Genomic DNA, 72089 nt, shown 5'->3' with positions numbered 1-72089 from the left:
AATGGAAGGAGTATGGTACAACTGCATTACAATAAAATACATTTAAGTTTGTGGGTGTAATGTGAAAAAATATGGAAAAGTTCAAGAGGTACGAATACTTTTTCAAGGCACTGTATATGTGTACATGTTTCTTTTTTTAAAATGGGTCCGTTCCAAAACCCGCTTGAAAAGGCAGTGACTAAACACTCATAAGAATGAACATACAATATGCACTGCAATATAAAACAATCTACTGTTAAAGGGAATCTGTCAGCAGGTTTTTGCTATGTAATCTGAAGACAGCAAGAGATGAGGGCTGAGACAAATTTTAGCGATGTGTCACTTATTAGACTCTGTGCTGAGGTTTACTTATAATGAAGATTTAATCACTGCTGGATTAGGTCTCAGGTGCCAGCTTGACTGACTCCGCCTCCCTCCTGTGATAAGCAGCTCACTGTAATAGACTATGTACACAGAGAGCCTGGTGTGGGCGGGGTTAGCTTTCTGAGCTCTGCTGCAGTCTACATCTAAGAACTCTGATTGTGTCACAACTGCTGCACCCAGTAAACTAAGTGATACATTGCTGGAATCAGAGACTCTTTCCCTACATTATGCTGCTCTCAGATGAGGTAGCAGAAACCTGCTGACAGATTCCCTTTAATTTGTTCAGTCTTTGAGTGTATTTTATTCAGTTTTCAAAGATGTCAAACGGTCAAAAGAAGTGGGATGAACATTATTCTAGCGTTTTACACTCTGGAGAGATTATGTGAAGAGGACCACTGTGGGGGGCAAGAATGGGGGACATTGCAATTGTTTAGGGGCCACAATTTCGACAATATTAGTGTATGGAGCCAGAATGGGAGATATTATTAATGGATGAGGCTACAATGGAAGACATTATTAATGTTCCCCATTGTGGACCCCATAAGGTCACCTCTGTAGCTCCATCCACTATTTATTAATTTATGGGGCCACAATGGAGAATTTTACAACTATATTTAGGCATACAAAGTGGATGCTATTACTATATGGGGACAGAAAAGGTCTATGTTACTACAGTATGGGTCCCACTAGGGAAGGGGGCAATAGTCCTGTATTTGAGCACACAGGCAGACATTACTACTGTATTGGGGAAAAAGGGGGAATTCTAGTATTGAACAAAGGCCACAAAAGGGGGCATAAACATTAGTACTGTTTGAGGGCAACAGACGGAAACACTTCTCTTGTGACGACGTCCAGTGGCGTAACTAGAGTCCAATGGGCCCCGATGCAAAATTTGGACCTTGCCCCCCCACGTTAGTTAGATATATGGGCCTTTGTAGCTTTTTAAATCCTATAAGGAAATGCGTGTTGCCCCGCAACCAAATTATGTAGTAACATCTTGGGCCTCTTCCTGGTATATACTGTATGTCTCCCATGCTGGTGTATATATACGGTGGTATGAAATAGTGTTTGCCCCCTTCCTGATTTCTTATTCTTTTGCACGTTTGTCACACTTAAATGTTTCAGATCACAAAACAAATTTAAATATTAGACAAAGATAAAACAAGTAAACACAAAATTCAGTTTTTATATGAAGGTCTTATTATTAAGGGAAAAAGAAATCCAAACCTACAGGGCCCTGTGTGAAAAAGTGATTGCACCCTAAACCTAATAACTGGTTGGGCCACCCTTAGCAGCAACAATTGCAATCAATCGCTTGCGATAACTGATAATGAGTCTTTTACAATGCTATGGAAGAATTTTGGCCCACTCATCTTAGCAAAATTGTTATAATTCAGCCACATTGGAGGGTTTTAGAGCATGAACTGCCTTTTTAAGGTAATGCCACAGCATCTCAATCGGATTAAGGTCAGGACTTTGACTAGGCCACTCCAAAGTCTTAATCTTATTTTTCTTAAGCCATTCAGAGGTGGACTTCTGGTGTGTTTTGGATCACTTTCCCACTGCATATCCCAAGTGCGCTTCAGCTTAAGGTCACGAACAGATGGCAGGACATTCTCCTTCAGGTTTTTTTGGTAGACAGCCAAATTCATAGTTCCATTTACCACAGCAAATCTTCCAGCAGCAAAACAACCCCAGAACATCACACTACCACCACCATATTTTACTGTTGGTATGATGTTCCTTTTCTGAAATGCTATGTTACTTCTACTTCCAAAAAGTTAATCTTTTGTTTCGTCAGTCCACAGAGTATTCTCCCCAAAGTCTTGGCCATCATCAAAATGTTTTCTAGCAAAACTGATACAAGCCTTTATGTTCTTTTTGCTCAGCAGTAGTTTTCGTCTTGGAACTCTGCCATGCATGCCATTTTTGTCCAGTCTCTTTCTTAAGGTGGAGTCATGAACACTGACCTAAACTGAGGCAAGTGAGGCGTGTAGTTCTTTTGGATGTTGTTGTGGGGCCTTTTGTGTCCTCTTGCATGAGTTGTCACTGTTGAGGTTCTTTTGGTCTACTTCACTTTGTCAGGCAGGTCTTATTTAAGTGATTTCTTGATTGAGAACAGGTGTGGCAATATTCAGGCCTGTGTGTGGCTAGGGAAATTAAACTCAGCTTCCCAAGGATGTGATAAACCAGTTAATTTATGTTTTAAGGTGGGGAAGCAATCATCTTTTCACACAAGGCCCTGTAGGTTTGGATTTCTTTTTGCCTTAAGGCTGCGTACACACGATGCGTTTTCATGAGTTTCCGCTGCGGAATTTCTGCAGCGGAAATGCATGGTAATCCGCACCCCATGGTCCCCAATGGCATTCCGCAATGTCAATGCACATGCTGCGGATTTTTCCGCAGCGTTTCTGCAGCGCTCATAAATCCGCAGCATGTTCATTAATTTTGCGGAAGTGCAGCGGAAGCGCCGCCATTGACTTGCATTGAGAAGCATAGAATCCGTGTCTGTACATTTGTACAAGCGGATAATATGCGTTTCAATGTGCGTATGGTACCCAGTTCTGGAGGAGAGAAGACTCTCATCCAGACCTGGGTACCACTGTACCTGTAAAAAAAAGAATAAAATAATAAAGTTTATATTCACCTGTCCGGCGGCCCCTGCAGCGCTTCTCCTTCCAGGACCTGAGATGACCGCAGGCTGTCTCGCGAGATGCCGGCAAGCCAGGAAGGAACCAGGAAGGAGCGCGACAGCACACGCGGCGGCATCGGAGGTAAGTATAGCTTTTATTTTTTTATTTTTACGGTCACACTGTATAAATCCATGCCATTTGCATGGATTTATATAGTGTGACCTAGTTGTCAAGCACTTTCCAAGTGATGCTATCGCCTGGAAAGTGCTTGTCAGTCCGCATGCGGAAACACATGCGTTAACGCATGTGGATACGCATGTAAATCTGCATGTATTCCGCATGTATTCTGCAGGAAAAACGCATGCACAATCTGCATGCGTTTTTTCTGCCAGGGAGATGCAGAAATGCTGCAGAAATTTTCTGCTTCATTTCTGCATCGTGGGCACATAGCCTAATAATAAAGATCTTCTTTTAAAAACTGTATTTTGTGTTTACTTGTGTTATCTTTGTCTAATATTTAAATTTGTTTGGGATCTGAAACATTTAAGTGTGACAAACATGCAAAAGAATAAGAAATCAGGAAGGGGGCAAGCACTTTTCCACACCACTGTATCCCTAATCCTGGTATATATGTCCCCCTTCCTGGGCTCATCCTGGTATTTATGTTCCCATCCTGGTATATACAGGTGCTTCTCACAAAATTAGAATATCATCAAAAAGTTAATTTATTTCAGTTCTTCAATGCAAAAATGTATCTTCGCAAGTGATAAATGCTACTGCGCATGCGGGGGCGCCATTTTGCTACAGGAAAAAGAAACTTGCCTGCAGCAATATGACCCCCACCGCCCGTGCTTGCGCAGTAGCATTTCTCGATTACTGAGAGATGCTACTGAGCATGCGCGGCACCATATTGCTGCACCCAAAGTCTTTTTCCAAAAGCAAAGTGGCACCCACGCATATGCGCAGTAGTATCTCTTGGCAACCGAAAGATGCTACTGCGCATGCGCAGGAGTCAGCAGCCATTTGGGGATGTAAATTTCAAATTGGCATAGAAATTACAAAGGCAATATTTAAAATAGTAGGCAGGTCACCGAAAGCACAGTGACCTATCAGAGGCCATAGATAGAAATACATAAGCAGAGCACAAGTTACAGCCCCTCCCCAAAGGCCAACCCCGAAGCACGAGCATCTCATTATGGCAGAACTGAAAATAAAGATTATAAAAGAACCACAAGACGGATTTCATCAACAAAGGTATCCTATAAATCAGAGTAATGCCGCCCACCTGACAGTGTATGTGGTTTACTGAGCCCAATCCAGCTGACAGGTGCACTTTAAGATCTCTCCACAGGTGTTCAATGGAAATAGATCCGAACTCATTCCTGGACACTTCAGAATTCTCCAGTGCTTTGTTACCATCCATTTCACGTTGCCATTATTGAAGTATGTTTGAGGTCATTGTCCTACTGGACATTGACCTAGGACGCAGTCCCAGCTTTGACACTGGTCACTATTTTGCGACCTAAAATCCTTTGGTAATCTTCAGATTTCATGATGCCTTGCACACAGTCAAGACACCTAGTGCCAGAGGCAGCAAAACAGCTCCAAAATATCTTTGAACCTCCACCATATTTGACTGTAGGTACTGTGTTCTTTTCTTTGTAGGCCTCATTCTGTTTTCAGTAAACAGTAGAATGATGTGCTTTACCAAAAAAAAATCTCTATCTTGGTCTCATCTGTCCACAAGACACTTTCCAAGAAGGATTTTGGCTTACTCACATACATTTTGGCAAACTGCAGTCTAGCTTTTTTTATGTCTATGTGTCATCAGTGAGGTCCTCTTGGGTCTCCTGCCATAGTGTTTCAGTCAAATGTCAATGGATAGTTCATGCTGACACTGATGCACCCTGAGCCTGCAGGACAGCTTGAACTTCTTTAAAACTTGATTGGAGCTGCTTATCCACCATCTGGACTATCCTGTGTTGCAACCTTTAATCAATTTTTCTCTGCCATTCACATCCAGGGAGATTAGCTACAGTGCCATGAGTTGTAAACTTCTTGATTATGTTACGCACCGTGGACAAAGGAACATCAAGAACTCTGGAGATGGACTTGTAACCTTGATATTGTTAACATTTTTCAACAATCATGGTTCTCAAGTCCTCAGACAGTTTTCTTCTCCTTTCTGTTCTCCATGCTTAGTGTGGCACACACAGACACACAATGCAAACATTGAATCAACTTTTCCCCTTTTTATCTGGTTTCAGGTATGATGTTCATATTGCCCACACCTGTTACTTGCCATAGGTGAGCTTGATTGAGCATCACATGCTTGAAACAAAGCTGTTTACCCACAATTATGGAAAGGTGGCAACAATTTTGTCCAGCCCATTTTTGCGATTTTGTATGAAATTATGTCCAATTTGTCATTTTTTTCTGTTGCTCCAATACACACAAAGGAAATCAACGTGTATAAAAAAACGTTGCTCCAATACACACAAAGAAAATAAACGTGTATAAAAAAAACATGTGTAATTTAAATAATTTTCTCGGAGTAATACTTCATATTCTGGAAAAATTTCAAGGGTGCCAACATTTTTGGCCATGACTGTATGTCACTTATCCTGGGTCCCATACTGGTATATATGTGCCCCATCCTAGTATATATATGTCCCCCATCCTGGGCTTATCCTGGTATAAATGCCCCCTGTTCTGCCACTGATCTTTAACGCATAAAACTTTTTAAATGACTCTACTCAACCTCCTCAGGTCCCACGAGGTGAGACGTCCTCTTCTGTAGCCAGCGCTGAAGCTGGCAGCTGACAGCCGCGTGCAAGCGTTGGGCAACGCATGATGTCACTGCCATGCGCAGCCAGTGACTTGCACATCGACGTCCGCCTCTGATTAGACAGCAGCGTGTATTGCAGTGCAGGGACCTATTTGTTTCACCAGTTCTATGCATATACACTGTATACTATCTATAGAGCTCCTGGGTATAATGTCACTGGTGATCACTGTATTACCTGTAGACTTACATTATATACTACCTATAGATCTCCTGTGTACGTCAATGGTGATCCCTGTACTACTCGTACATTTACATTATATACTATCTACAGAGCACCTTAGTATAATGTCAATGGTGATCACTGTATTACCTGTACACTATACACAGAACTCCTGTGTATAATGTCACTGGTGATCCCTGTATTACCTGTACACTTACACTATAGTGCTCCTGTGCATAATGTCACTAGTGATTGCTGTATTACATTTATACTATATATAGAGCTCGAGTATAATGTCACTCGTGATCACTATATTACCCATATATTTACACTATCTATTTCACGCTATTAGCCTTTCCCCTGATGACGTTGCATATGCGGTGAAACATGGTGGGGGTATTTGTTGTTTAAACACATATGTTCTATCATGACAAATAGTGTTGGCACTCCGGGGTGCTATCGTATGATAGTTAGAATCAGCAGCTTATTTAATTTATGCAGCATTGGCAAACCAGGGCCAGATCTTTTTAAATTCCCTATCGTTGATACCCTGGTTCATTTTATTGATCATTAATAAAAGCTAAGTTTTATGGTCTGTTAGTGAGGGTTTACACAATGGTGTTCTCCCTTTTGCTTTTCTATGTTAATATATCCCTCCCAGGTCATTTGATCCCGTTATTTCTAGCTGTACACTTACACTATATTATAAGTGTATAGAAGCTCTATATACTCTATAGAGCTCCTGTGTATAATGTCAGTGGTGATCCCTGTATTATCTGTACATTATATACTATTTACAGAGCTATGTATAATGTCACTGGTGGTAATATTAGTATTGTTTTTTTTCTTAATGATCAGTATGGTGGTATCATTCAGTCACCGCTGTATATGCTGTTAATATGTGGTCATGGTGCTATGTGGTGATATTTGTCTCTTGTATGTGGTGTTATTGGTATACTGAGTTTTGTTTAGTCTGGTGATTATATTCAGGCGTTATATAGTAATATATGGTCATGGCAAAAAACAGAAGTCTGAGTTGAGTGTGATGTACTGTGGGGTTCTGAATTACTCACTTTTAGTTCAGGAGTCCTTGTTACCTCCCCGTCCATGGGGCAGGTTCCAGCTATAGACAAGACAGGAGATCTTGGGTCTAATTTAACAGGTTCAGCTTTACTATGCCATTCGGTTACACATGGCTGCAGCAAACAGATAAGACAGTCTTTTTTGGTGACGTCCCCTTAGTACACAGGACAATCAGTCTTTGCCTCCGTTCTGCCAGACCTGTTGCTAGCCCAACTTCTTCTGCTGACCCTAAGGACTTCCTATCGAACATAACAGCTTCTCTGAGGCTCCCCATCCTTCCCTTCCGCTGAGACACGGCCGACATCTTCCTCACAGGGGAGACAGAGACATGACACTCAATACCTTCTCTGGGCCTTAGGCCCAAGACTTTCCCTAGGCCAGAGACTTTCTGTACTGACAGAACACTTCCAGCTATGCTGCATCCACTTCCTTAGTACCTGTTAACACTGTAGTGTCTAGCCTTCCTCTGAACTCCACTCTCCTTCACTGACTAGACTCCACTCTTTTACTGCTCACTCCTTGACTGCTAAAACTAGGAAGTGCTTTCCTATTAACTGCTCTACCCCTCCCAACCGCTGGGCTAATCCCAAACTATAAACTATATACTAACCTGTGTAGTGCAAACTATATCCCTATGCTTTGTATGGTTCCCCTAGTGGACAGACCTCCCGCATTCCCAGGGACGGGCTTGAGGCAGAGGCTAGAGGAGAACTGAAACACAAAACCGGCCATAGGGATAAAATATAACATTCTTTATCACACATAGAAATAAACAGCACACGGTATCAAATAACTCCCCTGTTGCCATGACGTCTTCTTCACCCCTTACAATGGTGTGGCAGCATTATTTTGCCCTTGTACAGTGACCTCTACACAGTAGCAGTGCAGTGAGAATTATATCTGTTATTTGGTAACTATTTAGAATATTACTGATAAAATTATCTTATTGCTATTTTTCTATGAAATGTATATATTTTATGTTTCTGTTATTTTCTTATTGGAGTGAACACATACGTCTTTATAGGCTGTAGAAACACTACGGGGGCTCATATGCACGAGATACAAGCAGAGGCTGGGGGGGCCTTGGGAGTACACTTACCGAGTACCCAGTAGTCTGACCTCCAGAGCTGTAATCACACATGTACCGATGACACAATACTGCACATTTATTGTCATGTAAGCAGGCCCGGCGTCCGCATCTGGCACACACGGGAAAGTGCCGGGGCCCTAAGCAGGCGGGGGGGCCCCACTTGCTGTCAGGCACCCAGGAGTGCTATGGGACCCGTGGGCGGAGAGCGGTGCCAGCGCTCCCCCCCTGCTTGCTCAGGGCCCCGGCACAATACTTACCTCTCCCCGTGCCTCAGCAGTAGCTCCGGTCTCTTCCGCGGCTGCTGCACTGCGACGTCCCAGGTCAGAGGGCGCGGTGACGTCTTTCCACTGCGCCCTCTCCTAAGCAGTCACAGCGCACAGCGGGAAGACTGTGACGCAGGTGAGGAGTCCGGAGCAGCGGCAGCAGGTGAGGTATTTGATTTTTTTAATGTATGAAGGCATGGGGCATTATATGGGGGGCGGTGACATCCTGTATGAGGCATTATATGGGGGCACCTGCATGAGGAATTATATGGGGGCACAGCAGTAGGCATTATATGGGGGCACTTGCATGAGGCATTATATGGGGGCACCTGCATGAGGCATTATTTGGGGGCATCTGCATGAGGCATTATTGGGGGCACAGCCTGCATGGGGCATTATATGGGGGCCAGTATCCTGAATGGAGCATTATATTGGGACCATTATTCAGTATGGAGCATTATATTGGTGCCCATTATACTGTATGGAGGACTACGTAGTGCCCCATTATATTGTATGGAGGACTGCGTGGTGCCCATTATACTGTATGGAGGACTGCGTGGTGCCCATTATACTGTATGGAGGACTGCGTGGTGCCAATTATACTGTATGGAGGACTACATGGTGCCCATTATACTGTATGGAGGACTAGGTGGAGCCCATAATACTGTATGGAGGACTACGTGGGGCCCATTATACTGTATGGAGGACTACGTGGGGCCCATTATACTGTATGGAGGACTACGTGGTGCCCATTATTCTGTATGGAGGACTACGTGGCAGGGCCGGCTCCAGGTTTTTCTGGGCCCCGGGCGAAAGAGTCTCAGTGGGCCCCTTTAATACATACCACGATTCATGATGCACAGATACCGCAGAGAAATATATATATATATATAATACAATGCAAAAATTTCACTTCTTACATTACATGAGCGATATCTATTGTAAATTCCACAATAGCTCAGAAACCAGCGAATCGCTCCACACAGAATACTGGCCCCCATACGGAATACTGGCCCCCATATAAGGCCCCATACGGAATACTAGCCCCCATATAAGGCCCCATACGGAATACTGGCCCCCATATAAGGCCTCATTCGGAATACTGGCCCCCATATAAGGCTCCATACGGAATACTTGGCCCCCCATATAAGGCTCCATGCAGAATACTGGCCTCCATCCTCCATATAAGGCTCCATACGGAATACTGGCCCCATATAAGGCTCCATACAGAATACTGGCCCCCATATAACGCTCCATACAGGATACTGGTCCCCTTATAAAGCTCCATAAAGGATACTGGCCCCCATATAAGGCTCCATACAGGATACTGGTCCCCTTACAAAGCTCCATACAGGATACTGGCCCCCATATAACGCTCCATACAGGATACTGATCCCCTTATAACGCTCCATACAGGATACTGGCCCCCATATAATGCTGCATGCAGGCTGTTAACCCCCACATAATGCCCCATACAGGCTGCCCCCCCTTATAATGCTCCATGCAGGCTGTTACCCCCCACATAATGCCACATACAGGCTGTCCCCCCCTTATAATGCTCCATGTAGGCTGTTCCCCCCACATAATGCACTATGCAGGCTGTTCCCCACCTTATAATGCCCCATGCAGGCTGTCACGCCTCCTCTTTATAATGCCCCATGCAGGATGTACCCCCCCTCTTTATAAGGCCCCATGCAAGATGTCACCCCCCTCTTTATAATGCCCCATGCAGGATGTCACCCCCCTCTCTTTATAATGCCCCATGCAGGATGTCACCCCCCTCTCTTTATAATGCCCCATGCAGGATGTCACCCCCTCAATTTATAATGCCCCATGCAGGCTGTCACACCCTCTCTCTATAATGCCCCATGCAGAATGTCACCCCCTCTCTCTATAATGCCCCATGCAGGATGTCACCCCCCCTCTCTTTATAATGCCCCATGCAAGATGTCACCCCCCCCTCTCTTTATAATGCCCCATGCAGGATGTCACCCCCACTCTCTATATAATGCCCCATGGAAGATGTCACCCCCCCCATAGTATGCCCCATGCCTCCATACATTAAAAAAAAAAAAATCAAATACTCACCTCCCTCCTCCTCACCTGCTGCCCGCTGCTCGGGTCCGGGACTCCAGCGTTGCTGGCGTCGTCCCGCTCTGCGCTCTATGTGACGGCTCAGGGGAGCGAAAGATGTCACCGGGCCCTCTGACCTGAGACATCACAGGGAGCGCAGAGCAGGAAGACAGCGGATCTGCGGAGGCACGGGGAGAGGTAAGTATCCGGCTGCCGGGGCCCTGAGCAAGCGGCGGAGAAGGGCGGGCGCTGACACCGCTCTCCTCCGCCCATAGCCCAGCGGGGTGCGCGACCGCCAGTGGGCCCCCCTGCCTGCTCAGGGCCCCCGGCACTTGCCCGGGTGCTGGCGCCGACCCTGCTACGTGGTGCCCATTATTCTGTATGGAGGACTATGTGGTGCCCATTATTCTGTATGGAAGACTACGTGGTGCCCATAATACTGTATGGAGGACTATGTGGTGCCCATAATACTGTATGGAGGACTATACTGTCCGGTCTGCATTGTGCGCTGTGAAGATTCTCCGGGTTCTGAGCTATTGTAGAATTTACAATAGATATCGCTCATGTAATGTAAGAAGTGAAATCTTTGGCATTGCACTATATCCGCCATATCTCTGCATCATGAATCGTGTATGTGTTAAAGGGGCCCACGAAATCCCAGAGCCGGCCCTGCATGTAAGGCTAAACCTAATAAACTTATGGGAAATCACACCTGACTATAGACTTGTTATAGCTGTGGGGGTAAATGGCCTGGAAGCAAAGACACCCAGCTATGGCGCCGAAGAGCATGTTTTCCCACAGAGAATTGCTCATAAGGTTACATACTCGGTAGCTTAAAAAGGTTGTCCAAGCGATGCCAGGCGCTCTTCAATCAGCTGACCATTTTCGCCTGTGATTGTCTGCAGCAGTCATAATAGGGAAGTCATCAGGGTAGGCGGGAAGTTAGAACAATCCCTACTTTCCCATTCAAAGAAAAGTTGGGCAGTTTACCAACCCCTTTAAGGGGCACTCCCACCCCCCCAAAAAAAAAACAAAAAACCCACAATGTGAAAGACAAGCAGCAATACAGACCCTCTATTGTGCAAGACAGAAGAGAAGCCCCCAACAAATGTTATCTGCAGCACGAGTCTAATGGTGCAATGTGCTGGCTCACACCACAAGTACCAGCAAGCTGCCTGAGAAGTAGGGACACCCGCGCTGCAACTTGATTGGCTGCACGAGCAAGCCCCACGCTGTCCCCGCCTCCTGTACACCACTGTCCCCGCCTCCTGTACACCACTATCCCCGCCTCCTGTACACCACTGTCCCCGCCTCCTGTACACCACTGTCCCCGCCTCCTGCCCCACGCCGTCCCCGCCTCCTGTACACCACTGTCCCCGCCTCCTGCCCCACGCTGTCCCCGCCTCCCTTCCCCGCGCACGCCCCCCCGTCCCGCGCACGCCTCTTCTTATTTACTATTCCAACAGGAGGAAGTTACGCTCAGATTGTAAACTTTGCCCATCCCAAGATGGCGGCGGAGAGCGCTCACGTCACGTCGTTCCACACACTCACCGTCCCCCATGTCACATGATCAAACAAAAAAGTCTCCCCCTCCCTAAGTTACGAGGCTAGGCCACTCCCCCCGCTCGCGTCTGTTGGCTCCGGGTCTCCCGGGCCGCCTCTGTCAGTAAGTTGAGAGCTGCCTGTTCGCGGGGACCGAGGCTTCAGGGGGGACTCCACCGACCCGAGCATCCACGCTAGCGGCCTCGGCTACGAGCTGGCCCCACCGGTGCTCATTCAGCGGCCGCGGGAGGGCGAAGCCGCCGCTCCCCTCCTTCCCCGGGAGGGAGGCTGAAGTGCGCGCGGGACCATGTTGCGCCTTGTTTCGCTGAAGTTCGGCCGCCTGTACCGCTACGTGAAGCTGCTGTTCGCGGCCAGCCTGCTGGTGGTCATGCTGCTCAACACGCACTCGCTGCTCGCCTCCTTCCAGCGCAACGAGCTGACCGAGCGCCGCTTCCTGAGCCTGAACAAGTGCCCGGCGTGCTTCGGGACCAGCTGGTGCCGCAAGTTCATGAACGGGCAGCTGAGCTTCGAGGGCTGGGGCAGGGTGCGCCTGCTCGACTTCTTCAACGTCAAGAACGTGCACTTCGCGCAGTACGGGGAGCCCCGGGAGGGCAGCCGCCGCGTCGTGCTCAAGCGCCTGGGCTCCAACCAAGAGCTGGCCGAGCTCGACCAGAAGGTCTGCAAGCGGGCGACCGGGCGGCCCCGCTGCGACCTCATCCAGGCCATGTACAAGACCGACTTCGCCCGGCTCAACGGGGACGTGCGGCTGCTCACCCCGGACGTAGTGGAGGGCTGGTCGGACCTGGTGCACTGCCCCTCGCAGCGGCTGCTGGACAGGCTGGTCCGCCGCTACGCCGAGACCAAGGACTCCGGCAGCTTCCTGCTCAAGAACCTCAAGGACACCGAGCGCATGCAGCTGCTGCTCACCCTGGCCTTCAACCCCGAGCCGCTGGTGCTGCAGGTAAGAGCCGCCGGGTCCTGCCCCATCATCGCCCCAGCCTGCAGGGCAAAACTTCAGTCCCGGCGAGGTACTGCAAGCCTCAGCATGTGCACCATGGCTAGGTGCACTACAAGCCTCAGCATGTGCACCATGGCTAGGTGCACTGCAAGCCTCAGCATGTGCACCATGGCTAGGTGCACTGCAAGCCTCAGCATGTGCACCATGGCTAGGTGCACTGCAAGCCTCAGCATGTGCACCATGGCTAGGTGCACTACAAGCCTCAGCATGTGCACCATGGCTAGGTGCACTACAAGCCTCAGCATGTGCACCATGGCTAGGTGCACTGCAAGCCTCAGCATGTGCACCATGGCTAGGTGCACTGCAAGCCTCAGCATGTGCACCATGGCTAGGTGCACTGCAAGCCTCAGCATGTGCACCATGGCTAGGTGTACTGCAAGCCTCAGCATGTGCACCATGGCTAGGTGTACTGCAAGCCTCAGCATGTGCACCATGGCTAGGTGTACTGCAAGCCTCAGCATGTGCACCATGGCTAGGTGTACTGCAAGCCTCAGCATGTGCACCATGGCTAGGTGTACTGCAAGCCTCAGCATGTGCACCATGGCTAGGTGTACTGCAAGCCTCAGCATGTGCACCATGGCTAGGTGTACTGCAAGCCTCAGCATGTGCACCATGGCTAGGTGTACTGCAAGCCTCAGCATGTGCACCATGGCTAGGTGTACTGCAAGCCTCAGCATGTGCACCATGGCTAGGTGTACTGCAAGCCTCAGCATGTGCACCATGGCTAGGTGCACTACAAGCCCCAGAGTGCTTTATTTATGGGTGCACCACAAGCCCTAGCGTGCACTGTCTCTTACTATAAACCCCAGCGTGCATTATTTGAGTGTACTATAAGCCCCCAGCATGTTATTTCTGTGTACCACAAGCCCCCAGTATATGTTGTCTCTGGGTGCACCAAAAGCCCCAGCGTGCTCATCATGGCTGCTTACGGTATAACTTTTACCTCCAGTATATGCTTCAGTGGCAGAACTACAGGTCCCAACATGTGACCTGTCAACTTGGCTATATAAAAAAAAACAAACAAACAAAAAAAAACTTCTAGCATCATTCTATGCCCAAATGAATGAACTGCAAGGCTCCGCATGTAACCCGAACATATGACTACAAGCCCCAGCATATGTGCCCCTTAATGGGCTTAATCTCCTGGCCCTAGTGTGTGCCCACGGGTCCTTGCTTGCACCCCTGTCACACCGTATTCTGCTTACTGTTTTAGTAAAACTCCCAGCTGGTCTCAGAACTACAAGTTCCAGCATGTGCAGGTCCCAGCATGCCTCCAATCCATACGACTACATTCCATAGTATTCTGTCTGCTAGTGAAACGTGCAGCCCCAGTATATGCGTTTATCATAGAACGAATAGTCCAGCCGGTGCAGAGGAACTACACGTCCCGACACTGCATCCAATCTACTCAGATACTGTAGGACTACAAGTCTCAGTATTGATGTGTCAGATACTTTAAATCTGACAGCCCCAATACGTTTTATCTTTTGAAAAATTACATGACCAGCGTGCTTATTGTGTAGTCAGCTGTGGGGTACTACATGTCCCAGCATGTAATATAAGGTGCTGTCAGGCTGCTCACAATGTGGCTTCCTGGTGTTGATATGCCATTTGGTTTCCCAGCACATGACCTGTAGCATTCTGGCTGTGGAACCAGAAGTCCCAGCACGGAGTCCTGTATAACGGTTGTATTATTCATGCTGGCCGGCCCCAGCTATGGTGATGATCTTGGGTGACTAGAGAGGTATCAGCCGTGAATGTCGCTGGCAGAGGGTACTGGATGCATTATACATGGGTAGTGCGGCATTAGGTCTGTGGGCAGTGTGAAGCCAGCCGGTTAATGTCAGCGGGTCCTGCCACTAACTGATCATCTGTGTATGGAGCTGTCAATCAGTGGCTGATTCACATGACAGCTGCTGGTGTCTGCGGGCAGCCTCACTATGTGGATTAGTTCCTGGCACTGAACTATTGTTGGCATCTAGCGGCCTCGTGAGCACCGATCACACTAGCGTTCTCTTCCATCAGGTTTCTATGTGACAGCCAGAATAATATATCCTATTGCACTATTCTGTCCTGTAAGAAAAAGAAACTGACAACCCATTGTACTGAATAAACCAGATGATAGCGGATTGGTCCTATCTGCCATGATACCAGTGTGAACAGAAGCTTGTGTGTCTAGTCTGACAAGAACTGTACTTCATGTTATGGCCAGAAATGAATGCGGGGGGGGGGGGATTGCTTCCTCCTCAGTATAAAGCTCTAGTGTTTCTGTACTTAATCCCCATTTACACAGTTCCTAATATCTTGCCAGCTGTTTGTCATGCACAGACATTGACTCCTGCCAGTCTCTTACCAGTGAACATGCCGGCCTTCCTGATGACACTGCATAACCAATTTTGGTGAAATGTGTTGGTTATGGTAACATGGGTGAGACCAGGTACCGGATCCCACTCATTAGAGCAGCTATTCCCTACTAGATAATCTGTTTCTTCCTCCATAGTGGCTATTGTTACACCTCTACCCCTCCCCCCATTTGCTTGCTGCTCCTTGGCTCTGTAACAGTTAGTTCTTGTTTTAGGATTGTGATATCTTACATTTATTTTCTATATACATTTTAATAGGGGTCAGTAAAATATTTCTTAATCTGACATTTCTCTCTCCCAGGTTTGGCTAAAAGTGCAGTTGTACTCAATAGTGAGAAGGGGGTGATCTCTGGAGGTGTCTTATGTCCCCTAAGAACCAGAGGGTTCTGTGTGAGAATTCAACATTCCCGACACCTCTCCCTTCTGGTCGGTTCTGTAGGGCAACAGAAGCCCCATACACAGATGGTCAGCCAAAACTTGCATGTTCAGGTGACTTAGCCCCCTGAGTTCGCCAGTGACGTTCATTGGCTTAGCTACTGCCACCTGTGTGGCCAAACAGCAAAAATCTGATGCCAGTACTCTGTAAATAACATCATGACTGTTTAAGGCCAAGTTACCAAGTTCAGTATTTAGGTGCAATCTTCACATTGCAATATGTATCTCATGTACAGGAGCACAGGGATGTACAGACCCTGTATCAATAAAACTTATTTTCTTCTTTGCATCCACTTAGAGTACCAAGTTTCTACATATATTATGGATCGGAATGGAACCCTATTTGAGCACCCACATAGCCTTTTTTCTATGCAGACCTTGTCATCCGTCACATCTGTCCCTGTCTTCAATGGGGCAGGCAATCCAAACACCCAATCTCAGTACCCCTATAAGTACTGGGGGCAAATCCACTTGCAGATATTCTCATATATTCAGTTAAACTTTTGCACTGATTCTTTAAATCTGAACATGTGGAAATGCCCTAAGAATGGTTGGCAGAGGATTATCTGTACGTGCTGATAATGCATTCACTACAACATCTATAAGATCCTTGCCGTCTGGAGTAGTGTGCCCACCACTGGTGGTTGTCACTTTCTGCATACTTCCAGCATTAGTTGGCCCCATGTGCTCTGAGGTGTGTGGGTTTAGTGCCAGTGAATGGCCATGTTGTGTGCTGATCATCAGTCTTCCTGTGTGTCTGACCCCAGGGCTTTTCATGGTCTCCAGTGTCCTGGCACGGGCGATGTGGTGATAGGATTACTGTGCCATGTCTCACTCGCTACTTCCACTGTCTGTGACCAAGAGATCTTCTTTCACCATGTAAAAACCGTACTGGCTGTGTCGATTATTCTGCAGTACTGTAACTACAGCAGTACAGCGCAGACAGTGATCAATACCTGAGTAACAATTACACTAGGAGCCATATTTACTGCTGCTGAGCTGATTGTGGCGCCTTGTGTCTCCTGTGAGTGAGCTGAGCACTAGGATTAATGGTGGTGATCAGCGCTGCACATACCTGTAGGAGTCTATATCTCTGGCTGCCATGAAGAGCTGTTAGGCTATGTTCCCATAATGAGTGTTTGCTGAGGTTTTTTGCTCTTCGTATTTTTGTTTTAAAAAAAAAAAAAAGTAACCTATTTTACTCAATGGGTGCAGAAAATCTCCCCAAAAGCCTGTGTAACCCTAGCCTTAGGGATACTCTGTATATCAGCATTGTTCTCCTGTACCTCCCCAGTGATACAAAGATGTAGATATTCGTTGTACTCTGGCACACAATCTAGTAATGTTACAATATCTGCTTTCTTGCACTTCCATTGATGAAGCGTTTTTGCAGTAAGCGCTCAGACTTGCTTATCTAGACTGTTAATAGTGTGCCATGTTCTACCTTGTGCCGCTGCAGTGAGTAAACCTTACTGGGAAGCACCAGTGCAGTAGATGGCAGTGCTGGGTCGCTCTTACCCTAATTCGCTTGTTTTTGCAGAATCCTTTTTTAGCTGTGTAGCGTCCTCGTCTTATGATCGCCAGTGATCAGCGAGCTTCAGTGGCTGTCACTTCCAGCTTGTCTTTGGGATGCCTATTGTGTGCGCAGGGGGTAGTGTTTCCTGCAGCACACACTCCGCGTTAATAGTAATGCCTAGCGACTATATTGTTTTTTATTCAAGTCAATGGTAAAAAAAAAAAAAATGCCAGTTTTGCACAAGTGATTGGCTACTGCAGTTGTGAGGTTCTTGTGAAGATTGGGTTTGGACACATTATCGATTCGAGGTGTCCAAAAAGTTTTTTTTGTTCTACAATGTCATTTTTGTTAGAGACAAATTAGACTATATTCTTAGACCTACGGCATATAGAAATGTGACTACATATTGCGTGTGTGTATATAGCTGTATGTATCACTTCTTTCACATCGAGGACCTGTCAGATGATGTGAGGATTGACTGCTAAGAGATACATAAAGATACTAATGTGAGAAGATGGTTTCGTAGCTTTTTTTTTTTTTTTCTCCTGCAGTAAAACAGGCTTTGAGTTGATTGATGGTTCAGATTCCCTAAATCCGCAGCTTTTCTGAATTCCCTGCAGGCACTATCCTAGACAACGATCCTCGGCTCAGGAAGTATGTAGAGCTCAGTGCGCAACCCTCTGCCTCAGGAAGAGTTGCCCCATATTCCCTGTAGTGTTGTCTCATACTGATCCGTCTCCATTTCTGTGGATGGCTGGTTAGAGCTTTTAGCGTGATGGATGCACCATAGGATGAGATCCATAGTTTCACATCAGCTGCTGTTATTTTTTTGTTGATCCATGACATTCTGCAAAGTATTTGGTAAATTACAAGTTCTGTTTTTATATTGTGTGCTTCTGCCCAGACTGACTTCTGGTAGGAATCTTGGCAGTCGTGCCCAAAGGATCTGACTTATAAACTGTTCTAAGAGTAATAAATACAGCAGAAGTCTGTCTGGTGCGAGGTGTACAATACAAATATATGTATTGTGCTTCTCTCCAGACAGACGTCTGCTGTACTTAATACTCCTAGAGCAGTTTATAAGTCTGACTCTGGGTAAACTGCTGAGACCCCCACCAATTTGTAGAAAGAGGCACTCAATTCCCTGCTCCAGAATATTATTTATTTCTTAATGAGTTTTGCAAGAGTTTATTTTTTTTTTCCCTGAAATGATTTTGAGCCTTCTGCTTGAAAGTGACATGCACTTTTTTTTTTTTTTTTTTATATTTTCCCATCTGTTTTTCTAATACAGAAGCGGAGAAAAAAATGCTGAAAAGCATGAACCTACGTCCAGTAAAGTGGTTTTAGGCTGTGTGCCCACTATGTGTTTTTTTAAGCATTTCCGCCGCAGCAATTCCGCTTGGTAGAAGGCATGCCATGTTCCCCAATGATAATCCGCATGTGCTGTGCACATGCTGCGGAAATTTCCTCTGCGGATTATCATTGTGGAAAAATCCGCAGCACTGCCAATTATTTTGCGTAATCACGGCGTTTTCGCCGCCATTGACTTGCATTGAATCGCTTAATATCCGCATGACTACATGTACACATGCGGATATTAAGCAATTCAATGTGCGGATGGTACCCGGGTCTGGAGAAGAGGAGACTCTCCTCCAGACCCAGGTACCATAGTACCTGTAAAAAAAAAAAAAAAAGAATTAAAATAAAAAATATACATTATACTCAACTTCTGATGGACCCCGGTCTCCATATTGATGCATCCTGGCTCCCCGACAGCTCGCGATGGTCTAAAAGGACCCGCCATAACGTCATTTAGTCATGTGACGCTGACATCGTCGGTCGCGTGACCTGTCACATGACTAAATGATGTCATGGAAGGTCCTTTCACACAACAGCGAGACACCGGGAAGACCGGACGCATCGGGTAAGGAGACCGGGGGCCATCGGAAGATGAGTATATGTTTATTTTTTACCATTTTTATTCATTTTTTTTTTTTTTTGGATATGTTTAAATCGCTCCCGTGTGCATGATTTGCGACTGTTTGACAGCTTTAATACATGTGAGGAATGTCTGCTTCTTACACATTCCTCACATATATTAAAGCTGTCAAACCAATGTGAGGAATGTGTAAGAAGCAGACATTCCTCACATGTATTAAAGCTGTCAAACAGTCGCAAATCATGCACATGGGAGCGATTTAAACATATCACCGAGCAGCTATAAATACTCGGTGCTTGCCCGAGCATACTCGGCGAAAGGGTTAACAGAACATGCTCGCTCAACACTAATTGCTACTTCTAATAGGTGGCACTAGAGTTCTAGTTGCATATTTCCTTTGATGAACACGTGTTTTTTATCTGTGGATTTTCTTCATCTCATTTAAATTAATGGAGGAAATTTGACAATAGATGGCATATTTGCCAGAAGAGGAATTGAAATGTTGAGTATTTTATTTTTTTTAAATTGCATTTAAACATATTAATACAACTTTAAAATGGACTGCAAAGCTTCTACCAATAACATTGGTAAAAATGGACTGCACACAAGTTGCCTTCAGATTACAATGTGTGCTGTCAGTTTTTTTTTTTGAATTAGACATGTGTTCTGGAAAGAAACACGTAAATGTTAATAATTCCATAGAACACTGTCTATTTGTGAAAGACACATTTGTGGTTCATGGACATCTGCATAATGCCTAAAACTGATGTTTAAGTGTGCTGGTATGTGTGTGTAATTAAAAAAAATATACACACACACACCCAACAGATTTGGCAGAAAACCTTTTAGTTCCTTTCAGAATCAACCTTTTCTATGGCAATACCATACTACATTGAATGCAAACAGGATTTGTTATTTTGCACTCCCAAAAAATGTACTTTTCCTAACAAATTAATTCAAGACCATGTTACAAAATAAAATTCTTTAAAAGCAAAGCTAAAGTTTAGACTACAGAGTTCTAATTAAAGAATAATTAGACTTACCTGTGGTTAAATTTGGGTGTCCAGCAAACAGCAGACTATAAAAGGGTGTTACTTACCAAATAAAACCCCTTTCCATTTCATGCTGGCAGCAATGGCACCATATGGCCGACAAATGTCGCAAGATCTGAGAAGGAAAATAGTTTCTTTGCACAAATAGGTGAAGGCTACAAGATGCTCAGCAAAGCTTTACTTATCAGTCAGAATACCGTAGCAAAAGGGATACAAAAATTGTAAAAATTGGAACTGCAACCATCTCACAGACATCCAAGCTGATCCTAGGGCTGTGGAGTCGGTAAGCCAAACCTCCGACTCCTTAATTTCCATGGCACCGACTCCCTTATACATGGCTCATATTTAAGTGATAAATTTACTGTAGCACAGATTCATCTCCGCTAAAAGTCTCATAACTTTCCCAAATTCTTAAGAGAAAAATATTCCCCACAAACTGCATTGAACTAGTGTACCCAATTTATTATACAATTTTAGGAGTTGCAGTCGGTCCATTTTATACCAACTCCACTACTCCAACTCCACAGCCCTGCTGATCAGGGAAGTTAACGCCTAAATAGCAGCCTTTTCTGATAAGGGATGAAGAAAATAGACATGCAGGTTTACTGCAGTTAACTAATGAAGTAGAAAGCCAAAACAGCACGAGTATTTCCCGTGACACAATACAGCGTGCACTGTAGAAGAATGCATGGATGTTGTCCATTTAAGAAGCCTCTTCTAAAGCCCATGTTCAAAAAGAGCCCACTGACAATTTGCCTGGGCCCTTGCTGAAAAATATGGACACTACTGTGACTCCTATACTCTGGAGTGATGGCTTCAGAACTGTATGGCTTTGCAAAGGTGAGTAAAAAGAAAATGCATGGTGCCTACAGCTAAACATGGTGGTGGTAGAGTCCTAATGTGGGGCTGCATGAGTGCTGCTGGTGTAGAAAAGCTACACTTCTGTGAATCCATGATAACCTCAATGATGTACTACTTTATATTGAAAGAGAAGATTCTACCATCACTACATGCCCTTCCTTGGTAGACGTGCACTTTTCCAACATGACAAAGATCCAAAACACATCTAAAGCCACTGTTGCATTTCTGAAGACCCACATGTGAAAGTGATTCAGTGGCCAATTGTGTCTCCTGATCTGAGCCCAATTGAACACCTATGGGGAATTCTGAAGAGGCAAGTTGGCATCACTCTCCATCCAGCATCCAGGCTCTAAAAGAGGTCATTCTTGAAGAATGGAAAAAAGATGTTGCAGTTTGTCACCAACTTGTTCATTGCATGTCTAGAAGACTTGGTGCTGTCATTTAAAAATCTTGATGTGAAGGTCATACAGAATACTAGATGTAGTAATTTTTGATACATGGTGAGTAAAACAGAAGATTTTGGAATTAAAGTTCTATTATGTAATATACCTTTCATGTTATGAGTTAAAAAATATTTTTATTAAACTCAGTCTTGTCCAAATTTTGGAAAAAATTGTGTTCTGTGGATATTGTATAAAATCCTTACTTTTCAAAGAGGTACTCCTTTATGCTGAGCTCTGTATATTGTGCGCAGGATCTATTCAGGATGTGTATAAAAGTGTCCCATTTTCTTTGTTTAATTTTTAAAGACCTTGTTCCAGTTTCTGGTGTTTGTCATTCCTGAAGTTTAGTTTTCTTGTAGCCTCTCTACAGGGTTAAAGGAGTTATCCAACCTTGGGCTGCAGGTCTGCTGTGGTTCTGAGGGTTATCTGGTGCCGGGAGCGGCGGGCGTGTGACCAGAAGTATGTGATTTGTATACATGCGATCATGTGCTGACTAGATGGGCGTTGTCTTGTTCAGTGCAAGTCTATTGAGGGAGGCCGGGCACAGTTTGGTCAGAAAGTGGCAGAAGTATGCAAATTGAGTCTCCTCTCAAACAATAAGTCACAGGAAGTGAAGTAACAAAACACATCTAGGGATTAGTTGGATAGGCAGAAGGTGCAGGGTATTGTAGAATAAAAAATAGATATTAAAAAAAAATATATTTTTTTTTTGGATGTCAGCCCACTCCTTTAAGACCAACCACACTTTAGATAGTCTGCAATTCACTGCTTTGTAAATGTACTGCTCTACAGAATTGGTGGAATGTTCATTTTACATAAAGTTAAAACTCAAAAAGCGCAGTTTTTTGCTTACCGCCCCCCCCCTTCACCCAAGTGTAATAACTTGTCAATTAATCTTTACTAAAATTATGCCATTCCAAATTGCAACTTGTCCTGCAATGAACAAGCCCTTTATACAGCTACTGTGATTGACAAATAGCGATTAGTGTTGAGCGAGTATGTATGAACATGATTTGCAACTGTTTGACAGATTTAATACATGTGAGGAATGCTTGTTTTTCCAGCATTCCTCACATGTATTAAATCTGTCAAACAGTTGCAAATCATGTTCACGGAGTGACGAAAACCTAAAGCCCGAGCATTCTATAAATACTCGGTGCTCGGCCGAGTATACTCGGCGAAAGGGTTAACCGAACATACTCGCTCAACACTAATAGCGATGGATCTGGTAACGAGGTAATGGAAAAATAAAGCTGCATTTTTTAAAGTCCCAAAATAGGCCGGTTCCAAAGTGGTTACATTTCTAATGGCTTTTGACTGATGTCCTCTATCATTGGATGAGATCTTCCGCTAGTGAATGATTCTTATAACTTACGCAGTCTAATCTTACATGTCCCCTTTTCTTGATAACCTACAGACTATATAATAATGAAAAATGCAAAGGAGTAACTTCCAGTTCTGACTGCATGCAGTGTTTGTACTGTCACCATAGTATCAGCTGTGGGCACCAAACAATAGGGGATGTATTTATAAAACTTCATTTGCTATTTTTGATACATTGGAGCAATATTCATCACCTTTCAAGCCCTGTTTACCATAGTGTAATATCCCATAGGTTACTACAGTGGCCAGTTAATAAAAGGGTTGTATACTAGCAGTACTTGACATGTATAGACAGTTGTGTTCAGTATTAGTGGCCCTTCCCCAGACATCCTGTGCATGGTAGGGTCGGGTGCTGGAGCCTGTACAGTTACCCCTGTGTGTTCCGTAGAATGAGTTACAAGTGCCTGCAGGTGTAGGGTCATGGCTTTATTCAGGCTGCTGTTCTGCTTTACCGTTTACAATGGGATCCATAGCATAATTGTATAATATTAGTGCGGTGGCTGCGCTGTACAGATTCTATCAATGTACAGGATTGGAGCAGCTTAGATGAAAGTGATCAGAACATTCTAGCAAGTCTATGCGGTGTGGGATTACTGTACGTACTGAGGCGATTTCAGAGCTTATCTTGTCAGCTATTTGTAGTACAGATTATTGTAAAGTAGCAATGCTTACCAAATTGCACCAATCACTGATGTCTAATTTGATTTAATCTGTCCTGGTATTTCTGGGTTCCCTAAGTTTATAGTATATAGTTAACTTTTTTTTTTGTTTATGTGTGTGCGTGTTCTCTTATGAAATACGCAATGTCCATCTAGGTATCTGACCATTTCTCAAATGAAATGTTCTGTGTTTTCTTCTCAATTTGTAATCCCTATCCCGTATATTTGATTTAAAGACATCAGCCAAAAGATCCATGAGTACACCCCACAAGGACAGTTGTCCCTGAAGTGGCTTTGCTAGTACATAGGATTAGTCCTGTTAGATCAGTCCTACTTGGGTGAGGCAGAGCTATTCTAAGGAAGAGACTATGAAGTGTTCTCTCCTAAAAGCAATGCTTTCTAGTGGGAAATAACGCTGTGATAAGAAGCTTAAAGGGAATCTGTCAGCAGGTTTTTCATACCTCACCTGAGAGCTGCGTGATGTAGGCAAAGAAAAGCTGAATTCAACAATCTAGAACTTGAATTACTGGGTCCAGCAGTTCTCACACAATCAGAGCTTTTAGATATAGCATTCAGCAGAGCTGAGGAAGCTAACCCCGCCCACACCAGTCTCTGTATATACAATGTCCATAGACAGTGAGCTGCTTATCACAGGAGGAGGGAGTGTCTGACCAGAGCTAGCTATGGGTGCTAAAACAATCATTGTAAGCAAACAAAACCAGAGGCATCGCTGAAATCTGTATTTTAACCCCTGCCTCGTGCTTTCTTCAGATTAAATAGCAAAAATCTGCTGACAGATTACCTTTAATGGATGCAGTTTGGGAAAAAAACTGTTCTTATCCTTACTCTTCATGTGGAGATGCAGTAAATTTCTATGGATCTGTGTCTACAACTTGTATTATGCTTCTAAATATAATTAAAGTAAGAATGCCGAGGAATCTAAAACAAGAAAATTTGTACCCCCCACCTACCCCCATTCCTTTGTAGATTCCCCAATAGCTCATGTCTAATTTGGCTTCTGTGGTGATGTTCAGTATACGCCACATGACTGCTGCAGTCTAGTGCCATATACCACTAAGGCCAGTGATTGGTTGCAGCGGTCTTGTCCCATTAACCCCATGTGACCTTCAGTCAATGTTGGCACAAGAATAGCCAGGAAGTGATTGCCCTGCTGGAATGGTGAGGCTGACATGATTGTGTGTATACATATATACAGTTGTGGAATTTGTTGTGAAATATTGTTGCATATTTTCATTACAAGGTGCATATCTGACTAATCTGCAGCACACATTACCATGCTGCGTATTTAGAAACTATAGTGCCTGTTAATTTATGCTGTGCCGTGTATAAATGAGATTTAGTGAAGTAATACATAGCAGCAGATTTTTTCGAATCTGCTTGTATTGAGAATGTGGTAACGTACCCTTAAGGAGAATTCACACTTGACAGACTTGTTGCAGAATTTTCTGTGACTGTCTCAATGGGGCTTGCAAACAACAATTTTCTTCCTACTAGAACAGTGTGTACTTTCAGTATGGTGTTTTTTTTCCCCCTTGTTGAATCTTTTTAGGTTTTCTACAAATATAAGATGAAATTATTGTCTTGTGTATGAAAGCTTTTTGAATATCTGCAATCTACATAATTTACCAGAGTTTATTGCCTATAATTGCTTGCACTTGACAATTCTGCAGCTTCGGGAAATGATTGATTCAGCTTTTATGGCTAATGTAGAAATCTTTGACATCTGCTGTCTGAGATCTTCCCGTTCAGAGAAGAGATTATCCTCTGTATATTTGACAGACTGGAATAATTAAAGCATGGTGTCCTGCCTTTGGTTTACCAGCTAACTTCTGTAATACACGGTACAGCTGTCACTTAATCCATAACTTATTTCTGGAACCCCATGTATAATGATGGCCGCCGTGTCGCAACTGTAGGTGTAATTGATGTCTTGTATTTGTACTCATTACTTTTGTTAGCTTGTTTTGTCTCCTAATTGGGATTTCCCAGCTAAACGGCAAATATTACAATGTAGAGTAAAATAAGTGCTGCGTGATTAAAGGGGTAGACCACGTTCAGCTAATTAATCTTTCATTGTGTAATGGGAAGTTATCCAACTTTCATATATTTGTGCATTGATGCCTCAGTTTTCAATATCTCTGCAATGTCATTCATGACCTGCACCATATTTATTAGGGACTTTAGACCCTTTCAGCACCATTAAGGCTGTGATTTTTTTTTGAAAAGGGGGCATGGCCTAACGTGTAATACTATGCTCAAAAACCCAACTAGTAGGTGGTGTAAACGAAGACTAGACAGTCTATAAAAATGTGCCAAAGTTATCAAACAGCATGAACCACTTACGACTGTCCCATCTAAGTTTTCATTATGTAAGAATTCGACAGTATAGTGCTTATGAAAATGGAAGGCAAAATGTGTCCTGATCTTGGGATGTACGGAAAATTGCACGTCCTTACAAGACTGTCTCATAATCGCACTGTAATTGTGATCACATTTGTGTCCTTTAGGGGGAGAGCTCTTTTCATTAATATCCTTGACTCATAGATGGGGGAGTATTATCAGAATTGGCATTTCTTACGCCAGTCTTGAACCAAAAATCTGCTGAAGTACGATATACCAAACTTGGTGTCTGCCCTGTAATATGTGACATTTTTGGACTCTCTAGAAAATGACAGGTACATCAGGGTGCATGCACTTCTACGAAGTCCACTCATATTTTTTTAAAGACCTTTGCGAAAGGGCAAATGTTGATTCTTTTAACTTTGAGTCCAGAAAAGTGGAGTAGAGGGAATGCTAAATGTCCCTGATTGGCTAAAAATCCACTTGGATTTTCTGTACAGCATCCGATTTTTACGGATACATTTACAAACTTTTTTTGGATTTGAACTGTCCATTTCTAAATAGATGCCATAAGGATGTGAAGAAAAAAGATAGGTATGATAATGGAAACAATTTTTTTTTCCAAGAGGAAGATAGGCTAGTCTTCCAAAGGGCTCATGTACACAACTGATTTTCTTGTACGAGTACTTTCCGTGGTTTTCAGATGGCTCTCATACCGATGATATCTTATGAAGCTGTGCACATGTCTGAAAAAATATATATATTTTTTTCCTTGAGTGGTCCGCGGAGAAAATCCAGAGACCTGTCCAATTTTGTTGTGCGACTGATCAGAATAATTGTTTTTCTTGGATGTGTTGACTTCGGCCATGGAACCTACCCTAAGGCTGGGTTGACATGAGTGTGAATTCTTGGGTCAGTCATATCCGCAGATTCCACAAGTGACTGCGTCATTGTGCAGCTCCATTCACGTTGCAGATGGACGCACTAGGAATTTGCCTTTCAACACCGTTAAAACCAGCAGCGTCTTGTCCACAAAACAGATGAGACTAGCGCAACCTGCAACTCTTTTCATCATGGACCTAAGTCACTTACCCATGTGCATTAGGACATTGACTCGTCGAGCAGTACAGTCCATTGTGCAGATTTTACGCCTTTGAAATTTTGTAGAGCTCTTCCCTAAATTAAGGCTCAGGCCTTCTTTCCTTTAACATAATAAAGAACACCTTTGGAAATGTAGTAAAATTTATACAGTACATGTAGAATTTCTTAACACTTTGGTTTAATGGACCCATAGAAGTAAACTGCGTTATTTCTTGAAATGCCTTGTAGTGGTGTCTCGTGAAGACATTTCTGCTCTAGTGACCGAGTGGACAGTTCAGGAGATGCGTCCTCGAAGTAAAAGGTCTGCATTATCTATGATGGATTAATTTGTTCTGTTTCATTATCCTGGCAATGAAGGAGATGCAGATTGCATTTACATTACTGGCTCTTCTGAGAGCTTTTGTTTCACAGAAGCTCTAACTAAACACAGCTGTCAAATGTATTTTTCTTCTGTGTTAGTTAAATTAAGGTTCTGGGTCCCTCATGTCGCAGGTAAAAATACCAATCTAGATGTGATGAAATACTGCAGTGACGATGCCGCTTTGCTGCGTAATCTTCAGGAAATGTATTTCTCTTCTAATTGCACAGTAATCAGAGGTAAATAAGCGTTATAACCCAAGTCTCATAAAAGGTGAAAGCTTACTATGCAGGTTCCTCCATAATGCTTTAGGCCATCCTTACATCTTCAGTGATCGTCCCCTCCACATTTTTGACAGCTGGTATACCAGTGTGTAGTGGGGAATCCACTTTTTGCTTGAGTTTTTCCAGGGGAGGGATCAATACAATTAATGGAGGGGTTGATGAGACCAGGTTAATTAGGTCGCTAATTATTTCCATGGGATCTGCACTTTTTATCTGAGAAGGTTCTTAAAAAAAATAAATAAATAAAATAAAACAACCCACTGACATCACTTTGTTCTGCTGCAGGTTTGCCATCCTATTAGTCTAGATATTGTCAACTTGTACAATATGGAGAAAGCAGCAAATGTGCACACTGGGGTGGTGTCATATCACCCGGTCCAAGATGTGTGATGCTATACAGACGCGTGTCACGTGTGTAATGCAGGACTGTGTCTGCCCCATAGTTGAAGGGTCTTCGGTGTGGTGGTAATTGCACCGCTGGATTTCAGTTATGTAGTATGCTCTCCTTCTTATCTCAGCATTGCAAGGAAGCCATGGTGAACATGTTACCTCTGCAGTTATAATGTGCTGCTTACACCTCGTTTCAAAGCCCTTTGGACAGACAAGTTTATATCCTAATAGGCATGGGTGACTTGTCCAGGTCTACCTACCTCAGAGCGGAGTTCTTGGTCTTACCTGGGCTATAGGTGGTGGGAAAAACAAAGTAGGATCCTGGCACTCACTTGTGAAATAATTAGCAGTTTATTGTTGAGTCAACATACAAGTCATCAGACATTGAGACCACAATAGATGGCTAATTGTCACATGTGAGTGCCGGGATCCTACTTGGTTTGATCTTCTTCATTTCTTCCACGTGCACCACGAGAACCATCCGGAGTGCTGACCAGCCTGCCTTTTCCTTATAGGTGGTAGGTAAACCATCTCGCTGAAGGCAGTGGTAATTTTCAGAACGTGTCAATGGCGCTTTTGCACATTTAGTGTATTACAATATACCATGTAATCTGCAGATTTGGGCTGTCCAGCTTTTGTGAAGTGACTATCTAGATGTTTAATCTTTGCTCATGTTTGTCTAGCACTGTGACTATACAGGAGGCAGCTTTTTAGTAGAGCTTTGAGTTGTGAGACTGCTTGGGAGAAAACTGTCATCATGTCTGAGAACAAACACCTAATAATTAAGTGAAGTGTCTGTGCTGTGAATAGAGAGTCTTTGAGGAGAGAGCAGCCCAGACAGGTTTATTGGGTCACATCTGCTTTGTTGACAGAGTAGTCTGCAATGTCTCATGGCTACCATATATCACATTCTGCTGGCCTTATTTGCATTAAGAAAATGTCCCAAGTTTAACCCCTACCTGCATCAAAATACATGTATATGTGGTAATCCAAGGGCAAACCTTCCAATTCCACTGATTCTTTTTCTCCTTCAGAATATGATTGCATGTATTTATTTTTAAATTGGCACATTTTAATTTTTTTTCAGGATTTTTATTAAAAAAAAGTAAGATGGCTACTTTCACACTGGCCACCAACTTTGTTTTTTAGACTCCTAATTCCTGTTCTTTCAGGAACAGTTTCAGCAAGACTCCTAATCACCAGAGGCAGGATTACAATGATAGGTATCACCTCTATGCACAGCTGATTACACAGGAGCCACCAATCACAATTGGCGAGCTGCTCTGCTCCCCTCTGTTAACAATGACCTTTTCACATGCTCATTAGACACTTGAATAGAAGAGAAGCTTGGGATCTGACCAGCGTGGTTAATGTACAAGTGTTTCTTAAAACAGGAAGTAGAATTCTAGATGTCCCAGTGACCAGTGTGAAAAATGCAAGATTACTTTTTTTTTCTTTTTATAATGATGAAATGTTAAATTGCCAACATTTTTATTAAAAATACATGCAACACAACCTTCATGTAAACAATTGGTTATTTTCTGATGATGGCTTCCCTTTTAATTATGTATAGCTATCATAGCGGACTTGTACCATGAACTGCAAATGCTTGTTCTTTGGGAGTGACGCTTTTTCATGCTACTTTTGCACAGGCAAATCCATGCTATTGAACGACTTCTGATACTGCCCTGTTTACACAAGCTATGCACACAGCCATCGTAATTCCCTTCTTCGGAAATGGGTATTGTCGAATCTCTTGCAAATACATGCAAGTTTACAATTTACAGCTTATTAAAATCTTCAGTCATTCTTAAGATATTAACATTTTTTTTTATTTTTTATATTCTTTGCAGCTTGTTGCCTTGAAGACCGCCGTTGCTTAACAGCAAACATGCATTGTGCTTACAGCACTTTCTATTGAGTTTTAAAGCTCAGCCGGAGCGCAGTTACCTCCCTGCCCTGGCCAGTGCAGTGTTTACCAGTCAGACGGCAGCAGTGGTCGGTCTCCTAGGCAATGAGCTGGAAGCAAGTTAGTATCTCAAGAACCGCTGCAAATCTTAATCAGTAAATTGCAAATGTTTTTGATACTGTCAGGTAGTGCTTGTAAATACAATCTATGAAGATGGCCATAATCCTTTACTACTGTTCTTTGCCCATAGAATATCACTCAAATGGCAGAACATCACAGGGCCACGATATGCCAATAACTAATTTTTAAAGCACGTTTAAAAATAATCGCATCAGACGATCAAATGCTTTGTGTATTTATATTTTTTTAAACTTGTTTTATTGAACACTCAGCTCAAAAGTATACAGCAAATCATATACAGAAAGGTATATTATGGATTGTTAGTGTATATTCTTGTATAGTCAACATAAACAGGACACCTAAGGCTGTGTGCCCACGATCAGGAATAGCAGCGTTTGGATGCAGCTCACTTGCGCTGCGTCCAAAACGCTGCGTTCTACATTAGAAGCTCAGTGGATGGGATTTATAGAAATCCCACGCCCACTGTGCTTCTATGTAACGCTGTGTAAACTCACCTGTGGCACGGGTTTAGGTGCCGCAGCATGTCAATTTCTGTTGCTGAGACGCTAGTCTCCGTAACTGAAATTTCCTCAATAGAATGTATTGGATGCAGTAATCCGCTTTGTTCACTGAACACACATGAATTTACCTGCGTGATTAGGAAGCAGCGAAAATACGCTGCTTCCAAAATGCTCTATAGCCGGATCGTGGGTACATAGCCTAAAAGCTAAGACAGAAACAAAATGAGCATATACCCTGCTATAAGTAAAATAGTGCATATAAATAACATGGAGTACTTGGTAAACACCGTTTTTGATTAAAAAAAACAAAAACGTAAAAGCCATCCCATCAGCGTCAAGGTGTAACCAAGGTTTTAATACTAGAGGTCCTAACCTCTAGTATTAAAACCTTACTATATGTCAGTGCCATCAGTGTGAATGTTATTGTATATAAACATAATGTCCAGCTCAAATAAATGGAGGCCACACCCTTACACTAAGCACAGAAACAAATGAACTGGAGTATAAGTTGGTATGCATGCAAAATAGGAACATGTTCACCCTGGTCAAAAATCAGAATAAGGCTCAGGTCACACTTATCTTGTGCTCTCCGCTGAGCGCTTGCATCCGGAGTTTTCTGGTAAATCCCCCAAAAATGTGATTCACGCATTTAGACACTTCACACAATTTGATTCACACTGCCCCAGCAGTGTCCCATCAGTTTAGGCATATTTTATTTATTTTTATTTTTTTTAATTCACAAGTGTGGATGACTGCAGTTTTTTTGTGAACGCCACCTAAAAATATAGATATTGCAGGAACAGAGGCCAAACGAAATCCAAAGCGACTCCATCTGCCTCATTATAGTGGGTTGTTCCGTCGGCGGTTTCATCTGAAACGCATTTTTTATGGGATTTATGTACACCAAAAATGTTACCAATAAAAACCCTAACTTATCTCACACAAAACCAGCCCCCACTCAGGTAATCATCTGTCAATGGAAATATAGGCATTCCCAAGCTACTGGTAGAACAAAGACTCTGGAAAAGCGACACAACTTCCACCTCCTCAAATAAAATCCAGTGAGTTCTGCACTCTCAAATCCAAATGCCCCCCCTTCTGATCCCCAATGTGCCTAAACTGCAGTGTTTGGCATTATTGCAGTGGTGAGAGCCCAATTAACAATTTATGGGGTGCGTGTCTTCAGAAGCACAAGCTGGGCTCAATGTATAGGGGAGCTACACTGTATGGGGGCACAATGTATGGGCACTAAACTGACATTTGCAATTCTCTAGAAATAAAACCTGGCGTGAATGTTACAAAATAGTCACTGCAGCCGTAGATTAATTCATTGAGGGGTGCAATTTCTGCACTTTGGGCTTTTTCTGCTGTTCTGGCACCTTTGAGCCAAATGTCATCTGCAAACTATTCTAGCAAAATCTGTGCTCCACAAGCCAAATAAGTGCTCCTTCCTTCTCAGCCCTATCAGTGTTTGGGAGAAATTACGCAATAAATTGTGAGGTCCAGCTTCACTTATTCACTCCTGTGTAACTGAAAATTTGCAGCAAATAAAGACCTTTTTACCACTAAAATGTCATATTTCTATGTCTCAATGTTATAAAATTCTGTGAGGCACCTGTGGGTTAAAAATACTCGCTACACTCCTAGATGAATTCCTTAAGCTTTGAATAAGGCTATGTGCACACGATGCAGAAATGAAGCAGAACATTTCTGCATCATTTCTGCATCTCCCTGGCAGAAAAAACGCATGCAGATTGTGCATGCGTTTTTCCTGCAGAATACATGCGGATCCACATGCAGATTCACATGCGTTTCCGCATGCAGATTGACAAGCGCTTTCCAGGCGATTTTAGCATCACCTGGAAAGTGCTTGACAACTAGGTGACACTGTATAAACCATGCAAACAGCATGGATTTATATAGTGTGACCCGAGAGAGTGTATATACTTACCTCCGATGGCCCGTGCTGTCCTGCTCACTCCGTTCTCCCGGCTGCCGGCAACTTTGAATTGAAAGACCTGCCGACGTCAGCGTTACGTGACCCGTCACATGACTCTGACGTCACCGCAGGTCCTACAACTCACTGCAAGTGCCGGGAAGCAAGCAGGAGCGCTGCGCGGGCCGACAGATGGTAAGTATATATATATTTTTTATTTTATTCTTTTTTTACAGCTTTTTTAATGGTACCTGGGTGTGGATGAGACTCTCCTCTCCTCAACACCCGGGTACCATCCGCACATTAGAACGCACCAATTACGCAAGTACAGATGCAGTCTTGCGGAATTGGCGCGTTCTAATGCAAGTCAATGGCGGCGAAAACGCCGCGTTTCTGCAAAATTAAATTACATGCTGCGGATTTTTGAGCGCAGCGTTTACGCTGCGGAAAAATCCGCATCATGGGCACAGCACATGCGAATTTCAATTGGGGAACATTGCTTCCCTTCTACCATGCGTTTCCGCAACTGCAAAAACGCCGCGGAAACGCATGAAATACGCATCGTGTGAACTCAGCCTAAGGAGTCACTTGTGGGGAGTTTCTGCTGTTCTGGCACCTCAGGGGCTCAGCTAATGAAGCCCACAATCTATTCAAATGGAAACTGCATTCTAAAAGCAAAGTAGCGCTCCTTCCCATCTGATCCCTGCCATGTGCTCAAACAGTAGTGTACAATCACAAATGGGGTACTGCCACATTTGGTAAAAATTGCATAATAAATTATGGGCTCCATTTTCTCCTATTACCACTTGTGGAAATTATAATTTTAGTACCAAAACAGTATTTTAGTGAAAATGAACTTTTTTTGTTTTTACATCTAAATGTTAAAGTTTTGTGAATCACCTGTAGATTATAAAATGCTCAGTATACTTATAGATTTATTCCTTAAGGAGTCTAGTTTCCAAAATGGGGTCACTTATGGGGGGTTTCTGCTTTTTTGACATGTGCTCTCCAAATGTGACATTGCATTCACATTCTATTCCAGAGAACTTTATGCTCCAAAAATAAAATGGTGCTCTTGCCTTTCTGAGCCCTGCCACAGCCCTGACGTGTGAACAAACAGCAGTTTTTGACCACATATGGGGTATCCTCATCGTGCTCAAGAGAAATTGCTGAAACCACATTTTAGCGGGAAAAAAACGAATTTTCGTTTTTACATCCACATTTTGAAATTCTGTTTAGTAACTACGGTTTCAACAAGCTCCACACACTCCTAGATGAATTCCTTGATGGGTCTAGTTTCCAAAATAGGGTTTCTGTGGGGGTTTCTGCGGTTTTGCTACGTCAGGGGCTCTGCCAATGAGACATGATGTCTGCAATCTATTCCAGCCAAATTTATATTCCAAATACCAAATGTTGCTGCTTCCCTTCCGAGTTGTGCTGTGTCTCCAAACAGATCCTTTTGACTACATGTGGGGCATTTCCGCTCTTAAAGTGGGTAACAAACTGTCCAGTCTACTTTTTCATGTTACTTCTTACGAAAGTGAATAATTTGGGGCTAAAGCAACATATTCGTTAACATGAGGTTGTTATATACTAAATTTTTTTTAACGAATTCTGTGTAATACCTGTAAGTTCAATATTCTTGCTATACCCCTGAATTAAATTTTTGAGGGATATAGTTTCCAAAATTGGGTCATTTATGGGGGTTTCTGCTTAGTAGCCCTGCACATGCAACATGGCGCCAGCAATGTATTTCAGCCAAGTTTGTGTTTCCAAATTCAAATGGTGCTCCTTCCCTTCTGAGCCCTGACATTTGTCCAAATTAGGTTTCTGACCACATGTGGGGTATCAGCGCGCTCAGAAGAAACTGAGTAACAAATTGTGGGGTCCATTTTCTTGTGCTCTTCCTTGTAAAAGTGAAAAAATTGGGGCTAAAGCAACATTTTGGAGGAAAATTTAAATTATTTTTTCATTCCACTTTGCATTAATTCCTGTGTAGCACCTAAAGGCTTAAATGTGTTTTCCTGACAGGAGTTTTGAAGTATTTGAGGGGTGCGGTTTTTAAAATGGTATCACTTTTGGAGCGTTTCCAATAAAAAAGGCCCCTCAAAGTGCATTTGAATCTGGATAGATCTCTAAAGAAACAGGTTTTGTAAGTTTCTTGAAAAATTGATGCTAAACTTTTAACCCTTATAACATCCTAACAAAAATTAAAATGACATTTGAAAAATGATGCATCTATATAGTAGACACGTGGGAAATGTTTATTTTGTACAGCATGGCTAACTAACTGGTTAAATGACTATAAAAATTGAAAGTTTGAAAATTGTGAATTTTTCCAAATTTTGGCCAAAAATCCGATATTTTTTCACAAATGACAAACATATCGACCTAAATTTACCACTAATATAAACTACAATGTGTCACAAAAAAAGCCTCAATTACTGGTAAGATTTAAAAAATGTGACCTGGTCATTAAGGTCAAAATTGTCTGTCACTAAGGGGTTAATACTATTCTTCTGTTAATCCTCATAGAAGTTTGAATAAATTGACAACTGGGTGTTAATAGTTGGGAGTGTGTCCCTGTACACTGTCCAATCAGTACTGGCAGTATTAGACTGTGGACACAACGCCAACTGTGAGCAGTCATGGGGAATGGTAATGTCAATATTTGTTATATTCATTTCTAGGAGGAATATAACAATAACATCAGATCTAATAAAATGTCATTGTTCAAGGCAAAGAAAGTATCCAGTACAATGGCCATGTCAGGAGTGGGGAAAGGGCCTCATTGATAGTTCAATCCTAAGACTTGCCTTGTGGAGGATGGGCTGTGCTGCTTGTAGCTTTTTATTGATTTATTGGTGTGACAACCTTGAAATTAAGTGATGTCACATCTTTGTGTGTCTCCAGCCTTGTTGTCACTACATAGGATAGAGCTCTCTTGACATGGGCACAAAGACCTAAAGTAATAGTATCCATGCAGTCTTCTAGCCTGTTATACTGTTCCCTGCCTGGTTTCTGGGCTAGATGATGATTTACCTAGCTATGCTTCCAATTTATTACCAAATCGTCCAGTCAGTTTGTGCTTGTGGAAATGCGACTTTTGATGGATTAGTCGGCTTGCAGATGACTTTTGCCTGTTAGCGTTGCTGGCTCTGTTCTCCATACCCTGCAGTTAGCAGCTGCTCTACACTTTCCATCTTTACATTGAAGTAATCCAGCTAAAAGTGTGCTTGATGCTTGGGAAATGCTATTCTGCCTTTTGGCAGTGTCTGGGCTGCACTCGGTTATCTAATTAATGACCGGCTCTGTAAACTTTCAGCCGTTTATACTTCATGGAACAGAATTTTTTTTTGTATCTCTATTTAATATTTGATCTGCAAACAGTGTCTCGTAATCTGCTCTAATTAGGTTTCCAAAATCTTTTTTTTTTTGTCACTGAAATACTCTTAACAGTAGAAACAAATGTGACAAAACAGGTAGAAGAGCCATCATTGTATATTGTGCATGTCCTATAGTGTTACTATTACACAATCTTCCGGAAAGGCTGTCTGAGGCCTTATTCACATTACTTTTCTCACTTAATTTTGTTTAATGGATGCCGTGGGCAAAGCTCCCAAGATATACTTTAAAGGGAACATGACAGCTGAGGCATGCTGTCCGATCCATGGGCAGCATGTATCAGACCGTGGATGTATGATCTCAGCCAGGTATGTCTGACTCTTAAGCTCTGCAGCATTTCTGAAAAAAATGTATTCCAAGAGCCGCCAGGGACCGAGCCCCCACAAGTGACAAGTCGGACCCGGTACTTCTCCCCGCCTGCTGCTTTGGAGTGATAGGCCTACGTGCATGTTTAGGGAGAGATCCGTCAATCGCTGTCTGCGGGCTTGGAGAAGCCACAGGTGACCGGCCTGTCTGACTAGTCTACAGCGTGACTCTGTCCCCGGTGGCCATTTAAGTATGTCTTTCCATGAAACGCCGCAGCGTCTCCGTCTCAAACATACCTGGTTGAGACCATACAGCCGTGGCTGATGCATGCTGCCCACAGATTGTATGCACTTTAAAAAGGACTGCAGCATCTGTCACTCTGAATTCACGCATGATTTTCACAGAAAAATTGTCAAATCTGCACTTTAGTAAGCCAAAGATGTGCGCCTCCTCTTTCCTGTTGTATGGTCACTGCTACCCCATGCAATTGATAAAGTTTACATTCTTTTGCACTATTGTACAATACTGTTATATTGACTTTTTATCTGTTTTTCTTTGTTGGTTCTCTTGCTAATTGGGCCCCTTACATCAAGGTCTGATATTTATTTATATGCACACCTGTCGTTATATGCATAAATACACTTCTTAGACAAATACTATTTATCTACCTACTAGTGATGAGCTCTTTTAACCCTTTCACCGAGCACGCTCGGGTGCTTACCGAGTATCTCCGGCGTGCTTGTATACTATGATGGAGTCCCTGCATCTGCATGATTTACGGCTGTAAGACAGCCTCAACACATGTGAGAATTCCCTAACAGGCAATCCCTGCATGTGTTGAGGCTGTCTTACCGCCATAAATCATGCAGATGCAGGGACTCGATCATAATATACGAGCATGCCGGAGATACTCCATAAGCACCCGAGCGTGCTCGCTCATCACTACCAGCTACATACGATGTGTGTGCATATTTTATATGCCCTTTTGCCTTGATCCTTCTAATCTCTATACATGACAGATGTATGCTCACTGTTCAGTGCAGGGGCGGAGGGTCGCTTTTAGGGTTGGTTATTTCAAAGCCGCAGCCTTCACAGCACATGATCGGCAATTAATTCAAGAACCGTCCACCTAAAATCCTGAGTGTGGCTGGCTTTAACCCAGAGAAGCCTTATATATTAACTAAATCCAATATGGCTGCGTCCTGCTGAGATCTTCAGATTATTGTACTTTGTGACCTTTTAATGTGATTTTACAGTTGTGTTAACAGTTTACATGTTTTATCCTGCACACCACAATTAATCGTATTCGCATAATACTTTTATTAAGTGGATCAATGTATCTTTTTATGTTGCATTAAGACTTGGAGAATGTTGTGAAGGAGGCTGAATTATAAATCAGACTCTGAAAAAAATCACGTCTTTGAAGTTTTATTGCAGCTTTTTTCCCCTCCTTACATCAATATTACTTAGCCGTGTGGGCATATAGGATTGTGCAGTGAGGAGCGAGATAAAGATGAAAAGTCAGTGTAGACTGACTGCGTGTTTTAACAAGTCTGCTTTCGAACTGGAGCACCAGTAAAAGAAACTGAAACGGCGAAGTGCGAGGATGAAATATTAATACATTGTCTGGAGACGAGCACTTGAAAGGGAACTGCTTACGAAAGTTGTCTTTTACAGGATTGTGACGTCCTTTGTATCTCGGGTAGTGCTGCAGTAAAATCTCTTGTCACTAATGCCGCACTTGTAAATACAACCTTCCTGAACTGAACATGGCTGCTTTTTACTTCTTGAAGTCTTAATTTGGAGCTAGTTTTCAGCATTGGTTTGCTTATTGACTAAAAGGGGCAGCAAATGTCCATACATTGAGAAACTGCATTTGTTTTACTACTGCGACTTCTTGATGGGTTTGGATAATGGAGAGGAAAGTTTCTCTAGCTTTGATGCTGCTTTCCCATGTCCTTTGTGCTTTTATTGCTTCCTTTGCGCTTTCCAGTTGCTTTCTGCCCTGACTGCTGCTTTGTTCCTGTTCCCCTATCTTGTATGGCCTATTACCTTGTCTGTAGTGCGCAGCACCCTCCTCCTTCCAGTACTGCAGGGGACACATCTGCATGAGTGCAATGTATGACTTATCGATGAAATAAAAAGACACTTGTGATTTCAATTGCAGAGAAAATGTTTACTTAAAGGGGGGTCTCGGATGAAAAAAAAAAAAAAAGTTCTCACCCTACAACTTATGGATCAGTGGATGTCTGTCTGCCCATCGATCAGCAGAACATTGAACTTGCATCCCCTTTTTAATGGTTCGGCAGTGCACAAGCTCAACTACTGCTTCATTCATCCTCTATGGGGCTTCCGGAAAAAGCTGAGCACAGCTCTCATCAGTCCCATAGGGAGTGATTGGTTGCTGCTCCAGTCAATGGGAGTAAAAGTACCCAGTTCTAGGCTAATCAGTAGGGGCCCCAGTGGTTTGACCCCACTGAACAATAAGTTATCATCACCTATCCATAAAATACTTGTTTTCACTGGATAACACCTTTTTGAGGAATGTTAAACTAGATGTTTATGGCGCATTCATCAGAATATTATGATTTATTGAAATATACAGGATGGGTGAGAACTTCTAGATCACAGAAAATCTGATCACTCTCACTGATTGCCAGGCTGGAGGAACTTCCTTCCCCTTTTTGATCATAATATTGGGTACTTATATTCTGTATGGGTATGAAGAATTTGGCGGTGCACTGTTGGCGAGGTACTTAATCCCACTTATCTAGAAGTTATGCTTGCTATATGATGACTTCTTACCTTTTGAGAGAAGATCCACTCATACAGTATTTTCTCCTATTGGTGATAGTTTTTCAAACTCAATCCCAGTATGGATTCAGAGTGATTGGAAGTACAGGGGTAAGTGTGTGTGTGTGTGTATATTGCTCAAAAAAATAAAGGGAACACTCAAATAACACATCCTAGATCTGAATGAATGAAATATTCTCATTGAATTCTTTGTTCTGTACAAAGTTGAATGTGCTGACAACAAAATCACACAAAAATCATCAATGGAAATTAAATTTATTAACCAATGGAGGCCTGGATTTGGAGTCACCCCTAAAGCTAAAGTGGAAAAACACAATACAGGATGATCCAACTTTGATGTAATGTCCTTAAAACAAGTCAAAATGAGGCTCAGTATTGTGTGGCCTCCACGTGCCTGTATGACCTCCCTACAAAGCCTGGGCATGCTGAGGATGAGGTTGCGGATGGTCTCCTGTGGGATCTCCCAGACCTGGACTAAAGCATCCGCCAACTCCTGGGCAGTCTGTGGTGCAACGTGCCATTGGTGGATGGAGTGAGATAGGATGTCCCAGATGTGCTCAATTGGATTCAGGTCTGGGGAACGGGCGGGCCAGTCCATAGCTTCAATGCCTTCATCTTGCATGAACTGCTGACACACTCCAGCCACATGAGGTCTGGCATTGTCCTGCATTAGGAGGAACCCAGGGCCAACTGCACCAGCATATGGTCTCATAAGGGGTCTGAGAATCTCCTCTCGGTACCTAATGGCAGTCAGGCTACCTCTGGCGAGCACATGGAGGGCTGTGCGGCCCTCTAAAGAAATGCCACCCTACACCATTACTGACCCACTACCAAACCGGTCATGCTGAAGGATGTTGCAGGCAGCAGATCGCTCTCCACGGTGTCTCCAGACTCTGTCATGTCTGTCACATGTGCTCAGTGTGAACCTGCTTTCAACTGTGAAGAGCACAGGGCGACAGTGGCAACTTTGCCAATCCTGGTGTTCTGTGGCAAATGCCAAGCGTCCTGCACGGTGTTGGGCTGTGAGCACAACCCCCAACTGTGGACGTCGGGCCGTCATACCACCCTCATGGAGTCTGTTTCTAACCGTTTGTGCAGACACCTGCACATTTGTGGCCTGCTGGAGGACATTTTGCAGTGCTCCGGCAGTGCTCCCCCTGTTCCTCCTTGCACAAAGGCGGAGGTAGCGCTCTTGCTGCTGGGTTGTTGCCCTCCTACGGCCCCCTCCACGTCTCCTGGTGTGCTGGCCTGTCTCCTGGTAACGCCTCTAGCCTCTGGACACTATGCTGACAGACACAGCAAATCTTCTTGCCACAGCTCACATTGATGTGCCATCCTGGATGAGCTGCACTACCTGAGCAACTTCTGTGAGTTGTAGAGTCCATCTCATGCTACGACAAGTGTGAAAGCACAACCAACATTCAAAAGTGACCAAAACATCAGCCAGAAAGCATTGGTACTGAGATGTGGTCTGTGGTCCTCATAATTGCCAATAATTTCCATCTATTGTCTATTCCATTTGCACAACAGCATGTGAAATTGATTGTCAATCAGTGTTGCTTCCTAAGTGGACAGTTTGATTTCACAGAAGTTTGATTTACTTGGAGTTATACTGTCTGTTGTTTAAGTGTTCCCTTTTTTTTTTGAGCAGCGTATAGGTGTGTATATGTATGTGTGTGTGTGTATGTATATGTATATATATATAGATATATAGATATATAGATAGATAGAGATATATATATATCTCTATCTATCTATATATATATATATCATATGCACACGTATATGATATAGATATATCTGTCTCTATCATATATAAATTACATATGTACATTGGGTGAGTGCTATCATTTTTTTTTCTTCACAAACATTCTCAGTGAACCAAAAATTGCATGCTGTGCTTTCACTCTGAAATCAGATGGCACTCACCCATTCAAGTCTTTGCATGGAAAACATTGGACTGCACTCGGATGATGGAAAAGAGTGAAATCTTGTTCATCTCCTCCTCCACAGTGTGCTCGGATTCGCTCATCCGAGGAAATCAGATCTCACTATGCTGACACTGATCAGTGTCATTGGCATAATCGTCCTGACTCTCAGATGTGAAAATCTTCAGTCTTGTGACCCTGGACTTCTAGTTCCCTCTTGCTGGATCTTTTGACTTTGGCTCAAAGAAACTTCAGCAGTATGTTTTCAATGAACAAAGCCAGGCAAACTCCAATATTTAGCTCAATTGTCGCTATTTTTTTTTTTTTCCCTTTTTATAGACTTGCTTTTGTCTCTGACATAAATCAGACTATACACATTAGCTGGTACTGCTGACCTCAAACCTAAAGTTCCTCCAGATGTGTCTGGCAGCAGCTTATTCCTGCCTGCCCATTCTGAACAGGAGCTCTAATGTGTCAGGCCTTCTACAGAGGGTTGGGGTGGGAGGAGTAGCTGTCAGCAAAGGGGGGGAGAAGGTGTTGGAAGAAAGTTGCATTATGTTGTGATTGGTTTAGTTCTACTATCCTTTCAGGCGTATCTTCACACATTTACAAAATCCATTGAATGCTAACTGATTGCTCTATCGTATAAGTGGCTGATATGATGATCTGACTTTTTTCTTAAATTGGGCAACACATCTGTATTATTCCTAAAGAGGAGAAAATCTTTCTACCCTTTAATCCATACCAATCCATGGTTTGCCTATAGCCCTAACACGACCCCTCATCTTTTGCACACCCTCTCCCTTTAGGCTGTTGCTTTAGTGGTCTCCCTTGCAGGTCAGAGCTGAAGCACAATGCTGGGTGCATGATTCCCTCCAGACCCGTGTGGTCATGATGCAGTCTGAAGTGTGAATACATTGCCTACAGGATAGTGTAACTATTGTTGTACTGCGATTTGTTATATAAGCCTCTTTTATTAAATGTCTTTCCACTGGTAGTTGTATGTCTTGACTTATTTGATGTCTTACTTCCACAGAGTTTCCCGTCAGATGAAGGCTGGCCTTTTGCTAAATACCTGGGAGCCTGCGGCAGAATGGTGGCTGTGAACTATGTGGGAGAAGAACTCTGGAGTTTCTATAATGCTCCGTGGGAGAAGCGAGTGGACCTTGCATGGCAGCTAATGGAGATTGCTGAACAGCTCACGAACAATGACTTTGAATTTGCACTTTACCTCCTGGATGTCAGCTTTGACAACTTTGCCGTTGGCCCTCGAGATGGGAAAGTAATCATTGTTGATGCAGAAAACGTCTTGGTAGCAGATAAGAAGTTAATAAAACAAAGTAAGTTTTACTTTAATCACTTGTGATGGCTCTTAAAGATAAGTCTTCAAACATGGCACCTAAGTAAGAGAGGGACAGGGGGGAGCTGTAGAAGTCCACATCTGGGACATTGGATCCACGACTGGTATTTAAAGGGAACCTGTCACTTCCTAGCTACTATCTACACTGCCCCATTGCTTTGTTACTGATGCAATGTGCATCACTAACAAGCTTTTTTTCATTAAAATTGGTGGTAGTATAATGATTTTATAACCTTTTTATGGTCAATTTCATGGCATTCATAAAGCCTCTATTTAGAAGGGAGACCCTCTGAATATACAAAAGCCATAAGGAGCTGTACGTGATCTAACTAATTAAAACTTATTGACTAAAGAGGGTAAAAAAAATAGTATGGGCTAGATCCTTCCTGCTGGATTCAGTCATAGGGGTGTGATTCTACTATTCAGTCATGGGTGGGCGCTGCATTGTCACTGCTGGCGCTGCCCATGTATTTGAATATTGCTCCTGGAAAGCTCTATTGTATAGCACGCGCATTCGTACATGTCCGGCCGCTGGTCCGCGCGTGCGCAGTGAGGTGGATGCCATGTCCCAGATGTGGACCTCTACAGTTCCTCCCTGTCCCTCCCTTACATAGGTGCTTTTTCACAATGTGAATGTATACCCCTTCCTTGTGTCCCGTAAGCCGTGGTTTTATAGTAAATGTGACTGTATGTTCTCCTGGATGTCAGTCAGGCAGATAAATTCCATTTCAGTCTATGGTGCGGTTCATTTCTGATCCTTTATGATGCCATTAGCTCTGTGTCCTCTTCTGGTTGATCAGAAGTGAATAATAAACGATCATTAGGTTGTTATTTTCGGACATGTGGCAATGGAGTCAGGCCATTTATAAACAGGCGAGTGGGCACAAAACCAAGCTGCTGCCGCTGTGTCGGGAGAGCCGGCCAGATAATAACTTGTCAGCTTGCTTCACATTCGTGCCCATATTTATCTTGTTCTGGAAGTTCAGCACCTGTTCCTCCGTACGACACATATGATTGATCGGTGAAGTCTTTCCAATGAATCTTAGATTTTCTTCCACACATTGTAAAGATGATCTAGTGCCTACTTTACCATGTTTTGTAATGTCGGCTGCAGCTATTTTGCTCTTTGTGTTTAGATGTCTGTGAAAACTGAGCGAACAGGAGCAATATATTTGCTGCTGATATTGGAACGGAGTCTGGGGAATTTTCCAAAATGCTCTACTTTAATTTAATTTCTGATCTAGTTAATCAGTGTAACATGCGATGGTTTATATTAGGTGTAATTAAATTTTCTCAGATGTATAGCTTAAATGCAATAATGCCTTTTACACAGTGTCAGACCCCTGGTTAGAATTTCCAATTATCTCCTGTCTCTTAAAGGCACCCTTACATGAAAACAGATCAAACACTTCTTTTTATGTTAGAATTATATGGCAACAATAAGATCACCCTCAGAATTGTAAGTGATTATGTCCATTATTGCAAAGGTGTCACATTGTGACATACGACAGTCGCAAATGTTTCCAAATGTGTTTGATTTTCTGCCGCTGGTCGGAAGTCACAGGCAACTCGCTCACCATAGACTATAATGCAATTCGTAAGCGACTTGTGTGCGACTTTTCTGGCTTTTATTTTACAGCAAAATCAGAGCTCTGAAATGGTCGCACTAAAAGTTTTTGTCGCTCAACTCTCCAGAGAACTGCTGTCATGCGACACATCACCGTGTAGCCCCAGCCTAAAAGTTACATGGATTTTGTTTTCTTGGATAGATGACAAACGACTGAAACCCCCACAATCACTAGAACGTGGGTTCAGATTTCCCGTTCTTCCTTACTGCTTTTGGGATGTAATGTAGTACATGTACAACCATGCCACTTGATTTAGTGAAGAAAGAAATTCCAGCTTCATAAAAATTGCTAAATTTTATGAGAAAAATATTTAAGAAGATTCCATACAGTTGACCAGGTAACTCATTTCGAGGTCAAGCTGCTTACTTTGTCAAAGCTCTGAATGTGTTGCCTGTTCTAACATGATCTGGAATCTTCTTAAATTTTGCAATTTTTATGAAGGTGGAATTTTTCTCCATCTACGTCCACATTCGGTCCCATGAAGCCTGCGCTTCGGCACGCCTAGAGGCTTGGTGAGCTGTTTATTCTACTTGCACACTTGATTCAGTTTCTGAATCGGTGAGAGAATGGACCATCGGAAAACGTGTTAGTGATCACTAGGGGTCTCGGCGATGACCATTTATTTGTTTTGTGAAATGCATCTTATATGTGAAGTAAAAGAAATGTGCACATTTCCTGAGCGGGATTTCCAGTAAAGCCGCATTACCTTTTTATTTATTTGTATGCCTCTTTTGTTTTTCATGAAATATGTTACACTAAATCTTCAAATCTTTTTGCATTTTCAGATAAACCGGAAAACTGGGACGTGTGGTATGAAAGCAAATTTGATGACTGTGACAAAGAAGCATGCCTTTCTTTCTCAAAAGAAATTCTTTGCTCTCGTACTACCGTGGACCATAACTATTACGCTATTTGCCAGAACCTACTGTCTAGACATGCTACGTGGCGTGGAACTTCTGGCGGCCTTCTTCACGACCCTCCAGCTGAAGTTGCCAAAGACGGCCTTCTTGGGACACTGTTAGATGAATGTGCAAACCCAAAGAAAAGATATGGCAGATTTAAGGCTGCCAAGGAATTACGAGAATACCTTGCACAGCTTAGTAATAATGTGAGGTAGCCCATACTATTTTTTTTTTTTCCCTCTTTAGTCAATAAGATTTAATTAGTTAGAGCACGTACAGGTCCTTATGGCTTTTGTATATTCAGAGGGTCTCCCTTCTAAATAGAGGCTTTATGAATGCCATGAAATTGACCTAAGGTGGCACAGTGCGGTATACAATCCCTTGCAATCATGCCAGTACATGTTCTCGTCTAATTAAAACTTCTGGAACTACTATTGATTTCCCTCTGATTACTGAGAGGAAGATCCGATGTGCATCTCCAGGTCGCTGGGGATAATAGACTTTGGTAGCTTAATTGATTATTCATGTGTCAAAAAGTAGTTGACATGACATATTACATTGGTATCACAATTTTTGTGAAGCTGATGCCTTTACTTGGAAAGTTCAAGTTAAGACCGCTGGCCTGTTTTAAAGGCTTTATTTCTTACGTCATTTCATATTTGTATGTTGAAAACACCAGTTTCTGACTCTTGAGTTATTTTTTGGATTTTGTCTTTTTGTTGCGTCCTGTTTCCAGAGAAAAATGTTCAGAGTACTGTAAAAAAAAAAATGATTATTTTTTTTAAGGGCAGGGCTCCCCTATTTTCTGTCTTTAATTTTTATTATTTTGTAATGGCTTTGATTTTTGCTGTAAATGTTACAGTTCTACATTAAAATTTAGTCATTCTTGAGTATCTCTTAAACTGTGTTTGACTTGACCTCTTCTCTCTGGGGTTTATGTTTTCTACTAGTTTTTATCCGGCATTGTTCCTGGTTCTGATCGTCATGAAGAAATCATATTTAAATCAATCATTTTATTTTTAAGAATTGTGTTAAGGCACTTAAATATTCGTATCACAGGTTCTCCTACTGCACTTGGTGGCACAGCCTTCCCCATATACTGCACAACTCTCCTATCCAAAAAGTCGCTGCTGATTTGAGAGCAATGTGAGAAGACTTGTCAATCAGCCTCCAACTGTAAAACACAGCACATGGGACTATGATTTTCTCGTAGTGGCCGCCGTGGTTATACTACACATCCACCCTACGGATAGGGCATCAGTGTAAAATTAGTGGACAACCCCTTTAAGAAAAATTCAACACCTTTTATAATCTAGAATTATATCACTGGTTCATTTCTCTTACTCGTATAGCTTGTAAGAACTAATACTCATTCAAAAAGGCTGTACCTGCAGCTTAATATTTTCCTAAGGAAGGAGTGTTGTATTATGCATAACATTGGTTTGGTGGGTTGAACACTCACCCTTGTCTACATAAACAGCAAAAACTTTACTATACAACTACCCAAAATTCCCTTGAAATGTAGCCTTCTAGGAGGGTGATCCTAAATAAGATGGCCGGCGTGCATATGTGGTGGGTGTGACTTCTCACAGAAAATCTGGTCTGGATAAAGGGGTGGTCTTATAGAGAGACTTGCATACATTTAAGAGCATAAAAAATGCAGAGGTGTTCATTAACTGTTATGCAGACTTTTAACAGTCTAAGGAGGTACGTTATCACAAAAATGTCTGTTAAATTTGAAGAATTGCTTTTATTCTTAAATGATGGGTCTGAGTTATGCAAGTGTGAAATTATTTGCCAATTAATCATCTCAAATTGTAACACTGAGGGCAAGGACAATGTAAATATTTTCACAATAAAAATCAAATCTAGGCATTTATGATCCAAGTATTGTATTGATAAGATTATCATATACAGTTAGGTCCAGAAATATTTGGATAGTGTCAAGTTTTGGCATTTTAGCTGTTTTCAAAACCTAGTCAAGATAGTTATTTAATCAGTATGGACTTACAGTGCAGACTCTCAGCTTTAATTTCAGGGTATTCAACGGTAATTGGAGTAAGTGTTAAGGAATTACAATTTTTAATATGTGGCTGCCTTTTTTTTTTTCAAGGGACCAAAAGTAATTGGACAATTAGCCCAAAAGTTCTTTAACCCTTTCGCAACCCTGGGATTTTCCATTTTTGCATTTTCGTTTTTTGCTCCCCTTGTTCCCAGAGCCACAGCGTTTTTATTTTTGGGTCAATATGGCCGTGAGGGGGCTTATTTTTTGCAGGCCGAGTTTTACTTTTCAACGCCATTACTAGTTTTACCATATCGTGTACGGGAAAACGGGAAAAAAATTCCAAGTGTGGTGAAATTGCAAAAAAAAGTGCAATACCACAGATGTGGGTTTTTTTTTTTTTTTTTTTTACCACGTTCACTGAATGCTAAAACTGACCTGCCATTACTATTATCCAAGTCATTACGAGTTCGTAGACACCAAACATGTATAGGTTCTTTTTTAAGTGGTGAAGAAAAATTCCAAAGTTTGCTAAAAAAAAAAAGCGCCATTTTCCAAGACCCGTAGCGTCTCCATTTTTCTGGGGCTGGGTGAGGGCTTATTTTTTGCGCACCAAGCTGAAGTTTTTATTGATACCATTTTGGGGTAGATCCGATGTTTTGATCGCCCGTTATTGCATTTTATTGCAATGTTGCGGCGACCTAAAACCGTAATTCTGGCGTCTAGAATTTTTTTTTCCTTTTTACGCCATTTACCGATCAGATTAATTCTTTTTTTATATTGATCAGGCGATTCTGAACGCGGCGATACCAAATGTGTATGTGTTTTTTGTTTGTTTTTTTTATTATTTTGAATGGGGCGAAAGGGGGATGATTTAAACTTTTATATTTTTTAATTTTTTTTAATATTTTTAAAAACATTTTTCACTTTTTGCTTGCTTCTATAGTCTCCATAGGAGACTAGAAGCAGCACTTGTCTGATCACCTCTGCTACATAGAGATGATCAGCAGATCACCTCTATGCAGCAGAAATCGTCCTGTGCTATGAGCGCCGACCACTAGGTGGCGCTTATAGCGACCAGCTCATGACAACCACTGGAGTCTGCTGCAGACCCAGGATTGTCATGCCAACCCATCGGTGACCCGCGATCATGTGACGGGGTCGCCGATGGGCTGGGTAAGTGACGCGCATCCGGTTTGTGCAAGTTAAATGGCGCTGTCAGATTGACAGCGGCATTTAACATGTTAACAGCCGCGGGTGGATCGCGATTCCACCCGCGGCTGTTGCGGGCACATGTCAGCTGTAATAATCAGCTGACATGTGCCCAATTCAGTGCGGGCTCAGCGCCGGAGCCCTCACTGAACCGGGGGTTACAGCCTTGTGCATACAAATACGGCACAGGCTGTAAAGGGGTTAATGGGCAGCATGGACTATTCCTTTGTTAATTCATCAATTAAGCAAGTAAAAGGTCTGGAGCTGATTCATGGTGTGGCATTTGGAAGCTGTTGCTGTGAACCCACAACAAGCGGTCAAAGGAGCCCTCAATGGAAGTGAAACAGACCATCTGGCTGAGGGAAAAAAAGGAATCCATCACAGAGCAGAAATTTTAGGAGTGGCCAAATCAACAGTTTGGTACAGTCTGCAAAAAAATGCACTGATGAGCTTGGGAACTCCAAAAAGGTCTCATCCCCTGTAAAACCTGTTGGAGGCAGTGAGATGGCATGGGCATGCATGGCTTCCAATGGCACCTGGTCACTGTTTTTTTTGATGATGTGACTGAAGACCGAAGCGTCTGGATGAATTCTGAAGTGTACAGGATGATGCTTTCTGCTCAGATTCAACCGAATGCAGCAAGGCTGATTGGACGTCGCTTCACAGCACTGATGGACAATGACTCAAAACATACTGCGAAAGCAACACAGGAGGTTTTAAGGCAAATAAGTGGAATATTCCATGCTGGCCAAGTCAATCACCAGACCTCAACCCCATCGAGCAGCATTTTACATGCTTAAGACAAAACTTAAGGCAGAAAGACCCACAAACAAGCAACAACTGAAGTCAGCTGCAGTAAAGACCTGGCAAAGCGTCAAAGGGGGAATTGGCGTTTTGGTAACGTCCATGGCTTCCAGACTCCAGACAGTCATTGCCTACAAAGGATTTTCTACGCTTGCATGTATATATATTTTTTTCTGGTTGGCCAATAAAGGTATCACTCCGAGAATACTTTTGTCATTTTTGGACATAAGTATTTACATCTACAAAGTATTAAAAATGAATATTTTATTTATGGTAAAGTTAATTTGTGCAATAACTTTTGAGCCTCTGAAATGAGGAGGTGCTTTACAAAAATGATTGCAATTCCAAACTGTTTCACAGGATATTTTTGTACAACCACTCCCCCCCCCCCCCCCCCCTTAATTATACCTGAAAAGTCTATTCAATTGCATCTCAGCTGTCTAATTTTAACCCCTTCATGACGTGTGCCGTAATAGTACGACCCCCTGTTTGGTGTGGGCTTCGGCATTGGTGGAATCGCGTTCCACCTGCGGCTGTTAACTTGTTAAATGCCACTGTCAACCTCTGACAGCGGCATTTAACTCTCCCTTACCGGCAGCGCATTGTTGGCTCCGCTCATCAATGAACCCTTCACATGATCGTTGGACGCCAATGGCTTGGCATGACAACCCGGGGTCTGCAGGAGACCAGTGTGGTGGTCATTGCCACATTGCTATGAGCGCCACCCAGCGGTCGGCACTCCTAGCAAGTGAGCATTTCTGCTGTACAAAGGCGATCTGATCATCGCCTGCGTGTAGTGGAGACGATCAGACAATCGCAGCTTCTAGTCTCCCATGGAGACTATTGAAGCATGTAAAAAAAATAAAATTAAATAAAATAGAAGTTTAAATCACTCCCTTTGCGCTCCATTTACCACTTAAATAAAAATAAACCTATACATGTTTAGCAGTTTTAGCATTTAGTGAACATGGTAAAAACTGTGGAATTTTTTTTTTTGCAATTTCACTGCACTTGGAATTTTTTTTCCCATTTTCCAGTACCTGATATGGCAAAACCAATCGTGTTGTTCAAAAGTACAACTTGTCTCGCAAAAAATAAGCCCTCACATGGCCTTATTGACCAAAAAATAAAAAAGTTATGGCTCTGGGAAGAAGGGGAGCAAAAAATGAAAATGCAAAAACTGAAAATGGCCTGGTCGTGAAGGGGTTAAATAAAAAATGTTGGCATGCAGAGCCCAAATCGTGAAGACTTGTTCACTGTCCATATATTTATGGACCAAACTATATATGACCGTGGCAAAAGTAATCTTGTTTTAGACCTGTTTAAAAAGTGGTTAAAATTATTATGCAGTAATTTATTTTCTATAAATCTTAATAACCGCCTGTTATCTGCAGCAGGTGAAATAAAACCCAAGACAAAAACAAAATAAGCAAACACCCTTTAATAAATAAATGGCAGAAGTGCAGGAAAATGACAGAGTGCTTAATTAACATAATTTTGATTAAAAGCCACCCCACCACATCATGGTGACCCTATTCAGGACGGTCCTAACATCTAGTATTAAAATTTTACCATATGCCAACTGTTTTTTTTTTTTTTTTTTTATCAAAATTGTTAACTAAGCACCATATATTAATTTCATGCACTACTGCTATTTATTTACTGCATGGTGTTTGCTTATTTTGTTTCTTTGGTCTTGTCTGTTTAGTGGCCAGTGTGAACATGTGCCTACACGCTGCATGCACACCAACTTATATTCCAGTTCATTTATGTAGGTTTTTGTTGTAGGTGAAATAAGTAGTGAACACGTCACCAATTTTCTAAGTAAATATATTTCTAAAGGTGCTATTGACATGTAATTCTCACCAGATGTCTCTAACAACTCATCAAATCCACAAGGGAAAAGAAATGGAACCTCAGATGTCCAAATTAGTGTAATAATTTGAAATGACACAGGAAAAAAGTGTTTAACACTCTTGCTGAAATGTAATTTATACTTCGTAGAAAAGCCTTTGTTGGTGATGACAGCTTCAGGACACCTCCTGTATGGAGAAACTAGTCGCATGCATGTTCCCACCTCCAAACTTCACTGTTGGTATGGTGTTTTTAGAGTGATGTGCTGTTCCTTTCATCCTCCAAACACAGAGTTCAATTTCTGATCTCATCTGACCAGACTATATTTGTCCAGTATTTCACAGGCTTGTCCAATTGTTGTTGAGTAAACTTTATAAACGCACTTAAACATGCTTTTTCTTTTTTCTGGAGTCTTGCGAGATGAGCGTGCATACAGGTCATGGTGGTTGAGTGCATTACTTAGTGTTTTCTTTGAAACAATTGTACCTGCTGATTCCAGGTCTTTCTGTAACTCTCTACAGGTGATCCTTGGTTTTTGGACAACTTTTCAGATAATGCTTTTCACTCCTCTGTCTGAAATCTTGTTGGGAACACCTTGCCATGACCAGTTTATCGTGAAATTATGTTCTTTACAGTTATGGATTATGATCCCAACAGTGCTCTCTGGAACCTTCAGTAATTTAGAAATTCTTCTGTAACGAATGCCATCTGTGTGTTTTGCAACAATAATGTTGCGAAGGTCTTCAGACAGCTCACTGATTTTATCCATCATGAGATGTTTCTTGTGTGGCACCTTGGTAATGAGACACCTATTATAGGCCATCAGTTCAACCAGCTGATAGTGAAAAATAATAAGTGGCAGGATTGCTTTTTAATTACTGATAGATTTCAGCTGGTGTCATGACTTTCCATGGCTTTTTTTCACCTTTCTTCATGTGTTCAATACTTTTTCCCTGTGTCATTTCTCATTATTACGCAATTTACTTTATGGACAACTATGGTTTGATTTCTTTGCCTGTGTGGATTGGATGGGTTGTTACCGACATCCAGTGAGAATTTCATGTCAGTAGCATATTTATATATATTTATATTATAGATATTTATATATATTATTATATATATTTATATGGGTGAAGGAGCATACTGCTCCTTCACCCATATCCCACTGCCGCCCTCAATTACTCTCCCCTCTTTTGAAGTGCACTGTGTGCGCATCTACTCCCCCTCCAACCTCCAACTGGCTGTCATCTACTGCCCCCCAGGATCAGCCACCACTTTCTTTGACCACTTCACCACTTGACTACTTCATTTCCGCTGACATCCCCACTATCCTCATGGGCGACTTCAACATCCCCATTGACACTTCCCTCTCAGCTGCCTCTAAGCTTCTATCCCTCACTTCCTCCTTTGGTCTTGCCCGGTGGTCTTCCACACCCACCCACAAAGACGGCCACGCGCTGGACCTCATCTTCACCCGCCTCTGTTCCCTATCTAACCTCTCGAACTCACCTCTCCCTCTCTCTGACCACAACCTACTCACATTCTCTACCCTCTCCTCTCCAGGGCAACATTCCCCACTCCACAAACTTGCATACCCTCGCAGAAATCTCAAACACCTTGACCTACACTCACTTTCTGAATCCCTTCTCCCTCTTACAGACAATAGTTCCTTACATGATGCAGATGTTGCTGCCACTTTATACAACACCACAACAGCTGCAGCTCTCGATTCGGTCGCCCTCCTCACACATACCAAAGCTCGCACAATCAACAGACAACCTTGGCACACCAGCCTAACTAAAGAACTGCGACGGGCCTCCAGGGTTGCTGAGCGTAGATGGAAAAGGTCCCACTCCAATGAGCACTCCATCGCATTCCAACAGTCCCTCACTACCTTCAAGTCCACACTCACTGCAGCAAAACAAACATACTTCTCATCTCTCATTTCCTCCCTGTCTCACAACCCCAAACAACTATTCAACACCTTCAATTCTCTCCTCTGTCCCCCAGTGCCTCCTTCCTCTCCTCTTATTTCAGCCGAAGACTTTGCTTCATTCTTCAAACAGAAGATTGACACCATCAGACAAAGCTTTTGCCTAAAGCCCCCACAGCCCCTCCCCACACCTACTCAACCCTCCTCCTCCAAAACCACATTCTCCACCATTACGGAAGATCAACTTTCCTCTTTACTCTCCAAATCACACCTCACCACCTGTAAACTTGACCCAATCCCGTCCCACCTCATCCCAAACCTTACCACTATCTTCATCCCAGCCCTAGCCCACCTCTTCAACTTGTCACTAACAACTGGTGTCTTCCCCTCATGCTTCAAACATGCCTCAATCACACCCATCCTCAAAAAGCCCTCCCTTGACCCATCCTCTCTGTCTAGCTATCGCCCCATATCACTTCTCCCCTATGCCTCAAAACTACTGGAACAACCCGTCCATTCTGAGCTGTCCTCCCACCTCTCCTCCTGCTCCCTCTTCGACCGCCTACAATCTGGTTTCCGACCGCACCATTCTACTGAAACTGCACTGACCAAAGTTACCAATGACCTACTAACCGCCAAATCTAAGCGACACTATTCTGTCCTCCTCCTCCTAGACCTGTCATCTGCCTTCGACACGGTGGACCATTCCCTCTTACTAAAAACTCTCTCATCTCTCGGCATCTCAGACTTGGCCCTATCCTGGATCTCCTCATATCTAACAGACAGGACATTCCGTGTCTCTCACTCACAGACCACCTCCTCATCTCACCCCCTATCTGCCGGTGTCCCCCAAGGTTCAGTTCTAGGACCGCTGCTCTTCTCCATCTACACCTTAGGCCTGGGACAGCTCATAGAGTCTCATGGCTTTCATTATCATCTCTATGCTGACGACACACAGATCTACCTCTCTGGACCTGATATCACCTCCTTACTAACCAAAATCCCACAATGTCTGTCTGCTATTTCATCCTTCTTCTCTGCTAGATTTCGAAAACTTAACATGGACAAAACAGAATTCATCATCTTTCCGTCATCTCATTCAACCCCCCCAACTGACCTATCCATCATAGTCAATGGCTGCCCACTGTCCCCAGCCCCTCAGGCTCGCTGCCTTGGGGTAACCCTGGACTCTGAACTCTCCTTCAAACCACATATCCAAGCCCTTTCCACTTCCTGCCGACTCCAACTCAAAAATATCTCCCGGATCCGCACATTCCTCAACCATGAATCTGCAAAAACACTAGTGCACGCCCTCATCATCTCCCGCCTTGACTACTGCAACCTCCTGCTCTGTGGCCTCCCTTCCAACACTCTTGCACCCCTCCAATCCATCCTAAACTCTGCTGCCCGACTAATCCACCTGTCCCCCCGCTATTCCCCGGCCTCTCCTCTCTGTCAATCTCTTCACTGGCTCCCCATTGCCCAGAGACTCCAGTTCAAAACCCTAACCATGACATACAAAGCCATTCACAACCTGTCTCCTCCATATAACTCTGACCTAGTCTCCCGCTACATACCCGCACGCAACCTCCGATCCTCACAAGATCTCCTTCTCTACTCCTCTCTAATCTCCTCCTCCCACAATCGCATACAAGATTTCTCCCGCGCTTCCCCTCTACTCTGGAACTCTCTACCCCAACACATCAGACTCTCGTCGACCGTGGAAACCTTCAAAAAGAGCCTGAAGACCCACCTCTTCCGACAAGCCTACAACCTGCAGTAACCACCACTCCACAAATAATGCTGCACGACCAGCTCTACCCTCACCTACTGTATCCTCACCCTTCCCTTGTAGACTGTGAGCCCTCGCGGGCAGGGTCCTCGCTCCTCCTGTACCAGTCGCCGTCACATTGTGTTCAAGATTATTGTAATTGTTCTTGTATGTATACCCCTTCTTCACATGTAAAGTGCCATGGAATAAATGGCGCTATAATAATAAATAATAATATTTAGAAATATTTTTACTTAGAAAGTTGGTGACACATGTTCAATACTTATTTCACCCTCTGTATCTTTAATTTTTACTGGTTATATTTGGTATCCATTAATATGCTGCTGGAGGATAGGTCATTCTTCATGAAGCAAATAGGTCTGCATAGGAGCTATAGACACAAACATGCAGTATTTTAATTAAGACTGCACAAGCTGTGTGTATTTTGATCATGCCTTCATGATTCCTTCTTTCCATTAATCTGTGATCTCTAATAGTGATGAGCGAGCACGCTCGGATAAGGTATTATCCGAGTATCATGGGCGTGCTCGCTAACATGTTCGAGTTAGGCAATCCCTGCGCGTGTTGCGTCTGTACCGCCTCAAAACATGCAGGAAGTTGGACATTTTTGAAGAGCACGCTCAGGATACTCCAACACCTTACCCGAGCATGCTCGCTCATCACTAATCTGTAACTATGGCTCAGCCACCGTGCTTACAAGGGAGTCTAGGGTAGTCCAAAATCAATCTGCTGTCTCCACTGGTTCAGATTGGCTGTTATATATAATGCAAGTGGCTCTTTGGGAATTTGGTAAATTTGGGAATTTACTTTCATTAGCCATAAATGTGGTTTTCTTGTCCCCCCCACCCCAAATCTATCTGTCGCTCTTCTACCGAATTGGGTACTTATTTTTTTTTGTTCCAGCAACTTTCCATTCCTGAGGTATGGGCCCTCCCCCCCCCCGGTATGTAATCTCCAACTTTTTAGCCAAGTGGGTGTGGTCCTCAACTCTCTGGGTGCCTTGAGCATAATGCCATCTTGGCTAACAAAACTAGGTTAATGTGCAGAGAAGAGGGGAAATATCTGGAATGGAGAGGTGCATGAGCAAAGGAAAAACAATGCAATGTTCAGGTGAACAGCAGTATTTAGAATATGAATATATATAATATATATTCTATCCCTTTCTCACATGTAAAGCGCCATGGAATAAATGGCGCTATAATAATTATATATATATATATTAAACAAAATTGCAGATTTCTGGCAACTGACAGCATTCTGAACATTATGTATGCTTAAAAAGGATCTAACCAGAAAAAATAAAGAGAACTGTCCTTCAAATATTCAGCTGATCAGCTGTAGACTGTTGATCGAAATGAGTCATGAGACATGGTCTTTTTTTTAATAAAGTAGTTATCTAGGTTTAGCATGAAAGTCTGCATTTATGCTGTGACTGAAGACTTGTGAATCCTCACTTCACACACACCGCTCACTGTCAGGATTCTCTCGCAGTGGCGGTGAGATCGGGTGGTCATGTGACTGCAAGTATGAAATATGCAAACTTCCGGCCACATCACGACTAGACTTGCGCAGCCTCCCTGAATTCATTTGCATTGAGCGAGGCTCTCTAGTCAGAATATGGTCTGGAGTATGCATATTGCATGCTTGCGGTCACGTCACTACCTGCATATGAGAACCCTCATGTAGAAGGATTCAGAAGTCTGCAGACTTTCGTGCCAAATCTGGACAACCCCTTTAAAGATCATTACTATTCCCATAATGTGAATTTTAACTCCTTTTTTTGCATAACCTACAAAAGACAAAAAATATATCTCATACCCTACCATCATTATATATAAATGTAAAGCAAAGTTGCATATGAAATATAGGTTACTTAGTGAACTATTTGAGAAACTTTTTTTGATCAAAAATAGTTCACTAAGTACCCTATATTTCATATGCAACTTTGCTTTACATTTATATATAATGATGGTAGGGTATGAGATATATTTTTTGTCTTTTGTAGGTTTTGCATCTTTTTGCTAGTGTGAACATGCTCCTATTTCTTGCATGTGCACCACCTTAGACCTCAGTTCACATTGCTTGGTTTTTTGTCTTGTTTGCATTCTGTGCAAATTATGGGTGTGGCATCCCCCTTGTTGAGCTGGTTAGTATATATGTAGCTTACCACGGGCCTAGGTGGTCTGATATTGGGACCCGGTTCTATTTGTCTACCCTTTATATGCATTACTTCAACTTTGATATACAGTAAGGTTTTTAATATAGACAGTGTAGGACCGTCCCAATTTAGGGTCACCTTGTCGCTGGTGGGACGGCTTGTATACTTTTTTTGATCAAAAATAGTTCACTAAGTACCCTATATTTCATATGCAACTTTGCTTTACATTTATATATAATGATGGTAGGGTATGAGATATATTTTTTGTAGGTTTTGCATCTTTTTGCTAGTGTGAACATGCTCCTATTTCTTGCATGTGCACCATCTTAGACCTCAGTTCACATTGCTTGGTTTTTTGTCCTTTTTTTGCATGTAGGAAATAAGTAATTGACTGAAACAAATGTTTTTTTCTAAGTAAATTTGCACTAAAGTGCTAAATTAGAATAATCTGAGCAGTTCAACGTACCCAAAATATGCTGAGTATGCTGGTGCTGTATGCCATGCCATGCCATGCCATTCTACACACATCTGTGCTTGTTTTTCACAATTTCCAAACATGCAGTCATGATGGATAGATGTAACATGGCAGAGACTACGTAGTGGTAAATGAGAACAAGGCCCATCAGGAGAAAATCTTTACAAGCCGTGCCATTGTTGTTGTTTCCTGTGCACGGAGAAGAATCAGATGTATAAAGGTGGATGCGATTTGCATGAGGAGCTGCAGAGAGAATTTATATGTATGCAATGGATTTTTTTTTTAATCCTTTGAAACACAAGCTCTAGGACTACTGGACTCGTGACCCCGCCTAGAACTACTGAAAGGAGTCATTTTGACTCCTTGCTTGTTTTCGTTTATTTTTAGAGTTTCATTTGTGGTTATTTATTAATAATTATATTTTTTGTAATGTATTATTATTGTGAGATCCAACAGTAATGCTTTTGATTGTTTTTTTTCTGCTTTTCTTATTTTTCTACAGAAAATAACAATAATTATAATAGACGTTTTTCAAACATTTTTTTTTATTCAAGTGCACACATATAAACAACAACTGAAGAACAAAAAGCAGAGAAAATGTAGGTGGAGGAGCATAAAAATAAAAATATGGCGCAGAATTCACCTTCTAAACATTTGGTGTTTCGCATTTTAGGCATTGCCTTTGATTTATGGCAGTACATTGCCCACACAAAGACTTACCACAAGTCTTACAATTTCCGACAGATCTATTTTTCTTGCACTTTTCTTTGATCTGGCAAAATTTTGTTTGAACCATCACTTCTGAGCATGTAGAAACTTGGGACGTGGAACCCTTTTCCCTATCTGTGACATAAGGACCACTCAACTCTCTCACAAGCGTTTGCAAAAATGCCTTGCGTGACATTTTTTGGTGGGTAATCTCCTTGAATATTATCCATGCATTTATACCCGCAAAGTCTAAGGCATTTTCAAATGCATGAACAGGCCATCTCCTTGTGCATGTTCGTGTGGTATATTTTCGTGCCATCTGATCCACTACATCTACTCCATATTTTGTTTCATTGTAAAACTTTACCGTTTCTGGAGTTTTTTTAGCGGAATCAGACGCAACAACAACATCAGGATGGACGGAACTCAAAATGACAACATTTTTGTTGGGCTTTCCTTGATATACTGTAAGTGTAAAATTGTCTTCATTTCTAAACACTTTAGTGTTGTACAATTCCTCTTTCATGGATTTTATTTCTTTAGGCACTTCTCGCCTTATCTTGTTCAGTGTTCCCACGATGGTTGTTCCTTTGCTTTTTAGCTGTTTAGCTAATTTTACTGAAGTAAAATAATTATCGGTTGTAACATTGCGACCTTTTTTCAAAAACGGGTCCAATAACTTCATTACCATATGGTCAGCTAAACGGTCCTCAGCACGGCGTATGTCATCTTTGCCTAGATAAGGGAAGCCATTTGCCAGATATTTGCTCCTCTTATCAACAGCTAGCCAATATTTGTGGCCATATTTATCTGGTTTGGAAGGCATGTACTGCGTGAATGGACACCTAGTTTTGCTTGGGAAAAGTTGCTCATCCACCGTTATGTATGGGCCAGGTTTGTAACACGCAATACAATTTTCAATAAACCTGTCCCACACAGTAGAAAATAGAGCAAACTTGTCCGTTTGCAGTCTCTCCGATCGAGTAGATTTCTCATCAAATCTGAGAAACCTCATAATTTCAACAAAGCGGTCCCTAGACATTGTCGCTTTGCAAAACGGTATTCCCCAGTCATTACACCAAATACTTCTAATCGAGTGACGGTTCGTGCCAGATATTCCACGAGCATAGAATATCGCAATGAATGCATCTAGCTCCTCATCAGATAGAGTAAACTGTAAATTATTGTTCCTGCATGCTTCTGCAAGCGTACAGTTCTTTATATGTGTCAATATATATGAATCAAAAAATAAACGCCATGCGCTCAAAGGACTATCGATAATGATATTTCTTCTGGCGTATCCTGTAGGGCCAGGTGCTTCTCGAAGAATATTTTGTCTGTCACGCCTACCAGGCAAGTGTTCTCCAATTTCAACAGGTTTCCATTGAATACCATCCGCTGAAACTAGTATTCCTTCAGATTCGCCTTCTCTGGTGTTTGTTGTTGCATTACCTTCGCCGCCATCGTTATCTGTTGTTCTTTCATTTCTGGGACGTTTTGCTGATTTTTTCTGTCCAAGACCAGGAGGATGGTCACGAGGCAACATAACTGCATGAGCCCGATCCCCAGTTGATGTGCTTGGAATATCTGTAAAAAAGTTGATGAATATTTAGAATTTTTGTTTTGTAAGGGTCCGTGCACACTGGCTGGATTAGCGGCGGAATATCCGACCGGATATTCTCACCACAATCCGGCCCGTACCTGCCCGCTCAGGTACAGAGCGGAGTTTCATACCTGAAGCTCCGCTCCGAACCCCGGGCTGGAGCCGCTGTCTGGGACGGAGCCGTGCTCGCGCGTAAGCAAGCGCTGCTCTGTCCCTGACAGCGGCTCCAGCCCGGGGTTCGGAGCGGAGCTTCAGGCATGAGCGGGCAGGTACGGCCTGTATTGCGGCAAGAATATCCAGATGGCTATTCAGCCAGAATTCTGCTAGTGTGCACAGGCCCTAACTCAGTGTGTGGAAGAACAAATAAATACACATAACTACTTACCTTCTGGATTTGTTCCTTCTGAGTCTTCAGATTCACTTGATATGTTCTGAGGAATGAAATCTTCATCACTGTCAGAATCAAATACATGTTCCTGCAATTCGGATTCCGATTCATCCTCCGGTATGGATTGCAAAGTAGCCAGAATATCCTGAGGCTTTATCAAACGTCTTCTCTCCATATTCCTCACAAATTCCATAATTCTATATAGTTCCCTGCTGAAAAATAGAAATGAAATGAAAACTAAAAGAAATAATAACTGTTCTGCCACCTTCAAAAGTAGGTGGGCTGAATCAGTTGACAGACAGCTAAACTATTTCATAACAATTCATACCTGTATGAGTCTTCAGAGCTCGTATGTCTGCGTCTGTTCTCTTTGTCTCTTCAGCTGAACTGAAAGTAAAGTTACTATCCAGAGTACTGTCTCCTGCTAGGACCTTAGAAAAACACCACCCTTCATTAGCATAAGATAAGAGCCTAGAGTAAACAAGCTATTTTGTTCAGCATTACACAGTAATACAAGCAGGTAAAACAAGGAAAATGTGAAAAGTTGACATGTAAATTGAACTACATCTATATGAAAAATCAGGGTAAATAAGACAGAGTGAAAAAATTATGCACAAAACTTTATAGCAACATTTAGTGACAAAAGGACCTCAAAATATAGTAGGGAGTCAAAATGACTCCCTTCAGTAGTTCTTGGTAAATTTTGAAAAAAACGCGCAAATTTTTCACCAAAATTATTTATTCTCACAAAATCTTTTTTCACATCATATTTGAGGAAAAGTCACCGAGTTTCAAGCCGGAATTCTGAAAAATGTAGTCACAGAAGAGAAATAAAAAACGAAAGGAGTCAAAATGACTCCATCAGTAGTTCTATTGTTAAACCGAATATGAATATACAGTTGAAACCAGAAGTTTACATACACTATATAAAAAGACACATATGCATGTTTTTCTCAATGTCTGACATGAAATCAGAATAAACCTTTCCCGTTTTTGGTTAATTAGGATTACTATAATTTTTAATATTTGCGTATTGGCAGAATAATGAGAGAGAGAGAATGTTTTAAGGCATTTTTATTACTTACTGCAAAGTAAAAAGTTTACATACACTAAGATTACTATGCCTTTAAACAATTCTGGACTGCCCATATGATGAGGTCAGGTGTTTGGAAGCTTCTGATGTTTTTTGGCAACATCTGAGTTAATTAGAGACACACCTGTGGATGTATTTTGATGCATACCTGAAACACACTGCTTCTTTGTGTAGCATCATGGGAAAGTCTAAAGAAATCAGCCAAGATAAAAGGAAGAGAATTGTGGACTTGCACAAGTCTGGCTCATACTTGGGTACAATTTCAAGATACCTGAAGGTGCCTCTTTCATCTGTACAATCAATTATAAGCAAGTACAAACAAGATGGGAATGTCCAGCTATCATACCACTCAGGAAGGAGACGGGTTCTGTGTCAAAGAGATGAACGTGCTTTGGTCCGACATGTGCATATCAACCCAAAGACAAAAGACCTTGTGAAGATGGTGGAAGCTGGTAAGATTGTGTCAATAACCACAGTGAAACGAGTACTGTATCAACATGGGCTGAAAGGTCACTCTGCCAGGAAGAAGCTATTACTCCAAAAGAAACATAAAAAAGCAAGATTAATGTTTGCAAATGCACACAGGAACAAAGACCTTAATTTTTAGAGACATGTCCTATGGTCTGATGAAACTAAAATTGAATTTTTTGGGCATAATGACCATTGTTACATTTGGAGGAAAAAGGGAGAATCTTGAAAGCCTAAGAACATCATCCCAACTGTGAAACACTTGGGTGGCAGCATCATGTTGTGGGGTTGTTTTGCTGCTGGAGGGACTGGTGCAGTTCACAAAATAGATGGCATCATGAGAAAAGAAGATTATGTGGCAATACTGAAGCAACATCTCAAGATATCAGCCAGGAAGTTAAAGCTTGGGCAGAAATGGGTCTTCCAAATGGACAATGACCCGAATCATACTGCAAAAATGATAACAAAGTGGCTTAAGGATAACAAAGTCAATGTTTTGGAGTGGCCATCACAAAGCCCTGATCTCAATCCTATTGAAAATTTATGGGAAAAGCTGAAAAGGCAGGTGCGAGCAAGGTGACATACAAACCTGGATCAGTTACACCAGTTTTGAGAAGCTTGTGGAAGGACATCCCAAACGTTTGACCCAAGTCATTCAGATAAGGGTAATGGTACCAAATGCTAATGAAATGTATGTAAACTTTTGACTTTTCAGTAAGTAATAAAAATGCCTTAAAATATTCTCTCTCTCATTATTCTGGCATTTGGCAAATATTAAAAATGATGGTAATCCTAATTGACCTAAAACAGGAAGCGTTTATTCTGATTTCATGTCCGATATTGAGAAAAACCTGCAGATGTGTCTTTTTATATAGTGTATGTAAACTTCTGGTTTCAACTGTACCTATTTACATGGATTAGCACAATCTGAGTGTAACACGTTACTCAGCACACACAACTATAAAGGGCAGGTTTTGCTGGGAGGTGCAGACTGGTGAAAGCCATTACTATATGAACATCAACTGCTCAGATATTGTTCTGACCAAATGGGAAAATTTGTCATTTTAGATCCACGTTACAGCAGTCCTATAAGTGGCGTCTCTGTTGCCTGTACAGCCTGGAGATATTTGCTGGGTATAAAAGGAATTAGAGTTAATACCAGTCTAGTCCCTTAGAGCTTGGCTGCTTCTTACCTTGGCTTTATGAGGACAGAGCTGTGATCTTGACTAGAGTTTATCTAAAGTGCCTACTGGAGTGTGTGGTGGTCTGGGACGCACCCCTTGCCTCCTCATTGGTTCAGCTTATTGCTCACACTTGTGTCTGCCTTATCCTACAGACTAGTGTTTCTACACAGCTGCCTGTCACAGACTTACCACCGCCTGTGTTGCAAAGTCGAATTGATTACAAAGTAGAAACTACCAAACCAGCTGTGAGAAAAAGCTTAAAGGGGTTGTTCAGTCCAAATCGGGAAGTCTCCAGTCACTCTGTGTGACTGCAGACTTATGAACACCCCCCAGAACATGCATTGTGCGCTTCAGGAATTCGCCGGTTTCTGAGCCAGTACCGGAGGGTATGTATGAGTTATACATACTCCTGGCCAGGGCCCGTCTAGTGTGCGTGGCCTCACTCTATGCACTTGTATTGAGTGAGGCCGGGCAGTATGTATAACTTGCATACCCTCCGGTCCCGGCTCAGAAACCAGTGAATCCTCGCAGCGCACAGTGCATGTGCACACAGTGACTGCAGACTTAACGATTTGGACTCCTTTAATATTAGGTAATTGCCACGCATATACTCTTAGTGGGTAGGTTCTGAGTTTCATACAGAAAAATAACACTATTCTTTTTCAATTGTCGTCTGCGTGCAGTCCATATGCAATCTGTTTTTTATGGTTTTTTTTTTTTTTTACAGCACCAGCTATTAATCATTTACAGGACCAATTACAGTTTCCTGTGCTACAGAATTGCAATGTATCTGTAAAAATCAGATGCTGGACTGTGGCTACTTATGGCAGTCAATTCTCTTTTTTTGCCTCACATGCAGATTCGGTCAGTTAAAAAAAATCGCTCATCTGTGTTGCCCCTTTGAATAACATTGGTTCAAGTGCTTTTTTTTTTTTTCTTCCCCAAGGACAGCACTCGGACTGAAAATATGTTCATGTGAACGAGCCATGACAATGAGCCCTTAGGCCAGGGGTCTTTTTTCTGCCAAGGGCCATTTGGATATTTATGCCTTCCTTCGGGTGCTGCACAAATCATGCTATCTCCGCACACAAAGTACAGCTGCGGGCCCAAGCACTGTTGTCCTCGGGAATATACCCGGGGGCCGCATAAAAGGACATCGAGGGCCGTAGACAGCCCGCGGGCCTGAGGTTATATTCACATATCCATGTGCTGTGTTTTGTTTTTTTCTCAGACAGCACACAGACCTATAGCGTGTCACCGATCCATAGACACAACCCGTGTGTCCTGTCCCCGAGAGCATGTTGTGTTCTTGTAGTTATAGTCTATGGGGATCCGTATAAAACGGATGAAATGTGGACGTCACTTTGTACTTCAGTTTTCCGTCTGTTTTTCACTGATCCATTAAAAGTCATTGGATAAACAGTCTACCACCTACAGTAAAGACAGATGAGATAAAAACATTTAAAAGATGAGGCAAAACAGATGACAGAAAAAAAAAAGATTATTTCCACCGATATAAAAATAGACCTGTGTGAATGTAGCCTTAAGGTGCGTTTACACAAGAAGATTTTTGCCCTAGTGGATGTCTAAGCCTCTTTTCCACCTTCTTATGCAGGCTGTATGGATACTGAATAATGGGAAATACAATAGTTCAGTCGCAATCCAGTTGTATATTGTTATCAGCACATTCCCAGTTTACGCAAACTGTTCTGCCGACCACAATGAGATTTAGGCTTCCGTAAATGATCAAAACAATTATTACTCAGGACCGTGATCCAGAATGTTTTCCAATTATCGGCCCACATAACGGAACTTTTTATAAGGAGAACCAAGTGCGACACGTCGACAATGATATCAGTATTGGACTGCAATGACCAGATCTGTGCGGTCCGTGTGCAGCTCATAGGTAATTTGTCTAAGGCCGTTTGTGTCTTACCCTCACTTCACTGGCTCTGTCAAGGCTCAAAGAAGCCACTGATGTAGGGGTAAAACAGAATGTGAACATAGGCTAAGAAATTTAGGAATAAACTGACAACTGACTGTTAATGTCTCTCTTGTGTATGACATTTGTCCCCACCTACTCTAGACTGACAGCCCTGACTGGACAACCTCTGTGCCTGCAGGGGTTGGTCCTCCACTGTTAGTGCCACGGTAGTCCCTGATCTCAGTACGGCCACAACAGACCATTTTTGGACTTGGATGTTAAAACAGGATAGTGCGCAGTCCTCCTAGATCAGCTGGGACTAAATGCTTTAGTCCACAATACACAGGTCTCTGTTCCTTCTGGACCAAGCTCTCGGTGGTTTCCCGCCACATCTCTGTGTTAGAGTAATTTGAAATGGGATCCAGGTAAATTGGCTCCTGCTTCTCAGTGTATTGGTAGTGCGCCTTATTTCCCTCCTTTTAAGATGAACTGCTTATGATTACAATGTGTTTTAATGAGATTACGACATAGGGTCTCTTCCCTACGAAGAACTCCGATATATAATACTTTAATTAGCACCTATATGCATGTCTGTGAATGACTTGACTAAGGCTATGTGCCCACGTAGCAGATTTGATGCAGAGCATTTTTGCCTCTCTCTGGCAGAAAAAAATGCATGCAGATTTACATGCGTTTTTTCTGCCAGAGAGAAGCGTTTTTTCAGCGTTTTTACATGCGTTTTCGCATGCGTTTTTTCAAGCAATTTTCCAAGCGATTTTGAGCATCAATTGGAAAGTGCTTGACAAGTTGATCACACAATATAAATCCATGCAACCGGCATGGATTTATAATGTGTGAACAACTTAGATGCTCTAAATGCAGCATCTATAGTAAAAAAAAAGAATTAAAACGTTAAAAAAACAACAAAAAAATGTATATTCACCTCTCCGGCGGCCCCCGGTCTGCTCTCCAGTCTCCTCCAGTCTGCTCCTGGCCGCGTCTTCTCTCTTCAGTGTCCCGCAGTGTACTGTCAGGACCTGCGGTGACGTCATTTAGTCAGCTGATGGTCACGCGACCATCACCTGACCGCCGACGTCAGCGGTCGCGTGACCATCAGATGACTAAATGACGTCACCGCAGGTCCTGACAGTACACTGCGGGACACTGATGAGAGATGACACAGCCAGGAGCAGACTGGAGAGCAGACCGGGGGCCACCGGAAAGGTGAATATACAGGTTTTGTTTATTTTTAACTTTTTTTATTTCTTTTTTTCACCGCGTGGTAGCCGGGATGAAGAGGAGTTTTAGTCTCCTCTTCATCCCGGGTACCACACACACCGCGATTATGCTGCAGCGTAATTGACTCCCCCCTGGGCCGTGGGGTACCCGGAGCCGGGCAACAGGGAGACGATGGGGGTAGTGGTGGCGACCCGGTTCCGTGGCTCAGGGTGGTCAGACCAGTGGTAGTCTGCTATGTGCTGTTCATGTTGTCCGACTACGCCACCCGTGGATTGCGGTTATTATGAACAGCCGCTGCAAGGTAATCCCCTGAGGCTGATGGTATACGCAGTTGAGGTTGTTTAACTCCCCATGGGAAGAGTGTAGCCCCAGGGTTGTGCAATGGATGATGGGGGTGATGGTGCAGGGAGTCCCAGTACCGGTAGTGCTTTGAGAAGCGAGAAAGTACACAGACAACGTACTGCAATCCAATGTCTTTTACTCACAGTTCATGTGCTCCGGGTCACTTCTGTACAGGTAGTGACCGCCCGAGCCGTGCTGTGTCCACCAGGTGTGGGGCTCGGTCAACTCCCAGGCAGCTCAGAAGTCTGGCTCAGGACCCCCGTTTGTCCTTTCTCTGGCCTGCCTCACCAGTGACCCACTTTTGTCCAGCTGCCGCGGATCTGCGTGGGTAAACGTGGGCCCCGTTCCCCGCTGTCCTTTATGGTGCCTTCCTAGCAGGTTTGATGAGGTGTCGCATCAATAAATGATCACGACCTCCGGTCTTTGGCTGAGGGTAGTTTCTCCTCCACCAACTTGGGATCCGGTACCCTTAATCTGCCTGACCCTTCACTCGGTATTCTCATGGGTTCTTAGGGTCTCTTCCACCTTCTTGTTCCTGAGCCCTTCTGTTTCTCTATCTCTCCTCCTCCTTTTCTGTTCCTTCTTCTCCTGTTCCTTCTTCTCCTGTTCCTTCTTCTCCTGTTCCTTTCTCGGCCTTTTCTCTAGGCCTACTCCTGAGCAGAGCTCCTACAGAGCCTCTGCTCCCTGTCACCTCTCCACTGAACTTCTCTCTGACTGAACCTGATCTAAGATGGTGCCCACCTTTTACACCTCCCTCTAGAACATGAGCCCAGGTGACCAGCAACCAATGGGCTCCTGCCTACGCTCAGGAACCGTCCCCTCCTGCTCCTACATCACTGGGTTTTCCTCCCCCCTCCCCACTCCAGCCAGGGACATGGTCTGTCGTGCCTGCATTACTGTCTAATGGGAGCACCGTTGAACTGTCCCTCGGAAATGGGGTGTGTGTGCTGTATGCAGCTACCTGAGCCCTGGTCCATACTCCATCCTTACCCGAGAGTGGAATATCACACCTCTGGCAGAGGTGCAATACCCCTGTAGCGGCCGAGCCCTCGGGGCACTACATAATCGCGGTAGAAATGGTCATGCTACGTTTTTCAAAGCAATGCGAATTCGGCGCGCAAATTAGCGCATCATGTGCACAGCACATCCGAATTCACATTGCTTTGCATGGCAGACTGTTTTACAAGCGTTTTCGCGGCCGTAAATATGCCGCAAAAACGCTACGTGGGCACATAGCCTAACACTCGGCCTACGTTCATACAATGAGTATTTGTCGCAGGTTTTCCCTGCTACGTATTTGTGTGCAGAAATAAAAACCCAATGTATTGTGGTTTCAGCAAAGTGAGTGGGATTTATATTACTGTCATGCCCAGCGTGTGTTACACAGCGGTAACTGACCGATGCAATTTTGAAATCCACAACATGTCAATTTCTGTTGCGGCAAATATTAATTTTTATTTGCAAATTTTCTCTATGAGATAAGCATTTTAAAGCAGTAAATGTGATCCGCACAAGACTATATCAAGAAAGTTTTGTCAAAGCTCAGCAAACGGGAAATTTCGAAGACAAAGCAGTTTTATTTAAAACTTGACATACCAAAAAGAGTCAAAATCCTAAGCGTAAAAAACACAATAAAGAACTATTCTTTAAACAAAAAAATGCACTGAAAAACCCCAACCTTGAAGGGTTTTTTCGATCTTAAGATACAAGACTGTGAATACAGACTTGTGAATCCTCACATCTTGTACATTGTGTGTTGTGAGGATTCTCCGGTACCAGGAGCGGGCGGTCATGTGACTGCAAGTATGCATAATTCCTGCCACATTCCGACTAGACTGTGTCCGGCCTCACTTAGTACACTTGTATTGAGTGAGGCTGTGCACTGTGGGGATCCACAAGTCTTACGATCTCATAGAGACCAGATAACCCTTTTAATAAATTTATTGGTGCAAAAATGCTGCAAAATATCTGCAGCATCAAAAAGGCACCAAATACTCATCATGGGAACTTGGTCTCAGAGTTTACAGCAAGCGCTGTTTTAGATCAGGATAATTGGCTATTAGCAGTTGTCCTCAGTAAATTTGCAAAGTGATTAGCATCTAACATCACATTTATTGTTAATGTAATCTCCCACTGGGCATTGCAGTTTATTAATGCCGTCGTTGGGTGTAATGAGGAGCCATACCAAGCAGAAACATATAACCATTGGGCTACTGAGTTATGTGGATGGAAGCTTGTATCTGTGTAGGGTTCCTTTAAGGCGGCACACTAATGCTTATAACTTTATGCAGTACATGTTCCATTATTACTTGCAGTATTTACTCATTACCTTTTAATGCCGCATTGAAGAATTAAAATGCAGCATATTTATTTCCCATGTTTTAATGTGTGTTTTCTTCTGTTCCAGACAATTGAGTCCTACATAAAACGAAGAAAATGTCATAAAACTAAAGGATATGCTGTATGTCTTCATGTCACAGACAAGCGGCTATACTTATTTCAAAGATTTAATTTCCGTAAAACTATTTTTAACGCTGTCTCACACATTGCAGATTCTAGCCCTATGTGTGTATGACGCGCCCCTGGGCCTGCTGTGTCGCGCAGCGTCTCGCGCACGGGGCTTACCCGGAACCGGATCAGATGAGGGTTGTAGTCTCCGAGTGGCGGGGACCCGGTCCGTGCCCAGGGAGTCAAACTCAGTGTGTGGCAGTCTTGATAGATGTTATTTGAGTGTCGACTACGCCACCCGTTGATTTGCAGCTATGGAGCTGCCGCTGCAGGGCAGACCGCTGAGGCCGGTGTAGAATTGTGCAGCGTGATAGTATAACCCCCAACGGGAGGGGTATGGCCTCAGGGCAGCCGACGTGGAAGATGGGGGTAGCAGGAACCACTCAGAGACGGTGCGGTGTAATTCAGGGTCTTTACTGGTAACAACGATAGACCCTCCCGGAGTACTTGCTAGTGAACGGGGCCTGGTCAGTCCTTGAGCAGATGGGATCTCCCCTGGCCAGGCGGAGTTGTAGGCCTCCCAATCTGACTGTACTCTTCTGGCTACCTTGCTAGAAGCGGATATAAGTAGCCCACGTCCCTGAGTGTACCGTGTGGTGCTCACCCGTATGGCCGGTGACTCGGGGCCTTCTAATGGCTTCCGCTCCACGATGGCGGTGCTGGTCCCACACGTGTGACCATGCCTTCGGGTTTCTGGGCCTGAGGACCTGAAATCCCCTGCCGGTCGGCTTCTGCTGCTGGGTAAGAGTTAGTCCCCACAGCCTCGGACGCCGGGTCCGGTAAGAAAGCTTCTCAGTCAGGGCGAGCTCTGCAGCTGCCAGCCCCTGACTCGTAGTAGTATTGCTCCCACTGAGCTCCAGCTGTTTCTTCCTATGACTGTTTCTTGTCTCTACTCTCCTAGACTCCTAACCCTGCTTCAGCCCCGGGTTTATATAGGGGAAGTCCTTCCCCTCCCAAGACTGGGCAGGAGGTGTGGCATGCCCAGGATCCCTGACCAAAGGACCTCCCACCTGCTCTCAGACATAACATCTCTATCACTGTGGCAACCAGACCCCTGGGGTGTCACATTCCCCCCTAGTGAAATTTAGTACTCCGGGACTAAACATATTTTAGAAAAACATATAAAGATGGTTACGGCATGTCCGTAACCGGGTGCAGTCTTTGAAGAAAAGCAAGGTGTCCATTTCACCAACACAGGGAGACGTAACCAGGTAGGGGTTTGTCCTGCCCCGAGTCCTTAACAGTTTTTAGTCCGTCCTGGGTTACGCTCCAACTATGTACAAGGATTCCCGGTAAATCCGCCAAGGACTCCTACAAATAACTAGAAACACAAAATTATACACAAGCAACAATACACAGGTAAACATAAATAAAACAATTTATACACTTCAAATCCTCCACCGTGCGGGTAACTGGCCTCTAGTGGCCCTAGTGGACCTACGGAGCTGACTGCCTAGCCCTGAACTACAGGGTGTAGGAGCTGTCAAGGGTAAACTGGGCAGCTGTCTACCGGCTCTTTGGCTCACTAGGGATATGGCAGGCTCACTGCAAGCAGAGGGTTGATCCTCCTGGTCTGCGGGTGTGGGGTCTTCTGCCTCCTGGACCGGCTGTTCTTCCAGCTCTACCTGTTGCTCCGTAGGTGCTTGGGATGCTGGTTGGAGGAAGGTGAGTACGGGTACCACAACTGCACCATTGACTTGAGTCCAAGACCGAGGGAAGTCCCCGAGCACAGTACTAACCATATCTTCCCTTTCCTCTACGGGTCGATGGTCTTCTTGTTCCTCTTCAGGGTTCCTCAGTTGTTCGATACACTTCTTCAGGTGGTCCCGGGATACAATAGCTGTGGTTTCCCCTCCGTCTTTACTGATGGTACAAACCTTCGGGTTCTCGTGGCTTGAGGGCAGTACGGTGTACGGGTCCTTTTCCCACTGGTCGTCCAACTTGTGGAGCCGTCTCTTCCTCTTCAAGACCTGCTCTCCGGGTACCAGGGGAACAGCGGGAGCATACTGGTTGTAAGTTTTCTCTTGTCTTTCCCTAGCCTGACAGAGACTTCGCTCCACGCTCTCCTGTACTCTCCGGTACTGCTGCTGCCTCTCTGTGTCCCAGTCTGTTTCTGGTGAAGTGTCCTCGGGTGTCAGGACTCCCATTTCCAGGTCAACAGGTAACTTACCAGGTCTTGCCCTCATTAGGTAAGCCGGGGTACAGTTGGTGGAACCTACCGGGATGTGGTTGTATAGGTCCACCAGATCGGGCAACTTCTCAGGCCACAGACTGCGTTCTTCCAGGGGCAACGTTTTTAAAAGATCCATCACCACCTGGTTCATTTTCTCACAAAGTCCATTAGTTTGCGGATGGTAGGGTGTCGTCCTTATCTTCCGGCAGCCATACAGATTGCAGAATTCCTGGAAGACCTCCGCTTCAAAGGCAGGTCCCTGGTCCGTCAGCACTTGGTCCGGGTACCCGTGTGGACGGCAAAAGTGCTGCTGGAAGGCTCTAGCTGCTGTTTGAGCCATTAAGTCCTTGACGGGGACGACAACCAAGAACCGGGAGTAATGATCCACGATGGTTAACGCGTAGACGTAGCCACTTCTGCTTGGGGTCAGTTTTACATGATCCAAGGCTACCAGTTCCAACGGTTGCCGGGTGACGATGGACTGCAGGGGAGTCTTCTGGCTGGCACGGTCCTTCCTTCTCAGGTTGCACGGGCCACAGTCTCTGCACCACTTCTCAATGGTTCCCCTCATGCCTACCCAGTGGAATCGCTCGCGCAGCAGGAACTCCAGCTTCTTCCACCCGAAGTGTCCAGCTCCGTCTTGGTATGCCTCCATCACCATGGCTGCGTCTCTTCGTGGCACCACTACTTGCCAGAGTAGTTCATGCGTCCGGGAGTTAACCATTCTGCGGCACAACTTCCCCTTGTAAAGGAACAGTCGACTCTTCTCTGCCCATAGTTGTTTGGCTTCCTCCGGAGCGTCTGGTTCAAGGCAAGCCTCAGGGCGAGTCAGCATCTCCTTCACCAGTCGGACGGCAGGGTCGCTGTCTTGCGTTTCCGCCCAGTTGTAGTGAGGTAAGGGGTTCAACGTAGCAGCCTGCTTACTCCTTACCCGGTGGGAATACTGGATAGTCCCATGACGGTGGAACGCAGGGAGTTCAACTTCTTCCAGTCCCTCCGGATCTTCTCCTTCGTCCGGCAGGTTGGGCATCCTGGACAGGGCATCCGCGTTGGTATTGGAGCGTCCGGCCCGGTATTTGATTGTGAACTCGTAGTTGGACAGACGGGCCATCCACCTCTGCTCCAGGGCACCGAGTCTTGCCGTGTCCAGGTGTGTCAACGGGTTGTTATCCGTGTACACGG

The 72089-nt window shown here is 43.4% G+C and overlaps 1 protein-coding gene across 2 annotated transcripts; it reads left to right on the top strand.

The window, feature by feature from the left end:
- Positions 1 to 12099: 12099 nt before the first annotated feature.
- On the top strand, positions 12100 to 45949 carry DIPK2A (divergent protein kinase domain 2A). 2 transcript variants are annotated; one of them, XM_073674664.1, is made up of 3 exons: positions 12100 to 13016; positions 42194 to 42497; positions 44931 to 45949. In XM_073674664.1, exons 1-3 carry the CDS (start codon positions 12363 to 12365, stop codon positions 45260 to 45262), a joined length of 1290 nt encoding a protein of 429 aa, XP_073530765.1. In that variant the 5' UTR covers positions 12100 to 12362; the 3' UTR covers positions 45263 to 45949. The 2 variants fall into 2 exon arrangements, with proteins under 2 accessions (XP_073530765.1, XP_073530766.1); XM_073674665.1 differs by having other exon boundaries at positions 12107 to 12179.
- The last annotated feature ends 26140 nt before the right edge of the window (positions 45950 to 72089 follow it).

Source organism: Phyllobates terribilis, unplaced genomic scaffold (assembly GCF_046119375.1).
Source record: "Phyllobates terribilis strain yellow unplaced genomic scaffold, ASM4611937v1 Scaffold_3__8_contigs__length_932513732, whole genome shotgun sequence".
In the NCBI taxonomy this organism is placed as follows: Eukaryota; Metazoa; Chordata; class Amphibia; order Anura; family Dendrobatidae; genus Phyllobates; species Phyllobates terribilis.
The sequence above is the reverse complement of the archived record's forward strand: the minus strand, read 5'-3'. Positions and strand labels throughout refer to the sequence as shown.

Excerpts from the sequence above, each read along its gene's own strand:
- DIPK2A (XM_073674664.1), top strand. The coding sequence starts at position 12,363 with ATGTTGCGCCTTGTTTCGCTGAAGTTCGGCCGCCTGTACCGCTACGTG. Across the intron at positions 13,017-42,193 it reads CCGAGCCGCTGGTGCTGCAG|AGTTTCCCGTCAGATGAAGG; the intron begins GTAAGAGCCGCC and ends TTACTTCCACAG. Across the intron at positions 42,498-44,930 it reads TAAGAAGTTAATAAAACAAA|ATAAACCGGAAAACTGGGAC; the intron begins GTAAGTTTTACT and ends TTGCATTTTCAG.